Source organism: Dendrobates tinctorius, unplaced genomic scaffold, assembly GCF_039654945.1.
Source record: "Dendrobates tinctorius isolate UK_male_01 unplaced genomic scaffold, ASM3965494v1 ptg000188l, whole genome shotgun sequence".
Taxonomy (NCBI): Eukaryota; Metazoa; Chordata; class Amphibia; order Anura; family Dendrobatidae; genus Dendrobates; species Dendrobates tinctorius.
In genome coordinates this window covers 7,134,719-7,206,807 of record NW_027361855.1, presented here as the reverse complement: position 1 = coordinate 7,206,807, position 72,089 = coordinate 7,134,719, and the positions used below count along the sequence as shown (strand labels likewise).

General features: G+C 44.0%; 1 protein-coding gene across 1 annotated transcript; it reads left to right on the top strand.

Moving 5' to 3' along the window:
* The first annotated feature begins 19,770 nt into the window (after positions 1 to 19,770).
* Positions 19,771 to 50,209, top strand: LOC141055607 (gamma-crystallin 1). Its single transcript, XM_073552255.1, has 3 exons — positions 19,771 to 19,779; positions 21,196 to 21,438; positions 49,934 to 50,209. The coding sequence occupies exons 1-3, from the start codon at positions 19,771 to 19,773 to the stop codon at positions 50,207 to 50,209; spliced, it is 528 nt and encodes a 175-aa protein (XP_073408356.1).
* Positions 50,210 to 72,089: the final 21,880 nt, after the last annotated feature.

Sequence of the window (72,089 nt, the reverse complement as noted above, 5' to 3'; positions counted from 1 at the left end):
AGGTTGCTGCTTGTTGGTAAAGTCTTATCCTGATGTATTTCTTCATTGTTTTCCTGCGTGAGAGCCTGGTACTGGTTTCTGAGCAGTATGGGTGCTGACTGCCTCCTGATCCTCCTGCTTCTCTGGGTCACATGTCTCCATTCCTCTGTTTCTTCAGGTGCACTTCGAATTTCTTCTCTTTCTGTAACATGAAGAGATAATTCTGCTCTGTCCAAGAACTCTTCACCTTCCTTAATGATCTTCAACGTAGCTAACCTCTCTTCGAGATTTTGCAACTTTTCCTCCAACAGGGACACAAGCTTGCATTTGTGGCATGTGAAGTTTGGCTTTTCCACTGGTAAGTCTGTGAACATGTAGCAAGAAATGCAGCTCACCAAATGGCTCCTGGCCTCTTCCATCTTGAGATTTCTTAAAAACGATGAAAGATGAGCCCAAATTCGCGCTGGTTTTCCGATTTCCTCTTTTCAGCTGCAACGGCCAAAACCCAGTGATCGTTCAGCTCGCGGAGACTCTTCACTTATCCCAGAAGGAACTGGGAATATGCAAATGATCTCCTCAAGACTCTTCCCCTGGTTTTCCGATTTCCTCTTTTCAGCTGCAACGGCCAAAACCCAGTGATCGTTGAGCTCGCGGAGACTCTTCACTTATCCCAGAAGGAACTGGGAATATGCAAATGATCTCCTCAAGACTCTTCCCCTGGTTTTCCGATTTCCTCTTTTCAGCTGCAACGGCCAAAACCCAGTGATCGTTGAGCTCGCGGAGACTCTTCACTTATCCCAGAAGGCACTGAGAATATGCAAATGATCTCCTCAAGACTCTTCCCCTGGTTTTCCGATTTCCTCTTTTCAGCTGCAACGGCCAAAACCCAGTGATCGTTGAGCTCGCGGAGACTCTTCACTTATCCCAGAAGGAACTGGGAATATGCAAATGATCTCCTCAAGACTCTTCCCCTGGTTTTCCGATTTCCTCTTTTCAGCTGCAACGGCCAAAACCCAGTGATCGTTGAGCTCGCGGAGACTCTTCACTTATCCCAGAAGGCACTGGGAATATGCAAATGATCTCCTCAAGACTCTTCCCCTGGTTTTCCGATTTCCTCTTTTCAGCTGCAATGGCCAAAACCCAGTGATCGTTGAGCTCGCGGAGACTCTTCACTTATCCCAGTAGGCACTGGGAATATGCAAATGATCTCCTCAAGACTCTTCCCCTGGTCACATATGATGCGATGTTCTGGCAGGCGGAATCGGCGTTGCAGAGATGCAATGCGCAATCTTGCCATGCTGGAACGTCGCAAGTGAGCACACTGTAGGCAAACCTTGTGCAGCAGTGCATCAAGATCCGGATAGTCCCTCAGAAAGCTCTGCACGACCAAATTGAGCACGTGTGCCAGACATGGTATGTGAGTGCGGTTGCCTAGGCCCAGAGCTGCCACTAGATTTCGGCCATTGTCACTCACTACCAAACCTGGCTGGAGATTCGCTGGCACAAACCACACATCGCTCTCCTGCTTGATGGCATTCCAGAGCTCCTGTGCTGTGTGGCTCCGATTTCCCAAAGAAATTAATTTAAGTACGGCCTGTTGACGTTTGGCCACACCTGTGCTCATATCTCGCCTAACAGGCTCACGCAGTGCTGATTCCGAGGAACTAAAGTAGGAGGAGGACTCAATATGTACAGACTGCATTCCTGCAATCCTGGGAGTTGGCAGAATACGTACAGAGCCACTCTCCAGATCTGTACCCGGCTCCACAACATTGACCCAATGGGCAGTGAGGGAAAGGTATCGTCGCTGTCCATGGCTACTAGTCCACGCATCGATGGTCAGGTGGACCTTGCTACTGACGGCGATTAGTAGCGCATTTTTAATTTTTCCCTCCACATGCTTTTGCAGGGCAGGGACGGCTTGCCTGCTGAAATAAAAGCGGCTGAGCACATTGTATTGTGGAACTGCCAATGACATAAAGTTCCGGAAGGTGTCAGTATCCACCAGCCTGAATGACAGCATCTCAAGGGCCAGTAGATTGGCAATGCCGGCATTCAGAGCCAGTGCTCGGGGATGGTTTGCCGAGTATGGCCGCTTTTTCTCCCATGCCTGTGCTACCGATTGCTGGTGAGTGGCCTGGGAGTGTGCTGATGACTGCGAACATGATTCAGTGAGTGGAATTTCACTGGGTCTCTGGACAACAGTGGCAGTGGTTCTCCCATGGTGTTCCAGTGAGGAAGCCGAACCAGCTGTGAGTGAGCTGGAGGAAGAGGCCCCAACACGAGCTGAAGAGGTGGTAGGTGCTGCTGAAGGTTGGCCTACATCTTCAGTGTGTCTGTGTAACTCCACCTCGTGCTTGGTACGCACATGTTTCCACATATTTGTGGTATTGAGGTTGCTCACATTTTTCCCTCGTTTCACTATTTGATGACACAGCTTGCATTTGACAAAGCAAATGTCATCTGCAACTGTGTCAAAAAAAGACCACGCACTGCAAGTCCTGGGAGCGCCCATTTTGTGTTTTGGAAGAGGATTGCTCCTCACGGGTGCCAAAGTGGAGGCTACAGGCAACCAAGTCTGCCCCCGCCCTCTCCCTCCTCTTTTGGCCGTTCGGGGAATCTCTTCCTCAGAGCTGCTCCCACCACCTACCTGTGGCTGACGCCATGATGGGTCAAGGACCTCATCATCTCCACTCCCCTCTTCAAGCACCGGCTGGTCCTGGGTTGTCTCGCCAGCACCGTACGCACCAGAAATTGGCAACTGAGTCTCATCATCATCAGATGAGCACTGAGGTGTGCTGACAATAGGCACTGGCCCACCAGCCTCTTCAGATTCAGAGGGACAAAGCAGTTGCGCATCACTCCCTCTTCTTCACGCTCTAGAATGCTGCTTGGCTGGCCACCTCTTTCCAAGCCAACAGATTCTGAGAACAGAAGTAAAGATTGAGATGGCTCCTGTCCAGGGCTCTCAGACTGCCTGGGCAATTTGGCAGGTGGTGAAGAGACAGATGGTTGCTCTTCAGTGCTCTGGCCTTGGGAGGATGCGGAAGTCATTGAAGTGGATGCGTTAGCTGCCATCCACCCGACAACGGCTTCAATTTGTTCGTCACGCAGCAGTGGGGTACGGCGAGGTCCTACAAAGCTGCGCATGAAGGACTGTTGCCTGGTAAAAGTGTGGGATGCCGGGTCACTGGTGGCCGCAGCAGACACCGAATCCCCAAGTCCTCTCCCTGCTGAATCCCCCCGTCCTCTCCCTGCTGAAACTCCACGGCCACGACCACGTGCCTTACTCCCTGCCTTCTTCATCTTGGTAGACTGATAAAGATAGGCAGAAAAGTAAAAAAGGGGTGGCTTAGTGTTCTTATTCCTGAACACCTGCTAACCAGTATAAGAAACACTAATTTGGCTAAGAGTGTGTGCACTACACTTTAATATGATCTAATGTGGCCTACACAACTGTAAAGTGGAGTGTTTGGTGAACTTTATTTCCTTTCTTTTTTTGGGGGGGGGGAGAAAAGGATGTGACCAAAGTTTGAAAGCTATAGTATCACAAACTTTTTGGAGCGATTACAATGCAGGAAGCTAACCTACAATGCAATTGATGAGGCTCCAAAAATAGGGTGATACTAGTCTGGTTGGCCCTGAAGGGCACAAGCCAGCAAAAAGGCTCCTCTATCTAATCCTATATAGTGTTTGCAACCAACCAATGACAATGGATGCGGATGGAAGCACACTAATATAGGAGCAAAAAATCTGGCTAAATTAGCTGCAAAAAAAGGACTATGTATGAGGCAGTGACGCACGCTGAGCGGACTACAGCTAGCGGTGGCTGTAGAACACACTGCAACGTGAGCTGCACTCACACACAGAGAGACCTATCAGACAGCCAAAAACAGTGCAGAGAAATGGGCTATAGCACTGAAAGGCTGCTGAAAGGCTCTGCTGTCCACTCCTTTAGTGTTTGCAACCAGCGTATATGGATACGTATGGAAGCACACTATAGAGGAGAAAAAAAAAGCAGCAATAAAAGAAAAATGTGTATGAGGCAGAGACACACGCTGGGCGGCCTACAAGCAGACGTGCCTGCAGGACACATTACACAGCGTGGGTCTGCACTCACACAGCCCTTGCAGACAGCTATTAAAACAGCGCTGCTGGGCTACAAAAATGCTACAGTGGTGGATTATGTAGCCTGGGTAGAGCAATAGATATGTTTGATGATCGCTATTTCTAACTGTCCCTCACAGTCTTCAACAGCACCTTGTCCATAACTGAATTCACAGCAGAGTGACCAGAAATGGCGGATGCAGCGGTTTTTATAGTGCATCATGACATCATTTCAGCAGCCAATCACAGCCATTCCAGTAGTTAACATGAATACATGCCTAACAGGATGTGCCCACACTTCTGAGGATCCTCATTGGCTGAATCAAATCGAGCGGGCTCCTAGCATTATGGGAACTTCCGATTCCGGTATTCGATATGAAAAAAGTATCGGAACCAAGTATCGGAATTCCGATACAGCGAATATCGGCCGATACCCGATACTTGCGGTATCAGAATGCTCAACACTATTCATAACAGAATCACCAGCCATTCCGCAGATTCTAGGGTACTCAATAGCAGGAAAGAATTGCAAAAAAAAAAAGTGTCAGAATTTTTTTTTGTGTATTTTTTACTCTATTTCTCTGAGGCTGTAGGAGGAATTTTTTCTCAACAGAGACTGAGCAATTGTCTGATCATGTGGAGCAGCTTGCTGCTGAAGTGCGGGGAATTTCCGCCTACCTTGCTCATTCACATGCTGCTGAACCAAAGATCCCTACTCCTGATGTGTTTTTTGGGGATCGGTCTAAATTTCTGAATTTTAAGAATCATTGTAAATTATTTTTTGCCTTGAAGCCTAACTCATCGGGGAGCTCCGCGCGGCAGGTTAAAATTGTGATCTCTTTACTGCGTGGCGATCCCCAGGATTGGGCGTTTTCTTTGAAACCTGATGATCCTATTCTGACTGATGTGAACGCATTTTTTCAGGCCTTGGGGTTGTTGTATGATGAACCTAATGGTATTGATCAGGCTGAAAAGGCCCTGTTGGCATTGAGCCAGGGTCAGGATTCTGCAGAGTTGTACTGTCAAAAATTCCAAAAGTGGGCGGTCCTTACTACCTGGAATGATGGTGACTCGGCAGCTCTCTTTCGGAAGGGTTTGTCAGAAACCGTAAAAGATACTATGGTGGGATTTCCTGTTCCCTCTGGTCTTGACGATTCTGTCATTAGCCATTCAGGTTGATCGGCGTTGGCGTGAACGCAAAACTGTACGAGAGGTGTTGCCACCTGTTGAACAAATGTCTGAACCTATGCAATGTGATAGAGTTTTGTCTAGGGCGCACGACAGGCATTCAGAAGGCGTAATAAGCTGTGTTTTTTCTGTGGAGATGCCTCTCATATGATTTCTGTCTACCCTAAACGAGAGAAACGTTTTGCACACACATTTGCTGTGGGTGGTGTTCAACCTAAGTTTCCTCTGGCAATTACTCTGATCTGCTCCCTGTCCACATTTTCCGCTAAGGCTTTTGTGGATTCCGGAGCAGCTCTGAACCTGATGGACTTGGATTTTGCTAAATGTTGTGGATTTCCTATGACGCCTTTGCGTACGCCTATCCCTTTGAGGGGTATTGATGCTACTCCTTTGGCGAAGAATAAACCTCAGTTTTGGACCCAGGTGGTGATGCGGGTCGCCCCAGACCATCAAGAAAATTGCAGATTTTTGGTGTTGCATAATTTGCATGATACCATCGTTCTGGGGTTTCCCTGGTTGCAAATCCATAATCCAGTTTTGGATTGGAATTCTGTGTCTGTGGTGGATTGGGGTTGTCGTTGTGCCCTTAGTGACGCTCCTGTTTTCTCCACCTCTCCCCAGTCGCATGATGTTCCTGACTATTTGGCTGATTTTTATGATGTATTTAGTGAGAATGAGTCTGCGTCTTTGCCTCCTCAAAGAAGTTATGACTGTGCAATTGAGCTGAGCCCTGGGTGTAAATTTCCCAAGGGTCGACTTTTCAATTTATCTGTACCCGAGCACGAGGCTGTGCAATCCTATATTAAGGAGTCGTTGGAGAAGGGTCATATTAGACAATCCTCTTCACCCTTAGGTGCTGGGGTTTTTTTTGTGGCCAAGAAAGATGGTTCATTAAGGCCTTGTATTGACTATCGTTCCCTCAACAAAATTACTGTTAAATATCAGTATCCGTTACCCCTGATTTCTGATCTATTCTCCAGAGTCAAAGGTGCTTGCTGGTTTACGAAGCTTGACCTCAGGGGGCGTATAATCTTAATTGCATTAAGCAGGGGGATGAATGGAAGATGGCATTTAATACTCCGGAGGGACATTTTGAGTACCTGGTGATGCCTTTTGGGCTCACTAATGCCCCTTCTGTCTTCCAGTGCTTCATGAATGATATTTTTCGAGATTTTGTGAATAAATTTTTGATCATCTATCTGGATGATATTTTGATCTTTTCCAAGGATTGGGACTCTCATGTGGAACATGTTCGGACTGTGTTCCGGATTTTGAGGGAGAATTCCCTGTATGTCAAGGGATCGAAATGCCTTTTTAGTGTACAGAGGATTTCATTTTTGGGATTTATTTTGTCTCCGTCAACTATTGAAATAGACCCAGCCAAGGTGCAGGCCATTTATGATTGGGTTCAGCCCACTTCTTTGAAGGCCCTCCAGAAGTTTTTGGGTTTTGCTAATTTTTATCATAAATTTATAGCTAATTTTTCTGGTATTGCCAAACCATTGACTGAATTGACTAAGAAGGGTGCTGATGTGCTGAATTGGACTCCGGAGGCCGTTTCTTCCTTTCAGGAGCTGAAGCGAAGGTTCACTTCTGCCCCGGTTTTGCGGCAACCTGATGTCTCACTCCCGTTTCAGGTAGAGGCGGACACTTCTGAGATTGGTGCAGGAGCTGTTTTGTCCCAAAAAGATCCTGTAACATCTAAAATGAATCCCTGTGCTTTCTTTTCCCGAAAGTTCTCCCCATCCGAACGTAACTATGATGTGGGGAATCGGGAACTGTTAGCCATGAAATGGGCATTTGAGGAGTGGAGACATTGGTTGGAGGGAGCTAAACATCAAGTCGTCGTCCTTACTGACCACAAGAATTTGATTTACCTGGAGTCGGCCAAACGCTTGAATCCTAGACAGGCTAGGTGGGCCTTGTTTTTCACACGTTTTGATTTTGTTGTCTCTTTTCTTCCGGGCACTAAGAATGTCAAGGCAGACGCCCTCACTAGGAGTTTCTTTGCTGATTCTCCTATTGTGACCAAGCCTGCTACCATCTTAGGTGAGGGGGTAGTTCTATCTGCCATCTCACCCGATTTGAGACGTGCTCTGGATTAGTTTCAGGAGGACATACCTGAGCATTGTCCCATTGGAAAATTGTATGTTCCTGACCAGTGGAGGAAGAGAGTGATGTCTGAGGTTCATTGCTCCGCATTGGCTGGTCATCCAGGTATTTTTGGTACTAGAGATTTGGTGAGTCAGTCTTTTTGGTGGCCCGCCTTGTCTCGTGATGTCAGGCATTTTGTGCAGTCCTGTGGGACTTGTTCCCGGTCTAAACCTTGTTCTCGCTCTAGTGGGTTGTTGATGCCTTTGCCGGTGCCCAGGAGGCCATGGACCTATATTTCAATGGATTTTATCTCTGATATGCCTGTCTCTCAGAGAATGACTGTTATTTGGGTGATTTGTGATAGATTCCCTAAGATGGTCCATCTTATACCACTCCCTAAGTTGCCATCTTCCTCAGAGTTGGTGCCCTTGTTTTTGCAACAGGTGGTTCGCTTGCACGGGATTCCTGAGAACATTGTATCTGACAGAGGAGTTCAGTTTGTTTCTAGATTTTGGAGGACTTTCTGTTCCAAGCTGGGAATTCAGTTGCCCTTCTCCTCTGCGTTTCACCCTCTGACCAATGGGCAGACGGAGAGAGAACAAACCAGACTTTGGAGTCGTATTTGAGATGTTTTATTTCTGCTGATCAGGATGATTGGGTTTCATTTTTGCCCTTGGCCGAATTTGCTTTAAATAATAGAACTAGTTCTGTCACTTTGATGTCACCTTTTTTTTGTAACTTTGGGTTTCATCCTCGATTCTCTTCAGGGCAGGTGGAGCCTTCTGCCTGCCCAGGTGTTGACATTGTGGTGGAGAGAATGCACCAGATCTGGGACCAAGTGGTGGATAAGTTGTCTCTCTCCCAGGAAAAGGCCCAGCGGTTTTCCAACCGGCATAGGACCATTGGTCCCCGGTTTAAGGTGGGTGATACGGTTTGGTTGTCATCAAAGAATATCTCTATGAAGGTGGCTTCTCCAAAGTTTAAACCTAGATTTATTGGACCTTACAAGATTTCGGAGATTCTTAATCCGGTCTCTTTTCGATTGGCTCTTCCTGTTACATTCAAGATCCATAACGTATTTCATAAGTCTCTGTTAAAGATGTTTGTTGAGCCAGTAGTTCCTGTGATGGCACCTCCTGACCCTGTATTGTTTGAAGGTAATGTGGAATATGAGGTTGAGAAGATACTGGATTCTCGTCTGGTTAGACACAGACTCCAGTATTTGGTTAAATGGAAGGGTTATGGCCAGAAGGATAATTCTTGGGTCCCTGCATCCGGTATTCATGCCGAAAGATTGGTTCATACTTTTCATCGGGCCCATCCTGATCGCCCTGGTGGCGTGGATGAGGGTTTGGTGACCCCTCCTCAAGGGGGAGGTACTGTTGTGAGTTCATTTTCCCCTTCACCTTTGATGTCTGATGAACTCCCTCTGCTGGTGAAGAGAGGTAGTGAAATTGATTGGGATGGGAAGAACCTGTTATCTGAACAGGCGGAGTGTGATTGGACATCTGGAATTTCTGAGTGGATATAAGGCAGCCGACGCCCTGCAGGGTTTGCTGGTGATCCTTTCTGCTCTGGGCTCTGGCATCCAGTTTTAGTTCCTGTCTACTAAAAGCTAAGTTTTTGCCCTACTATTATTCCATGAGATTTTGTCTGGTTTCCTTAGTGTTTGTATTCAGCCAGTCCATTTTTGTCTCTGATCAGTTGATCTCTTTGCTCTGTTTTCAGAATATACCTGAGTGCTGATATAGTGATTTTGAAGTCTAGCGACTTCAGGACCTTTTTTCCTATCAGACGGTTGGGACATTTTTGTAGGGTTTTTTGCGAATTGCAGCCAGCATCTTTTCTGTCCTGTCCTATCTAGTTAGTTGGGGCCCATCGTTTGCTCAGCATGTCTTTCTGTCTGTGTTTGTGTTTTCATCTGTTTTTCACTGACAATACATGTTGGGGGATGTCTATTGCTTTGGGGTCTGCTCTGGGGCAGTTTAGATTTCCCCTTTCTTTCTTTAGGCTTATGTAGTTCTCCGGCTGTGACGAGGGGTCTAGGGCACCGTAGGAACCCCCCACGGCTACTGTTAGTTGTGGTGAATAGGATCAGGGTCTGCAATCCGATAGCTACCAACCTCTCCAGTTTTCTGGACTTGGCTTGTATTTTTGTTTTCTCCTCCTCCGGTGACTCATTCATAACACCTTGTATCTGGTGATACTGTACCCGTTTTCACCTTTTTATTTTATTGGGTAATCTATACTGAGCCTGTGAGCATCTGTGTATGACTCATGAAATATAAACGGAGATTAACTGTTATCCCTAGAATGTATAGAGCTGTACGCTTCTGATACAGTACCATATATCTGCTGGTATTTTGCGTCAATTTTCTAAAACATGAGGAAGTATGGTGGAAGAGGACGTGGGCGTGGGGGGCCACCTGGTACTGATGGTGGTGGTGGTGCATCTGCTGGTAGTGCCAAAAACACAATAGCAGCTAAGGCAGGATGTGTTGAGCCTGCATCATGGTGTAGCTCTGGAAGGCCTGTAAGGCTCCGTTTTCTGGGAGTAGGTAGACTGCTTTAAAAGCCAGAGCATCAGGAACTGTCTTTGGCTTACATTGCTGAAACAGCCTCCAGCTCTATCACCTCCTCTTCTGAAGTTTGAAAAAATGCAAGCACTGAGTCGTAAGTGCAGGCTTCTGGTCATTAGCAACCACTTTCCTTGCATCCTTCACCCACACCAAAAGTGACGGATGCAGCAGCACACACTTCAGATTACTCCATGGAGCTCTTTTCAATTACCATGCCTAGGTTAATTAGAAATGGGGCCCATCATATACTGGAGCATTCAAAATGGGGGATATCTGACAGCATTTATGGAGCATTTACGGAGCATTTACGCAGCATTTACGGAGCCAATTAGACACTGGAGCATTACAAATGGCGCCCGTTATATATTAAGCATCATTAGGGCCCATAAGTCACTTGAGCATCATCCATAAGGCCCGTCATATACTGGAGCATTCCAAATGGGGGACATCAGACACTGGAGCATCATTTACGGGGCCCTTTATACAATGGAGCATTACAAATGGAGCCCATTATGTATTGAGAATTATTAGGGCCCATCATACACTGGAGCATCATCCATGAGGCTGATCATATACTGGAGCATTCCAGATTGGGGACATCAGACACTGGAGTAGCATTTACGGGGCCCATTACACACTGGAGCATTAGAAATGGAGCCCATTATATGTGGAGCATTATTTGGGCCCATAACACACTGGAGCATCGTCCATAGGGACTATTATATACTGTAGCATTATGTGTAGCTCATCATATACTGTATGAAACATTATATGTGGCCAATTATTCTGTATGGAGAAATATATGGGCTCATTTTTCTGTATGGCGCACAATGTGGTGGCTATAATACTGTATGGAGTAATATACTGTCCGTTTTTTGAGCTATTGTACAATTTAAAATAGATCAGTCATGTCATGTAAGCAGTGAAGTATTTGTCATTGTACTATACCTATATTTCTGTGCCGTATTGGAACATCATGAGTTGTGGTATGTGTTAAAGGGGCGCACTGACACTCTTTGGCCCAGGGCAGGCGAAAACCTGGAGACAGCCCTACCCCTCACAACTTTAGCAAAATAACCCCCAGTTTTCAATGCATAACTATTATTAAGTAATTTAAGGTTGACAAGCTTCAGTAATAAGAATTGATATTTTTGGCATTAAAATGGGCACTGTAGGTGTGTTTCCTCTCCTCCACTCCCTGCCAACCTTGGTTCCCCATTGGCTTGCATTGGGTTTCGTGTTTCAGTCGGCCTTCGACTTTTCACGATAATCGGCCGATTTCTTTCGACCCGACTTTTGAGAAAGTCGGGTTTCATGAAACCCGACTCGACCCTAAAAAAGGCAAAGTCGCTCATCTCTAGAATTTATCTATTACACAGCCCCAAACATGTCTTTTTCAAAGTCTGCAGTGAAGAGAAAGGTTTGTGATGAGCACAGACAATTTCAGGAAAAGTGGGAAGTGCAATATTTCAATGTTGAGCACAGGGGCTTCCCGACGAGTCTTATTTGCACAGAGAAAGTTGTAGTGCACAAAAAATACAATTTGTAACATCATTACATAACTAGACATGCTGAGGAGTATGCAAAATACCAGGGAGATGAAAGAGCCAACCGGGTTGCTAATCTTAAAAGATATCTACTAAGGCAACAAGATTTCTTTAAGAGAGCAACCAAAGAGCAGTTGTTGAAGAGAGCTACGTGGTTAGTGAGATGATTGCTAAAGCAGGAAAGCCATTCAAAGAAGGTGAATTTGTAAAAAAGTGCATATTACAGGCTGCAAGTATTGTCTATCCAGAAAAGAAAGGTCAGTTTAGCAACATCAGCCTTTCAGCCAACACGTAGCAGAGCGCATTTCTGATCTGTCAAGCAACATTTATAATCAACTGTGTGAGAAAGCAAAATGTTTCAGTGTATACTCAGTCGCTCTTGATGAGACCACAGACATCACCAACACTGCCCAGCTCGCAATCTATGTTCGTGGTGTTGGTGACAATTTTGAAGTTACAGAGGAGTTGCTCACAGTGATTTCAATGCATGGCCAAACCACCGCTCAGGAGATATTTCACCAGCTGCGTGATGCCATTGAGAATGCCGGTTTACCTTGGAGGAGGTTTGTAGGAATAACAACTGATGGAGCGCCATCAATGACAGGGAGGAAAAATGGACTGGTGGGCACTTGTTAAAAATAACTGGAAGAGGAAGGTGTGGAGCAGGTCATTGCTCTGCACTGCATTTATCCATCAGCAGGCCCTTTGCAGCAAATGCCTCAAGTTTGACAATGTGATGTCTTTTGTTGTGAAATGCATCAACCAAATCAGATCCAGGGGCTTAAACCACAGAAGGTTTTGTGTTTTTTTTAGAGGAAATGGAGTCAGAATATGGGGATGTGCTCTACTTCACCGAGGTACGTTGGCTCAGCAGGGGAAACATATTGAAGAGATTTTTTGAGTTGAGAGTGGAAGTGAAAGCCTTCATGGAGAAAGATGGGGCTGCTGTTCCTGTGCTAAGTGATCCAAAATGGCTCATGGACCTAGCTTTTTTTGTTGATATCACACATGAGCTTAATGTACTGAACAAGAAGTTACAAGGCCAGGGGCAGCTTGTCAGTGCTGCCTATGACAACGTGAGAGCATTCTCTACAAAACTTATGTTGTGGAAAGCCCAGCTTTCTCAGACAAACCTTTGCCATCATGCAAGGCACTCATGGAAGCAGGCACACCATTCAGTGGTGAGGAGTATATGGATGTCAGTTTGAAGCTACAGGAGGAATTTTATCACAGATTTGCAGACGTCAAGACCCACAGAGCCACATTTCAAATTTTTACGGACCCCCATCTCATTTGATGTGCAAGACGCCCCCCTGTGCTTCAACTGGAGTTCATTGACCTGCAGTGAAACTCTTAACTCAAAGCCAAGTTCAGGGAGGTGAGTGGAAAAGCAGACAAGCTCGGGCAATTTTTGAGAGAATTGCCCCCAGCTTCCCTGAGCTTTCCCGAATGTTCAAGCGGATCATGTGTCTTTTTGGGAGCACATAATTGTGTGAAAAGCTCTTCTCTACCTTGAACTTCAATAAGTCCAAGTACAGGTCCAGACTTACTGATGAGCATCTTCAAGCCCTACTGAGGGTCTCAACTGTTTCCTCCCTTAAGCCAAATGTGGCTCAGCTATGCAAGAGTAAGCACTGCCAGATCTCTAGCAGCAAGAAGTAGGCAGAAGAAGCCATGTTCAAAACAGTTTGTTCAATATTCCATTGATGCTCAGAAAGTTAAATGTTAAAGAACTGTTAATACAGACATCTGAATCTGAATAATAATAATTACATTTCTCTAGTCAGCAACTATATGTGGTTTCTTCAGTTTTCTATATCTGCTGTAATATTATCATTTTCAATTTATATATTTATTTTTTACTGATTTATATTTTTCTTATGATTTTGTTAATTTATTTTTTAACACAAAATAAGATGAAAAAATAAAGACATTTGATAACATTGGAATGTTTTTGTAAGTGCTTTTCTTGTGGAAAACCTGATGCGTCCCAGCCTCACCCAGATTCTATCTCTAGCGCCCTCCGGGTAAATTGAGTTTGAGACCCCTGGCATGAACTGGTTCTCTACGCCTTGGAGATTTCTGGCCTACCCTGCCGCTAGCATTTTTTCAGAGAGGGTTTTTAGTGACGCTGGTGGAATTATCACCGATAGGCGCATTCGCCTGTCAAATGAAAATGCAGACAGGCTGACTCTTATAAAAATGAACAAGTGCTGAATTGGGCCAGACTTCTCGACACCACCAAATGATGACAGCGAAACATAGCCTCCAATACTGTGTCTTTTTTGGAGGTGTATTTCCATGCACCTCTTCACACCCAAACATGGGTATATGCTCCCTGATTTTGGCTATTTTATGTCCTCCTCCTCCTTCTCTACATCCTCACTATCCACCACCACTAGAACACCAGGATGAACATATGCCGTCATGCTCCAGCCACTCTAGTTTTTCTCAAAGGTGTAATAATGCCCGTCACCAAATTTAAAAAAAATGTACTTCCCCCAGGGGAAATGTTTGTCAGCCCATACACTTACTGTAAGGGCATTACAAGTCTAGAGACCTGCTCCTATAAATTGGGCATATTTTTTAATGAGGCCTTCCTCCACCTCTCATCATTCACCGCCACTAGATCACCAGGGTTAACGTCTTCCGTGCTGCTACAGCCAGTGTCGAATTCTTAGCAAGGGTGGATGATTATGCTGGCCGTAAAATAATTGTTATGAAAAAGGTTGAGGTGTACCCCACAGGGGAAAATGTTTGCCAGCCTATACACTTAGTCTATGTGCATTACAACTCTACGAGAGCTGCTCCTTTGCAATATGACTTTTTTATGAGGTCCTCCTCCATGTTTCATCCAAGGGGGGATTGGGGTGTGTGCAAATTTGGGTCAAGGCGGCCCTTGCATTTAATGCATAAGGAAACAGTATGGCAGGACCAATTGAAGAATGTGAAGTGGGTTTTCCAGTTCCCATCCAGTACCTTTGTTCAAAGGCTTAATGGGGTGCATATGACTTGGTAGCAGGGCAGGCCTTGCAGTCAATGCATATGAAAAGAGTATGGGAGTGCAAAATGAATAATGTGAAGTAGATTTTCCTGTGCCCATCCAGTATGTGGGTTCAAAGGCTTATTGGGGTGCATATGATTTGGTAGCAAGGCAGGCCTTGCAGTGAATGTATAAGAAAACAGAATGGGAGTGCAAAATGAATAATGTGAAGTGGATTTTCCTGTGCCCATCCAGGACGTGGGTTCAAAGGCTTATTGGGGTGCATATGACTTGGTAGCAGGGCAGGCCTTGCAGTCAATGCAGCATTTTTTCAGGAAGCCTTCCTATACCTCTCATGAAAGGGGTATTTTTGAATATCTCCATATGGGTGGATGAATCCGGATATGTTTGAGAAACAGGCTGAAGATTTGTCAGCAAGATTTAGGGACCGTGGATACAGGAAGAAAACAATATGCCCTGCCTATATGAGAGCACAACAGAGCCAAAGAACTAAGCTACTTGAAAGCAAGATTAGTGGTGGCGAATCTGACCCTAAGGTACGTTGTGTACTAGATTATAATTCAAGAAGTGGTGAAATGTACAGGATCTTACACAAACACTAGTCCACACTTGTCCTTGATTAAACATTGTCTCAATTATGTTTAGAAAGTCTAAAAACTTACGTGATATGCTGGTTCACAGTTACCTTAAAAGTGGAGCTTCAAAATACTTGCTTGATTCTTAAGGCCCAGAATGGGGCTGTTCCCCTTGATGAAAATGTACAGCAAGCAAGAATATTACAACATCCAAGGACTTTGTTAATTTGGACAAAAGTAAAACTTATGCCATTACTTATAACTAGTGTTGAGCATTCCGATACCGCAAGTATCGGGTATCGGCCGATACTTGCTGTATCGGAATTCCGATACCGACTTCCGATATTTTTTCAATATCGGAATTCGGCATCGGAATCGGAAGTTCAAAGTTGATTGACAGACTGACGTCATCATGATGCGCGGTGTGTGCGCATCATGATGCGCCGTCATTTTGGGCCTTCCGGGGGTCTCTGCCGGCCTGCCGGGGGGCTGTGCCGGCCTGCCGGGGGGCTGTGTGGACTGCCCGGGGTCTGTACCGGCCTGCCGGGGGGCTGTGCCGGCCTGCCGGTGGTCTGTGCACCCTGTGGGGGTCTGTACCGGCCTGCCGGGGGGCTGTGCCGGCCTGCCGGTGGTCTGTGCACCCTGTGGGGGTCTGTACCGGCCTGCCGGGGGGCTGTGCCAGCCTGCCGGGGGGCTGTGCACCCTGTGGGGGTCTGTACCGGCCTGCCGGGGGGCTGTGCCGGCCTGCCGGGGGGCTGTGCTGATGTCCGGGGGTCTGTGCAAGCATCGTCCGATGGGACTACAAGTCCCATCGGGCGATGCCTGCTACCATGACAGTGATTGACACATTAGCCAATGATGGGACAGTAGTAGTCCCATCATCCGGCTAATGTGTTAAATGTAAAAAAACAAAAAATACTACATACATACTACATGCTACATACATACTACATATATACTACATACATACTACATGCATGCTACATACATACTACATGCTACATACATACTACATGCATGCTACATACATACTACATACATGCTACATACATACTACATGCATGCTACATACATACTACATGCTACATACATACTACATGCATGCTACATACATACTACATGCTACATACATACTACATATATACTACATACATACTACATATATACTACATACATGCTACATACATACTGCATGCTACATACATACTACATACATACTACATACATACTACATGCATGCTACATACATACTACATGCATGCTACATACATACTACATGCATGCTACATGCATGCTACATACATACCACATACATACTACATACATACTACATACTACATATATACTACATGCATGCTACATACATACTACATGCTACATACATACTACATACATGCTACATACTACATACATACTACATACATACTACATGCATGCTACATACATACTACATGCATGCTACATACATACTACATGCATGCTACATACATACCACATACATACTACATACATACTACATGCTACATACATACTACATATATACTACATGCATGCTACATACATACTACATGCTACATACATACCACACATACTACATACATGCTACATACATACTACATGCTACATACATACTACATATATACTACATGCATGCTACATACATGCTACATACATACTACATACATACTACATGCTACATACATACCACATATATACTACATACATACAATACATTCATACAATACATACATAGACATACAGTACATATAACATAGAGTAACATACTTACCAATACTTGTCACATTGTTCCCCGAAGCCATTGTCTTTTCCGGAATAAATATTAACATAACAAACCACAAAAATACTCACCCACGATCCGAAGCAGTCCACGAGTGTGTCCCACGACGATCTTGGGTAGAGAACTGCAGCATCAGATGATGCTGCCGTTCTCTACGGGCTGCAGGAATCCAATGACGGAAGGTAGGTATCCTTCCGCACTGTATTCCTCCGCCACTTAAAAAAAAAAAAGTCCCTAGTCTCACTTTATGCCATTGCTGCGTGGGAAATTCCCACACAGCAATGGCATAAAGTGAGACTAGGGACTTTTTTTTTTTTTAAGTGGCGGAGGAATACAGTGCGGAAGGATACCTACCTTCCGTCATTGGATTCCTGCAGCCCGTAGAGAACGGCAGCAACAGCTGATGCTGCAGTTCTCTACCCAAGATCGTCGTGGGACACACTCGTGGACTGCTTCGGATCGTGGGTGAGTATTTTTGTGGTTTGTTATGTTAATATTTATTCCGTAGACGACAATGGCTTCGGGGAACAATGTGACAAGTATTGGTAAGTATGTTACTCTATGTTATATGTACTGTATGTCTATGTATGTATTGTATGAATGTATTGTATGTAGTATGTATGTAGTATATATGTGGTATGTATGTAGCATGGAGTATGTATGTAGTATGTATGTAGCATGCATGTAGCATGCAGTATGTATGTAGCATGCAGTTAGTATATATGTAGTATGTATGTGGTATGTATGTAGCATGTAGTATGTATGTAGCATGCATGTAGTATATATGTAGTATGTATGTAGCATGTAGTATGTAGCATGCATGTAGCATGCATGTAGCATGTATGTAGTATGTATGTAGCATGTAGTATGTATGTAGCATGCATGTAGTATGTATGTAGTATGTATGTAGCATGTAGTATGTATGTAGCATGCATGTAGTATGTATGTAGCATGCATGTAGTATGTATATGGTATGTATGTAGCATGTAGTATGTATGTAGCATGCATGTAGTATATATGTGTTATGTATGTGGTATGTATGTAGCATGCATGTAGCATGCATGTAGTATGTATGTAGTATGTATGTAGTATATATGTAGCATGTAGTATGTATGTAGCATGCATGTAGTATATATGTAGTATGTATGTTGCATGTAGTATTTATGTAGTATGAATGTAGCATGTATGTAGTATGTAGTATGAATGTAGCATGTATGTAGTATGCATGTTGTATGTATGTAGCATGCATGTAGTATGTATTTAGTATATATGTGGTATGTATGTAGCATGCAGTATGTATGTAGCATGCATGTAGTATACATGTAGTATGTATGTTGCATGTAGTATTTATGTAGTATGAATGTAGCATGTATGTAGTATGTAGTATGAATGTAGCATGTATGTAGTATGCATGTTGTATGTATGTAGCATGTAATTTTTTTATTTTTTTTTTACATTTAACACATTAGCCGGATGATGGGACTACTACTGTCCCATCATTGGCTAATGTGTCAATCACTGTCATGGTAGCAGGCATCGCCCGATGGGACTTGTAGTCCCATCGGACGATGCCTGCACAGCCCCCCGGAGCCTGCACAGACCACCGGCAGGCCGGCACAGACCACCGGAGCCTGCACAGACCCCCTGGCAGGCCGGCACAGCCCCCCGAAAGGCCCGTACAGACCCCAGAGAGGCTGTACAAGGGCAGGAAAGGGTTTTTCTTATTCCGATACCGGAAGTCCCATAGACTTGAATGGGACTTCCGGTATCGGAATCGGCGATACCGATACTTTTTTTAAAGATCGGCCGATACCATCCGATACGATACTTTGAAGTATCGGACGGTATCGCTCAACTCTACTTATAACATAAATTGTACTACCAAACCTGTTGTTTATCAACACTATCATTTCTTACAGATTAACCTAACACAATAGTTTTGTGTCTTTGCTTCCTCACTAGATGATGTGCTGTAGCTGGGTCTCTTGACATCTTCTGTGCTGCTGTGGCTGGGTCTGCTGCTGTGGCTGGCTCATACCTATCCACAGGATAGTTGATGTTGATAATAAATGTGGGATCAAGGGTGATCTTGATTGCTAGAACTATCACAGAATTTAATAGCAAGAGACTTGAAAGGAGATATAGTGCAGATGATCTCAGTAATCTCCACTCCTCTAATACTTATGGATCTGATGGAACAAATATTTACATCAATCACAAGAAAGTAAATTGATGCGTTATCTCGTATGCACACTTCTGATCTGTTCACATAAGGGACCTTGGGACCCCTATTTTCACGATCAGTATTGGACCCAGTGATTGGACTCCAGTGATCATACATTTATCACATACACTTTATCAGATATGCACAATGTATTTAAAAAAAAGATAGAGTTAATTAATTTATGTAAGCTATTTTTTTTTATTATATAGCACATATTGAAGCATCAAAGCCACAATGCACAATTCTTTATTGAAAGCTTCATAGAATAAAAAGTAAGTAATTCTCATCTTTACATTTAATATAATTTTTTAAGTAATATATTTTAATTTAAATACTGTAGTTAGTAAAACAAATAACTATTTTGAAGCAATTTATCCCATGCGGTGCTATTACGGAAAGTTGCAGTAATATGTGCCTTCACTGTGCTGATTCTTTATTTACTGACATTAGCAAATAAACATGACACACGATAATTAAAAGCTGACAAGAGAGGTATACAAAGACTGAACATTCTCGTGTTTAATATAGACTGAAAAGAGAAATACTATACATTGTTTGTACTAGGTGAGGTGTCTATTGTGCTAGTTTTGCAGATCCAGCAATGGGCATAGTATATAAGGACAGCTCTGAGTTATTCCACATCACTGAGACCTCAGCAGAGATTCTGCAGGCAAAATGGGCAAGGTAAAGTTATTGGTCATTTGTCTCCTAAAACATCTTGATTTTTTTTATTACTACTTATTTTATACACCGTATTTTCACATGCAATCTGTATTTGAAACAGCAATAATTTTCAGAAAGCCATACTTGACCCTATCTTGATACTATCTTCATTTTTCAAGATTCTACCAATTAAGATAAATTGAGCCTCATTTAGAATAATTATAATATACAGACCTAGAATCATAGAATCGTAGAGTTGGAAGGGACCTCCTGGGCCATCTGGTCCAACCCCCTGCTCAAAGCAGGATTCGCTAAATCATCCCAGACAGATGTCTGTCCAGCCTCTGTTTGAAGACTTCCATTGAAGAACAAACCACTTCTCGTGGCAGCCTGTTCCACTCATTGATCACCCTCACTGTCGAAAAGTTTTTTCTAATATCTAATCTGTGTCTCCTCCCATTCAGTTTCATCCCATTGCTTCTAGTCTTTCCTTGTGCAAATGAGAATAAAGATGATCCTTCTACAATGTGACAGTCCTTGAGATATTTGTAGACAGCTATTAAGTCTCCTCTCAGTCTTCTTTTTTGCAAGCTAAACATTTCCAAATCCTGCAACCTTTCCTCATAAGACAGGGTTTGCAGACTGGACACCATTCTGGTCGCTCTTTTCTGAACTTGCTCCAGTTTGTTGATGTGTTTTTTTAAAATGTGGCGTCCAAAACTGGACACAGTATTCCAGATGAGGTCTGACCAAAGAGGAGTAGAGGGCAATAATGACTTCACATGATCTAAACTGTATGCTTCTGTTAATACATCCTAAAATTGCATTTGCCTTTTTTGCTGCTGCATCACACTGTTGACTCATATTCAGTCTGTGATCTATTAGTATACCCAAGTCTTTTTCCCATGTGCTGTTGCTTAGCCCTATTCCTCCCATTCTATATATGCTTTTTTCATTTTTATTGCCCAGATGTAGTACTTTGCATTTTTCCCTGTTAAAAACCATTCTGTTAGTTGCTGCCCACTGCCCCAGTTTATTTATATCTTTTTGAATCCTCTCTCTATTCTCTAGTATTAGCTATCCCTCCTAGCTTTGTGTCATCAGCAAATTTAATCAGTTTACCCTCAATTTCTTCATCTAAATCGTTGATAAAGATGTTGAACAATACAGGGCCCAGGACAGAGCCCTGTGTTACATGCACTGATTATATAGAAATCCAGTGTTAATCAACAAAAAAATTTTTTTTGCAAAAGTACACATATAAAAAAATCAAGATTAGGTTTTATAGAAAATCAATTAAATCCAAAATAAGATAAGCTAATATTTAATTACAATGCAGTTTTGTGTTATTGCGACCACATTTCTGATTTCCTTTTTTATTCTGCAATTTATCTCCTGTTTTCATTAATACGTTTAGTTGTTTTTTACTTATTCCAGATCATCTTTTACGAGGATAGGAACTTCCAGGGCCGCTCTTATGAGTGCAGCTCTGACTGTTCTGACCTGAACTCATACTTCAGTCGCTGCAATTCCATCCGTGTGGAAAATGGAAACTGGATGCTGTATGAACGTCCCAACTTCACTGGTCACCAGTACTTCCTAAGACAAGGAGAATATCCTGACTTTCAGCAGTGGATGGGACTAAGCGATTCTATAAGATCCTGTCGCGTTATTCCTCAGGTAAAAATACTATCTTTTTATTAGAATATATTAGAATCTTAATTGTCATTTATTAGAGTCAAGTGAACTCCTGAAAAAAACTAGGTTCTAAAAATTATCTATTTGCAAGCTAAAGGTAACAACACTTATGGCTTAATTAACATTGTAGTTCCATCTTTTTTGTCCAGTTCTTTGTGTTTTTGTTCGCCTGGTTTTCATTTCAATTTTTATTTTAATATGTACTTTTTTAGAGGCCTATTTTGTGTGTTCAGTGTTCACTTGTTTGTTTTTAATGTTCATGATTATGAACGGGATTTAGGATTTCCAGATGTTTTGGTTGATTCATCAATTACAACTTTAAAAAGTCGCAAAATTTGGCAGAAATGCGCTCTAGACCCCTTGCAAAATGATTTATGTACACCAAATATTTTTCTCCATTTTGCAAAACTTATGACTGTTTTAGGTTAAAAATTCCAAAATAAATCAAAGACAAAATAACAAGCCATATTTAAATTTTCACAAAATCCATGCATTTTGCATGCTCAACTAAATTTTTTTTAATGCTTTGCACCTTTTTTGTTTGCAACATCTTTATCTTTCCATTTTTGGCTTTTGTGAAGTCTGTTTTATACAATATGTGTTTTCTGTTTTTTTAGCTTGCCACTGTGGGCAGAGTTTAGGTTTTCCAGATGTTTTCACCTGACTCATCAATTACAAAAGTAGCAAAAACTGTTGCAAATGTGCTCCAGTGCCCCCTTAACCCCTTCACGACATTTGACGTACCCTACCGTCCATGTGCCCTGGGCCTAAATACCCATGGACGGTATAGTATGCCATGTGGGATCAGCAGCACTCACGGGGGGAGTGTGGCTGATCGCGGTTGGATGTCAGCTGATTCTCACAGATGACACCCGGCACTTTAACCCATGGAACACTGCGATCAAACATGATCATAGCATCCCAGGAGCAGGCAGAGGGGCTGTCAGCTCTGACAGCCTCTCTGCCTTTGGATCGGAGAATTCACGGCATGACACAGGGTCCCGATTGCTGCCATGGAGACCCGATCTCGTCATGACGACATCCGGGTCTCCAGAGCTGAGAGACTTCCTGTCATGCGCAGTGCATGTCAGGAAGTCTCTCAGGTTAGTGTTATAAAAGCTGCAGCGCAGATCTGCATGCTATAGAAGCGATCAGCCTGTACAAAATGAGTGTCCCATAATGAGACAAAGTTTAAAAGTAAGAATGAAATAAAAATAATTTTTTTAAAATAATTGTAAAAAATAATTTAAAAATAATAAAAAATCTATATTCTATCAATAAATAAATATTTAAATAAAAAATATCTAAACAATAAAAGTACACATATTTAGTATTGCCGCGTCCGTAATGACCTGTCCTATAAAACTGCCTCACTAGTTAACCCCTTTAGTGAACATCATTACAAATTTCATATTGTCCTGCAAAAAGCAAGTTCTTTTGGTTAGCTACATCACCGGAAAAATAAAAAAGTTATAGCTCTTAGAATAAAGGGATGCAAAAATAATTATTTTTTTTATATAAAATAGTTTTTATTGTATAAAAGTGCCAAAACATAAAAAAATTATATAAATGAGGTATCCCTGTAATAATACTGACCTGAAGAATAAAACTGCTTTATCAATTTTACCACACGCAGAACGGTATAAACATGGGGGTGTTTATACCGTTCTGCGTGTGGTAAAATTGATAAAGCAGTTTTATTCTTCAGGTCAGTATTATTACAGGGATACCTCATTTATATAATTTTTTTATGTTTTGGCACTTTTATACAATAAAAACTATTTTATATAAAAAAAATAATTATTTTATTTTATTATATTATTTTTATTATAAAGAAATTCATAAATTGCTGTTTTTTGTAGATTCTGCCTCTTAAATTCGGAATAAAAAGCGATCAAAAAATGTCAGGCGCCCAAACATGGTACTAATAAAAATGTCAATGTCAAAAACAATACCTCACATGACTCTGTGGGTCAAAATATGGAAAAATTATAGCTCTCAAAGTGGTGATGCAAAACTATTTTTTGCAATAAAAAGCATCTTTTGGTGTGTGACAGCTGTCAAATAGTAAATCAAACCCCCATTTATCACCCCCTTAGTTAGGAAAAATTAATAAAATAAAAAAATAATTTATTTCCATTTTCCCGTTAGGGTTAGGGCTACAATTAGGGTTAGGGTTAAGGTTAGGTTTAGGGTGGGGGCTATAGTTAGGGTTGGGGCTAAACTTAGGGCTAGAGTTCGGGCTAAAGTTAGGATTATGGTTACGGTTGGGATTAGGGTTGGGGTTACGGTTAGGGGTGTGTTATGGTTAGGTTTGTGGTTAGGGCTGGAAATAGGGTCATGGATGTGTTGGGGTTAGGGTTGGAGTCAGAATTGGGGGGTTTCCACTGTATAGGGCACTCCAAACACGACATGACACCCGCAGACCATTCCATCAAAGTCTGCATTCCAAAGCATCACTACTTCCCTTCCAAGCCCCGACGCGTGCCCATACAGTAGTTTTCTCCCATTCTAATACAGTAGTTTTCTCCCACATATTGGGTATCATCGTACTCAGGACAAATGGGACAACAACTTATGGGGTCCAATTTCTTCTGCTATCCTTGGGAAAATAAAAAACTGGGGGCTAAAAGATCATGTTTGTGGAAAAAATATTTAACCTAATAAAGTTTAAAAAAAGTGTAAAAATAATTTTTAAAAAATCGCTAAATAAATTCCAAAAAAAAAAAAAGATTCCCCAATAAATTCATTTTTTGGAAATAAAAAAAACACAATAAAAGTGCACATATTTGGTATCGCCGCGTCCGTAACTACCCGCCCTATAAAATTGTCCCATTAGTTAACCCCTTTAGCAAACCCCTTAAAAAATAAAAATAAAAAACGAAACAAAAAATAATGATTTATTATCATACTGCCGAACAAAAAGTGCAACAAAGCGCGATCATAAAGGCGCATATAAATATCCATGGTACCGCTGAAAACGTCATCTTGTCTTGGCTTTATCAAATTTGCCGCACGCAGAACGGTGTAAACGCACCCTGTTATGAATGAGTCACCGGAGGAGGAAAAAACAAAAATGCAAGCTAAGTCCAGAAAACCGGAGAGGTTGGTAGCTAGCGGATTGCAGACTCGTGATCCTATTCACAACAACTAACAGTAGCCGTGGAGTGGGCCTATTGTGGTCCTAGATGCCTCATCACGGCCGGAGAACTAAATAAGCCTAAAGACAGAAAGGGGAAATCTAAACTGCCCCAGAGCAGACCCCAAAGCAATAGACAGCCCCCAACATATATTGTCGATGAAAACAGACAGAAAGACAGGCAGAGCAAACGATGGGGCCCAACTAACTAGATAGGACAGGACAGAAAAGATGCTGGCTGCAATCCGCAAAAACCCTACCAAAAATGTCCCAACACGTCTAATAGGAAAAACGGCCCTGAAGTCACTAGAGTTCAAAATCCCTATATCAGCACTCCGATATATTCTGAAGACAGAGCAAAAGAGATTTAAACTAAGCAAAATCTCATGGAACAATAACAGAGCAAAACTTAGCTTTAGAAGACAGGAACTGAACTCAGAGCAGAGAAATTACCAGCAACTAGTGTTGAGCATTCCGATACCGTACGTATCAGGTATCGGCCGATATTCGCTGTATCGGAATTCCGATACTTGGTTCCGATACTTTTTTCATATCGAATACCGGAATCGGAAGTTCCCATAATGCTAGGAGCCCGCTCGATTTGATTCAGCCAATGGGGATCCTCAGAAGTGTGGGCACATACTGTTAGCCATGTAGGCATGTTAACTACTGGCATGGCTGTGATTGGCTGCTGAAATGATGTCATGATGCACTATAAAAACCGCTGCAGCCGCCATTTCTGGTCACTCTGCTGTGAATTCAGTTAGGGACAGGCTGCTGTTGAAGACTGTGAGTGACAGTTAGAAATAGCGATCATCAAAAATATCTATTGCTCTACCCAGGCTACATAATCCACCACTGTAGCATTTTTGTAGCCCAGCAGCGCTGTTTTAATAGCTGTCTGCAAGGGCTGTGTGAGTGCAGACCCACGCTGTGTAGTGTGTCCTGCAGGCATGTCTGCTTGTAGGCTGCCCAGCGTGTGTCTCTGCCTCATACACATTTTTCTTTTATTGCTGCTTTTTTTTCTCCTCTATAGTGTGCTTCCATACGTATCCATATACGTTGGTTGCAAACACTAAAGGAGTGGACAGCGGAGCCTTTCAGCAGCCTTTCAGTGCTATAGCCCATTTCTCTGCACTGTTTTTGGCTGTCTGATAGGTCTTTCTGTGTGTGAGTGCAGCTCACGTTACAGTGTGTAATACAGCCACCGCTAGCTGTAGTCCGCTCAGCGTGCATCACTGCCTCATACATAGTCCTTTTTTTGCAGCTAATTTAGCCAGATTTTTGCTCCTATATTAGTGTGCTTCCAACCGCATCCATTGTCATTGGTTGGTTGCAAACACTATATAGGATTAGATAGAGAAGCATTTTTGCTGGCTTGTGCCCTTCAGGGCCAGCCAGACTAGTATCACCCTATTTCTTGGAGCCTCATCAATTGCATTGTAGGTTAGCTACCTGCATTGTAATCGCTCCAAAAAGTTTGTGATACTATAGCTTTCAAACTTTGGTCACATCCTTTTCTTTCCCCCCCCAAAAAAAAAGGAAATAAAGTTCACCAAACACTCCACTTTACTGTTGTGTAGGCCACATTAGATCATATTAAAGTGTAGTACACACACTCTTAGCCAAATTAGTGTTTCTTATACTGGTTAGCAGGTGTTCAGGAATAAGAACACTAAGCCACCCCTTTTTTACTTTTCTGCCTATCTTTATCAGTCTACCAAGATGAAGAAGGCAGGGAATAAGGCACGTGGTCGTGGCCGTGGTGTTTCAGCAGGGAGAGGACGAGGGGATTCAGCAGGGAGAGGACGTGGGGATTCAGTGTCTGCTGCGGCCACCAGTGACCCGGCATCACCCACTTTTACAAGGCAACAGTCCTTCATGCTCAGCTTTGTAGGACCTCGCCGTACCCCACTGCTGCGTGACGAACAAAGTGAAGCCGTTGTCGGATGGATGGCAGCTAACGCATCCACTTCAATGACTTCCACATCCTCCCAAGGCCAGAGCACTGAAGAGCAACCATTTGTCTCTTCACCACCTGCCAAATTGCCCAGGCAGTCTGAGAGCCCTGGACAGGAGCTATCTCAATCTTTACTTCTGTTCTCAGAATCTGTTGGCTTGGAAAGAGGTAGCCAGCCAAGCAGCATTTTAGAGCGTGAAGAAGAGGGAGTATGCAGTGATGCGCAACTGCTTTGTCCCTCTGAATCGGAAGAGGCGGGTGGGCCAGTGCCTATTGTCAGCACACCTCAGTGCTCATCTGATGATGATGAGACTCAGTTGCCAATTTCTGGTGCGTATGGTGCTGGCGAGACAACCCAGGACCAGCCGGTGCTTGAAGAGGGGAGTGGAGATGATGAGGTCCTTGACCCATCATGGCGTCAGCCACAAGAAGGTGGTGGGAGCAGCTCTGAGGAAGAGATTCCCCGAACGGCCTAAAGAGGAGGGAGAGGGTGGGGGCAGACTTGGTTGCCTGTAGCCTCCACTTTGGCACCCGTGAGGAGCAATCCTCTTCCAAAACACAAAACGGGCACTCCCAGGACTTGCAGTGCGTGGTCTTTTTTTGACACAGTTGCAGATGACATTTGCTTTGTCAAATGCAAGCTGTGTCATCAGAAAGTGAAACGAGGGAAAAATGTGAGCAACCTCAATACCACAAATATGTGGAAACATATGCGTACCAAGCACAAGGTGGAGTTACACAGACACACTGAAGATGTAGGCCAACCTACATGTAGCAGCACCTACAACCTACCTGTAGCAGCACCTAACACCTCTTCAGCTCGTGTTGGGGCCTCTTCCTCCAGCTCACACACAGCTGGTTCGGCTTCCTCACTGGAACGCCATGGAAGAACCACTGCCACTGTTGTCCAGAGACCCAGTGAAATTCCACCCACTGAACCACGTTCGCAGTCATCAGCACACTCCCAGGCCACTCACCAGCAATCGGTAGCACAGGCATGGGAGAAAAAGCGGCCATACTCAGCAAACCATCCCCGAGCACTGGCTCTGAATGCCGGCATTGCCAAACTACTGGCTCTTGAGATGCTGTCATTCAGGCTGGTGGAGACTGACACCTTCCGGAACTTTATGTCATTGGCAGTTCCACAATACAATGTGCCCAGCCACTTTTATTTCAGCAGGCAAGCCGTCCCTGCCCTGCAAAAGCATGTGGAGGGAAAAATTAAAAATGCGCTACTAAACGCCGTCAGTAGCAAGGTCCACCTGACCACCGATGTGTGGACCAGTAGCCATGGACAGGGACGATACCTTTCCCTCACTGCCCATTGGGTCAATGTTGTGGAGCCAGGTACAGATCTGGAGAGTGGCTCTGTACGTATTCTGCCAACTCCAAGGATTGCAGGAATGCAGTCTGTACATATTGAGTCCTCCTCCTACTCTAGTTCCTCGGAATCAGCACTGCATGAGCCTGTTAGGCCAGATATGAGCACAGGTGTGTCCAAACGTCAACAGGCCGTCCTTAAATTAATTTCTTTGGGGAATCGGAGCCACACAGCACAGGAGCTCTGGAATGCCATCAAGCAGGAGAGCGATGTGTGGTTTGTGCCAGCGAATCTCCAGCCAGGTTTGGTAGTGAGTGACAATGGCCGAAATCTAGTGGCAGCTCTGGGCCTAGGCAACCTCACTCACATACCATATCTGGCACATGTGCTCAATTTGGTCGTGCAGAGCTTTCGGAGGGACTATCCGGATCTTGATGCACTGCTGCACAAGGTTCGCCTAGAGTGTGCTCACATACGGCGTTCCAGCATGGCAAGATCGCGCATTGCATCTCTGCAACGCCGGTTCCGCCTGCCAGAACATCGCATCATATGTGACCTACCCACCAGGTGGAATTCAACGTTACATATGTTGGAGCGGTTGTGTGAGCAGCAGGCAGCAGTTTTGGAGTACCAGCTGCATCAGGCGCAAACAAGTCGCACTGTGCGCCCGACACACTTCACCACCACTGAGTGGGCCACTATGAGGGACATCTGCCAAGTTTTGCGTGCCTTCGATGACTCCACACGGATGGCCAGTGCAGATGATGCACTAATCAGCATGACTGTCCCCCTCATCTGTCTGCTTCAAAAAACCTTACAAGCACTAAGTGAGGAGGTTTTTGAAGAGGTCGAGGATGAGCAGTCAGAAATGCCATCTGCTTCTGGCAAGTCTGCGCAACGTGCTTCCACACAAAGGCCCAGGCAGGGGACACTTAGTGAGGAGGATGACGAGGAGTCAATGGAGGAGGAGGAACACATCTCTCCAGAGGAGGGAGATACACAAGGCTCTAGTAGTCAGTGTATACAGCGAGGGTGGGGTGATGCTGAGCAGGCAGAGATGCTGCCTCAAGCTGGGGACAGCGTTTCCGGTCCAGTTGGCAATCTGCAGCACATGGTTGATTTCATGCTGCAGTGCTTGTTAAATGACCGCCGCATCACCAACATTCTCCACACGGCTGATTATTGGGTGTACACCCTCCTAGATCCTCGCTACCGGGACAACTTACAAAGCCTCATACCACAGTTGAACCGGGAGCGAAAAATGCGGGAGTACCAAGAAACACTTGTGCAGGCCATCATGTTCTCCATTCCCCCCGCAAGTGTGCTGGTAGTGCTTTTCAAAGCAGCCATGTGGGTAGAGGCAGTGGAGGAAGCTCTGCACAAAGAGGTAGCAGAGGCAGTGCTGCAGGACAAGGCAAGGCCAGTATGGCCCAAATGTGGAAAAGTTTTGTGGGACCGCCACAAACGGCTACACCATCACAGACGGCTCCAGTCAGCAGGAGGCAACGTTTCCGTCAGATGGTGACAGACTACTTGTCTTGCCCTGTTAGTGTACTCCCAGACGGCTCTTCCCCATTCAAGTATTGGATCTCTAAGCTGGATACATGGCCAGAGCTTAGCCAGTATGCATTGGAGGTGCTGACTTGCCCTGCTGCCAGTGTGTCGGAACGTGTCTTTAGTGCTGCAGGTGGTGTGGTAACAGACCGTCGCACGTGACTATCGGCCGATAATGTTGACCGGCTTACTTTTCTGAAAATGAACAAGGCCTGGATCTCACCTGAATTTGCCAGTCCTCTTCCAGAATAAATAATTGGCTGGCAACAGGATCCAGGTCTCCTGTTGTGTTCATGTTTCTATGACCTGAACTTTATTTCCTGGGCTACAGCAACGCCCGTTGTTGCTCAGAAGTGCTGTCCGCACAGACAAAACACTTGCTCATGTGTAAGTGGGGTTCGGTAACATCAGCTGATCCCCTGCTGTGTGTATGGCAAAGTGTCCTGCTCCCTCCACAGTCAAACAACCTCAGATTTACACCTGGCTCCAAGTAGGCCTCGGCCTACTACCCGATTTTCCCTGGGCTCCGACACCGCCAGTTGTTGTTCAGAAGTGCTGTCCGCACAGACAAAACACTCGCTCATGTGTAAGTGGGGTCCGGTAACGTCAGCTGATCCCCTGCTGTGTGGAGGGCAAAGTGCTGCTGCCTCCAAATTGTAACTACTTCAGATTTAAACATTCTCTGATTTGGCCTCTGTCTCCACTCTGTCTCTAGTATTTCCCCTGACCTCCAGCACCGCCAGTGGAGACAGATGCCTAATTGGAGCACGTTGACAGTCTGTTGTAGCCTACAAACAATCTAACTCTGCCACCAAGTAGGCCTCGGCCTGCACCCTGGTTGTCCCTGGGCTCCAACAACGCTACTTGGTGCTCGGAAGTGCTGTCCACACAGAAAAAAACACTTGTTCATGTGAAAGTGGGGGTCAGTAACGTCAGCAGATCCCCTGCTGTGTGTATGGCAAAGTGTCCTGCTCCCTCCACAGTCAAACAACCTCAGATTTACACCTGGCTCTAAGCAGGCCTTGGCCTACTACCCGATTTTCCCTGGGCTCCGACACCGCCAGTTGTTGCTCAGAAGTGCTATCCGCACAGACAAAACACTCGCTCATGTGTAAGTGGGGTTCGGTAATGTCAGCTGATCCCCTGCTGTGTGGAGGGCAAAGTGTCCTGCTCCCTCCACAGTCAAACAACCTTAGATTTACACCTGGCTCCAAGTAGGCCTCGGCCTACTACCCGATTTTTCCTGGGCTCCGACACCGCCAGTTGTTGCTCAGAAGTGCTGTCCGCACAGACAAAACACTCGCTCATGTGTAAGTGGGGTTCGGTAACGTCAGCTGATCCCCTGCTGTGTGGAGGGCAAAGTGTCCTGCTCCCTCCACAGTCAAACAACCTCAGATTTATACCTGGCTCCAAGTAGGCCTCGGCCTACTACCAGATTTTCCCTGGGCTCCCACACATCCAGTTGTTGCTCAGAAGTGCTGTCCGCACAGACAAAACACTCGCTCATGTGTAAGTGGGGTTCGGTAACGTCAGCTGATCCCCTGCTGTGTGGAGGGCAAAGTGTCCTGCTCCCTCCACAGTCAAACAACCTCAGATTTACACCTGGCTCCTAGTAGGCCTCGGCCTGCACCCTGGTTGTCCCTGGGCTCCAACAACACTAGTTGGTGCTCGGAAGTGCTGTCCACACAGAAAAAAAAACACTTGTTCATGTGAAAGTGGGGGTCAGTAACGTCAGCTGATCCCCTGCTGTGTGGAGGGCAAAGTGTCCTGCTCCCTCCAAAGTCAAAATACGTCAGCTTTACACCTGGCTCCTAGTAGGCCTCGGCCTGCACCCTGATTGTCCCTGGACTCCAACAACGCTAGTTGGTGCTCGGAAGTGCTGTCCACACAGAAAAAAAACACTTGTTCATGTGAAAGTGGGGGTCAGTAACGTCACCTGATCCCCTGCTGTGTGGAGGGCAAAGTGTCCTGCTCTCTCCAATGTCAAAATACCTCAGCTTAACACCTGGCTCCTAGTAGGCCTCGGCCTGCACCCTGATTGTCCCTGGGCTCCAACAATGCTAGTTGGTGCTCGGAAGTGCTGTTCACACAGAAAAAAACACTCGTTCGTGTGAAAGTGGGGTTCAGTAACGTCAGCTGATCCCCTTCTGTGTGGAGTGCAAAGTGCTGCTGCCTCCAAATTGTAACTACTTCAGATTTAAACATTCTCTGATTTGGCCTCTGTCTCCACTCTGTCTCTAGTATTTCCCCTGACCTCCAGCACCGCCAGTTCCTGCTCACAGTTGCCGTCCGCGCATTCCACATGTGTTCCTGTGTTACTGGGGTTCTGTAACGTCAGCAGATCCCCCAATGTGTGTCTGCCACTGTCTCCTGCGCTGTCCACCTTCCCACGGCAAGCGGTGGAAATGTGGACAGAGCAGGAGACAGTGGCAGACACACATCAGGGGCTCTGCTGACATTACAGAACCCCAGTAACACAGGAACACGTGTGGATTGGGCAGACGGCTGCTGTACGCATAAACTGGCAGTGTTGGTGGTCACGTGAAATCCTGGAAACAGAGTGGAGACAGATGCCTAATTGGAGCACGTTGACAGTCTGTTGTAGCCTACAAACAAAATAAATCTGCCACCAAGTAGGCCTCGGCCTGCACCCTGGTTGTCCCTGGGCTCCAACAACGCTACTTGGTGCTCGGAAGTGCTGTCCACACAGAAAGAAACACTTGTTCATGTGAAAGTGGGGGTCAGTAACGTCAGCAGATCCCCTGCTGTGTGTATGGCAAAGTGTCCTGCTCCCTCCACAGTCAAACAACCTCAGATTTACACCTGGCTCCAAGTAGGCCTCGGCCTACTACCCGATTTTCCCTGGGCTCCGACACCGCCAGTTGTTGCTCAGAAGTGCTGTCCGCACAGACAAAACACTCGCTCATGTGTAAGTGGGGTTTGGTAACATCAGCTGATCCCCTGCTGTGTGGAGGGCAAAGTGTCCTGCTCCCTCCACAGTCAAACAACCTCAGATTTACACCTGGCTCCAAGTAGGCCACGGCTTACTACCCGATTTTCCCTGGGCTCCGACACCGCCAGTTGTTGCTCAGAAGTGCTGTCCGCACAGACAAAACACTCGCTCATGTGTAAGTGGGGTTTGGTAACATCAGCTGATCCCCTGCTGTGTGGAGGGCAAAGTGTCCTGCTCCCTCCACAGTCAAACAACCTCAGATTTACACCTGGCTCCTAGTAGGCCTCGGCCTACTACCCGATTTTCCCTGGGCTCCGACACCGCCAGTTGTTGCTCAGAAGTGCTGTCCGCACAGACAAAACACTCGCTCATGTGTAAGTGAGGTTCGGTAACGTCAGCTGATCCCCTGCTGTGTGGAGGGCAAAGTGTCCTGCTCCCTCCACAGTCAAACAACCTCAGATTTACACCTGGCTTTTAGTAGGCCTCGGCCTGCACCCTGGTTGACCCTGGGCTCCAACAACGCTAGTTGGTGCTCGGAAGTGCTGTCCACACAGAAAAAAACACTTGTTCATGTGAAAGTGGGGGTCTGTAACGTCACCTGATCCCCTGCTGTGTGGAGGGCAAAGTGTCCTGCTCCCTCCAAAGTCAAAATACCTCAGCTTTACACCTGGCACCTAGTAGGCCTCAGCCTGCACCCTGATTGTCCCTGGGCTCCAACAACGCTAGTTGGTGCTCGGAAGTGCTGTCCACACAGAAAAAAAACACTTGTTCATGTGAAAGTGGGGGTCAGTAACGTCACCTGATCCCCTGCTGTGTGGAGGGCAAAGTGTCCTGCTCTCTCCAAAGTCAAAATACCTCAGCTTAACACCTGGCTCCTAGTAGGCCTCGGCCTGCACCCTGATTGTCCCTGGGCTCCAAAAATGCCAGTTGGTGCTCGGCAGTGTCTTTGACACTGGTAATCCCTGTTGCCCAGCCTGGTTCCAGCATGCCAGCTGTTTCCGGGTAGTGTCAACGTCACTATGCCACCAATCCGTTGTCCTGTCGTCTTGCGGCCGGGTTAGCCGACTCTACGGTGCCTGCAGTTTAGGTGACTCCTATGTGGGCTGCGGGAACTGGCACTGAAGGCTGGATCCGTAGTGCCAATGGGACATGGACCCCCTGTAGGACTGTGGGTTTCGGTAACGGCCGGCTTGCGGCCTGGCTACTTTGCTTTGAATGGGTACCTTCTGCTACCCACCCGGGTTCCGGCAATGTCAGCTGGTTCTCGCCAGAGCCTTTGGCCTAGGTGCCTCCATCTTGGTATCCGAAGGTCCAGCACCATCAGCTGGTCCTTGGTAGTGCTTTCTAGCACAGGTACCTCCTGCCTATTAACCGTTGTCCAGCACCGTCAGCTGTTCCTCGGTAGTGCCATTGGCTATTGTAGCTTTTGCTACCCATCTGGGTTCCAGCACCGTCAGCTGGTTCTCGGCAGTGCCTTTGTCACGGGTACTCCCTGTTGCCCAGCCTGTTTTCAGCACGCCTGCTGTTTCCGGGTAGTATCAAGGTCACTATGTCACCAATCCGTTGTCCTGTCATCTTGCAGCCGGGTTAGCCGACTCTACGGTGCCTGCAGTTTAGGTGACTCCTATGTGGGCTGCGGGAACTGGCACTGAAGGCTGGATCCGTAGTGCCAATGGGACATGGACCTCCTGTAGGACTGTGGGTTTCGGTAACTGCGGCCGGCTTGCGGCCTGGCTACTTTTCTTTGAATGGATACCTTCTGCTACCCACCCGGGTTCCAGCATTGTCAGCTGGTTCTCGCCAGAGCCTTTGGCCTAGGTGCCTCCATTTTGGTATCCGAAGGTCCAGCACCGTCAGCTGGTCCTTGGTAGTGCTTTCTAGCACAGGTACCTCCTGCCTAGTAACCGTGGTCCAGCACCGTCAGCTGTTCCTTGGTAGTGCCATTGGCTCTTGTAGCTTTTGCTACCAATCTGGGTTCCAGCACCGCAAGCTGGTTCTCGGCAGTGTCTTTGGCACGGGTACTCCCTGTTGCCCAGCCTGTTTTCAGCACGCCTGCTGTTTCCGGGTAGTGTCAAGGTCATTATGCCACCAATCCATTGTCCTGTCGTCTTGCGGCCGGGTTAGCCGACTCTACGGTGCCTGCAGTTTAGGTGACTCCTATGTGGGCTGCGGGAACTGGCACTGAAGGCTGGATCCGTAGTGCCAATGGGACATGGACCCCCTGTAGGACTGTGGGTTTCGGTAACTGCGGCCGGCTTGCGGCCTGGCTACTTTGCTTTGAATGGGTACCTTCTGCTACCCACCTGGGTTCCAGCACTGTCAGCTGGTTCTCGCCAGAGCCTTTGGCCTAGGTGCCTCCATCTTGGTATCCGAAGTCCAGCACCATCAGCTGGTCCTTGGTAGTGCTTTTTAGCACAGGTACCTTCTGCTTAGTAACCGTGGTCCAGCACCGTCAGTTGGTCCTCGGTAGTGCCATTGGCTCTTGTTCATTCTGCTACTCATCCGGGTGCCAGCACTGTCTGCTGGTTATCGCCAGAGCCTTTGGCCTAGGTGCCTCCATCTCGGTATCCGAGGTCCAGCACCGTCAGCTGGTCCTTGGTAGTGCTTTTTAGCACAGGTACCTTCTGCTTAGTAACCGTGGTCCAGCACCGTCAGTTGGTCCTTGGTAGTGCCATTGGCTCTTGTTCCTTATGCTACTCATCCGGGTGCCAGCACTGTCTGCTGGTTCTCGCCACAGCCTTTGGCCTAGGTGCCTCCATCTTGGTATCCGAGGTCCTGCACTGTCAGCTGGTCCTTGGTAGTGCTTTTTAGCACAGGTACCTTCTGCTTAGTAACCGTGGTCCAGCACCGTCAGTTGGTCCTCGGTAGTGCCATTGGCTCTTGTTCATTCTGCTACCCATCCGGGTGCCAGCACTGTCTGCTGGTTCTCACCAGTTTCTCAGCCTTCTTGTACCTTCTGCTACATTTCCAAGATCAAGCTTTATGAAATTGTCTTTGGTAATCCTTATTGATCTCCATGACGATGACCCTGATGACGACGACCCTGAAGACCACACCAAAGAAGACCAGAAATATGACCCTAAATAATAAGACCAAGAGGACAAAGAACATGAAGACAACCACCAAGATACAGAACAAAAGACAGAAGAACAAGAAGCAGAAGAAGCAAAATCAGAGGAACAGAAAGCAGAAGAACATTAAGCATAAGACTAAAAATCAGCATAGAAGAAATCAAAATTATAAGCAGAAGAAGACTAAGCAGTAAATGGGGGTGAGTCCGTTCCTCCTCGTGGTGCCCCTGGAAAATGCCTGCTGCTGCAGGCCAAACTGAACGCGGACAAATCCTGTTGTAAATCTTTAGTGACAGGCAGAACGTAAGGTGTAATCTTATAACTTTTATAGATAAGTACTACAGGAATGCCTGTCACCATAAGAAAATGAAGACAAAGAAGAATAGGAAGAAGATGAAGAAATAGCATATTAAAATTAATAATAGCTGAATAAGAAGAATATGAAGAATGGAAAAAAAAAATTAATGGGAAGAAGATGAAGAAGAAGAAGATGAATAAGGTGAAGAAAAAGTTGATGAAAAAATGCTACTGCTGCGGATCATGAAGGAGAAAGTGTGGGAGAAGTACAAAAGAAGGTGAAGAGCATGGAAGTTGTGAAACATACATATCTGACAAAATATAAAAAAGGTTAACATAGTCAATATCTTTTTAACTCCAAACGTCTTATAAAAAAAATTGGAATTAATGCTGTGCCATATGATTTGAATAAACCACTATGCCTTTAATGTCTCCTCCACCTCCCACAATACATTCTACATGATTCTTATTTGTTTTCAATTATGTAGAATTAGTCAACAAGGAAATAAAGGGCTTTTTTAAATTCCGATACCGGAAGTCACATTGACTTGAATGGGACTTCCGGTATCGGAATCCGCGATACCTGATATTTTTTTCGTATCGGGCGATACCATCCGGTATCGAACGGTATCACTCAACACTACCAGCAACCCTACAGGGCGTCGGCTGCCTTATATCCACTCAGAGATTCCGGATGTCCAATAGCAATCCACCTGTTCAGGTGACAGGTCTCTCCCATCCAAATCAGTTTCACGACCTCCCTTCACCAGCAGAGGGAGTTCATCGGACATCAAAGGTGAACGAGAAAATGAGCCCACAAGAGTACCTCCCCCTTGAGGAGGGGTCACCGAACCCTCATCCACGCCACCAGGCCAATCAGGATGGGCCCGATGAAAAGCACGAACCAATCTTTCGGCATGAATATCAGATGCTGAGACCCAAGAATTATCCTTCTGGCCATAACCCTTCGACTTAACCAAATACTGGAGTCTCCGTCTAGCCTGATGAGAATCCAGTATCTTCTCAAACTCATATTCCACATTACCTTCAACCAATACTGGGTCAGGAGGTGCCACCACAGGAACTACTGGCTCAACAACCCTCTTCAACAGAGACTTATGAAACACGTTATGGATCTTAAATGTAACAGGAAGAGCCAATCAAAAAGAGACCGGATTAAGAATCTCCAAAATCTTGTAAGGTCCAATAAATCTAGGTTTAAACTTTGGAGAAGCCACCTTCATAGAGATATTCTTTGATGACATCCAAATCATATCACCCACCTTAAACGGGGGACCAATGGTCCTATGCCGGTTGGAAAACCGCTGGGCCTTTTCCTGGGAGAGAGACAACTTATCCACCACTTGGTCCCAAATCTGGTGCATTCTCGCCACCACAGTGTCAACACCTGGGCAGGCAGAAGACTCCACCTGCCCCGAAGAGAATCGAGGATGAAACCCAAAGTTACAAAAAAAAGGTGACATCAAAGTGGCAGAACTAACTCTATTATTTAAAGCAAATTCGGCCAAGGGCAAAAATAAGACCCAATCATCCTGATCAGCAGAGATAAAACATCTCAAATAAGACTCCAAAGTCTGGTTTGTTCTCTCCGTCTGACCATTGGTCTGAGGGTGAAACGCAGAGGAGAAGGACAATGAATTCCCAGCTTGGAACAAAAAGTCCTCCAAAATCTAGAGACAAACTGAACTCCTCTGTCAGATACAATGTTCTCAGGAATCCCATGCAAGCGAACCACCTTTTGCAAAAACAAGGGCACCAACTCTGAGAAGGATGGCAAATAAGGGAGTGGTACAAGATGGACCATCTTAGAGAATCTATCACAAATCACCCAGATAACAGTCATTCTCTGAGATACAGGCAGATCAGAAATAAAATCCATTGAAATATGGATCCATGGCCTCCTGGGCACCGGCAAAGGCATCAACAATCCACTAGAGCGAGAACAAGGTTTAGACCGGGAGCAAGTCCCACAGGACTGCACAAAATTCCTGACATCATGAGATAAGGCGGGCCACCAAAAAGACTGACTCACCAAATCTCTAGTACCAAAAATACCTGGATGACCAGCCAATGTGGAGCAATGAACTTCAGACATTACTCTCTTCCTCCACTGGTCAGGAACATACAATTTTCCAATGGGACAATGCTCAGGTTTGTCCTCCTGAAACTCTTCCAGAGCACGTCTCCAATCGGGCGAGATGGCAGAAAGAACTACCTCCTCACCTAAGATGGTAGCAGGCTTGGTCACAAGAGGAGAATCAGCAAAGAAACTCCTAGAGAGGGCGTCTGCCTTGACATTCTTAGTGCCCGGAAGAAAAGAGACCACAAAATCAAAACGTGTGAAAAACAAGGCGCACCTAGCCTGTCTAGCATTCAAGCGTTTGGCCGACTCAAGGTAAATCGAATTCTTTTCATCAGTGAGGACCACGACTTGATGTCTAGCTCCCTCCAACCAATGTCTCCACTCCTCAAATTCCCATTTCATGGCTAACAGTTCCCGATTCCATCATAGTTGTGTTCAGATGGGGAGAACTTTCGGGAAAAGAAGGCACAGGGATTCATTTTAGATGTTACCGGATCTTTTTGGGACAAAACAGCTCCTGTACCAAACTCAGAAGCGTCCACCTCTACCTGAAAAGGGAGTGAGACATCAGGTTGCCGCAAAACCTGAGCAGAAGTGAACCTCTGCTTCAGCTCCTGAAAGGAAGAAACAGCCTCCGGAGACCAATTCAGCACATCAGCACCCTTCTTAGTCAAATCAGTCACTGGTTTGGCAATACCAGAAAAATTAGCAATAAGTTTCCGATAAATATTAGCAAAACCCAAAAACTTCTGGAGGGCCTTCAAAGAAGTGGGCTGAACCCAATCATAAATGGCCTTTACCTTGGCCGGGTCCATTTCAATAGTTGACGGAGACAAAATAAATCCCAAAAATGAAATCCTCTGTACACCAAAAAGGCATTTTGATCCCTTAACATACAGGGAATTCTCCCTCAAAATCCGGAACGCAGTCCGAACATGTTCCACATGAGAGTCCCAATCCCTGGAAAAAATCAAAATATCATCCAGATAGATGATCAAAAATTTATCCACAAAGTCCCGGAAAATATCATTCATGAAGCACTGGAAGACAGAAGGGGCATTAGTGAGCCCAAAAGGCATCACCAGGTACTCAAAATGTCCCTCCGGAGTATTAAACGCTGTCTTCCATTCATCCCCATTCTTAATGCGAATAAGATTATACGCTCCCCTGAGGTCAAGCTTGGTAAACCAGCAAGCACCTTTAACTTTGGAGAATAGATCAGAAATCAGGGGTAATGGGTACTGATATTTAACAGTAATTTTGTTGAGGGAACGACAGTCAATACAAGGCCTTTAATGAACCATCTTTCTTGGCCACGAAAAAAAAAACAGCACCCAAGGGTGAAGAGGATGGTCTAATATGACCCTTCTCCAACAACTCCTTAATATAAGATCGCATAGCCTCGTGCTCGGGTACAGATAAATTGAAAAGTCGACCCTTGGGAAATTTACACCCAGGGCTCAGCTCAATTGCACGGTCATAACTCCTATGAGGAGGCAAAGACGCAGACTTATACTCACTAAATACATCATAAAAATAAGCCAAATAGTCAGGAACATCATGCGACTGGGGAGAGGTGGAGAAAACAGCGTCACTAAGAGCACACCGACAACCCCAACTTACCACAGACACAGATTTCCAATCCAAAACTGGATTATGGATTTGCAACCAGGGAAACCCCAGAACAATGATATCATGCAAATTATGCAACACCAAAAATCTGCAATTTTCTTGATGGTCTGGGGCGACCCGCATTACCATCTGGGTCCAAAACTGAGGTTTATTCTTCGCCAAAGGAGTAGCATCATTACCCCTCAAAGAGATAGGCATCCGCAGAGGTGTCATATGAAACCCACAACGTTTAGCAAAATCCAAGTCCATCAGGTTCAGAGCCGCTCCTGAATCCACAAAAGCCTTAGCGGAAAATGTGGACAGGGAGCAGATCAGAGTAATTGCCAGAAGAAACTTAGGTTGTACACCACCCACAGCAAATGCGTGTGCAAAACGTTTCTCTCGTTTGGGGCTGACAGAAATAATATGAGAGGCATCTCCACAGAAAAATCACAGCTTATTATGCCTTCTAAACTCCTGACGTTGCGCCCTAGACAAAACTCTATCACATTGCATAGGTTCAGACATTTGTTCAACAGGTGGCAACATTTCTCATGTAATTTTACGTTCACATAAACGCCGATCAACCTGAATGGCTAATGACATAGAATCGTCAAGACCAGAGGCAACAGGAAATCCCACCATAGTATCTTTTACGGTTTCTGACAAACCCTTCTGAAAGAGAGCTGCCAAGGCACTATCATTCCAGGTAGTAAGGACCGCCCACTTTCGGAATTTTTGACAGTACAACTCTGCAGAATCCTGACCCTGGTTCAATGCCAACAAGGCTTTTTCAGCTTGATCAATAGCATTAGGTTCATCATACAACAACCCCAAGGCTTGAAAAAATGCATCCACATTAGTTAGAATAGGATCATCAGGTGTCAAAGAAAACGCCCAATCCTGGGGATCGCCGCGCAGCAAAGAGATGACAATTTTAACCTGCTGCACAGAGCTCCCCGATGACCTAGGCTTCAAGGCAAGAAATAATTTACAATTATTTTTAAAATTCAAAAATTTAGACCGATCCCCAAAAAACACATCAGGAGTAGGGATCTTTTTTCAGCAGCATGTGAATGAGCAAGATAGGTGGAAATTCCCCGCACTTCAGCAGTGAGCTGCTCCACACGATCAGACAATTGCTTAATCTCCATTAAGAAAAAATTCATAAAAATATACATAAAAAAAAATTCTAACACTTTTTTTTTCCTGCCATTGAGTACCCTAGACTCTGCGGTATGGCTGGTGATTCTGTTATGAATGAGTCACCGGAGGAGGAAAAAACAAAAATGCAAGCTAAGTCCAGAAAACCGGAGAGGTTGGTAGCTAGCGGATTGGAGACCCCTGATCCTATTCACAACAACTAACAGTAGCCGTGGAGCGTGCCTACGGTGGTCCTAGACGCTTCGTCACGGCCGGAGAACTAAATAAGCCTAAAGAAAGAAAGGGGAAATCTAAACTGCCCCAGAGCAGACCCCAAAGCAATAGACAGCCCCCAACCAGGGGAAGAGTCTTGAGGAGATCATTTGCATATTCCCAGTGCCTTCTGGGATAAGTGAAGAGTCTCTGCGAGCTCAACGATCACTGGGTTTTGGCCATTGCAGCTGAAAAGAAGAGATCGGAAAACCAGGGGAAGAGTCTTGAGGAGATCATTTGCATATTCCCAGTGCCTTCTGGGATAAGTGAAGAGTCTCCGTGAGCTCAACGATCACTGGGTTTTTGGCCGTTGCAGCTGAAAAGAAGAGATCGGAAAACCGCGTGCAGAATTTTGGCTCATCTTTCATCGTTTTTAAAAAATCTCAATATTGAAGAGGCCAGGAGCCATTTGGTGAGCTGCATTTCTTGCTACATGTTCACAGACTTACCAGTGGAAAAGCCAAACTTCACATGCCACAAATGCAAGCTTGTGTCCCTGTTGGAGGAAAAGTTGCAAAATCTCGAAGAGAGGTTAGCTACGTTGAAGATCATTAAGGAAGGTGAAGAGTTCTTAGACAGAGCAGAATTATCTCTTCATGTTACAGAAAGAGAAGAAATTCGAAGTGCACCTGAAGAAACAGAGGAATGGAGACATGTGACCCAGAGAAGGAGGAGGATCAGGAGGCAGTCAGCACCCATACTTCTCAGGAACCAGTACCAGCCTCTCACGCAGGAAAACGATGAAGAAATACATCAGGATAAGACTTTGCCCACAAACAGCAACCTTGTATGCCTTCAGAGTCCTCCTGGATGGAGAAAGAAAAATGTTGTGAAGAAGAAACGGAGAGTGGTGGTCATGGGGGATTCCCTGTTGAGAGGAACAGAGGCCGCTATCTGCAGACCGGATATAACTTCAAGAGAAATGTGCTGTCTTCCAGGTGCAAAAATTAAAGATGTGTCTGACAAGATATCTGGACTCTTCAGACCTACAGATGACTACCCATTCCTGCTACTACATGTGGGGACAAATGACACCACAAGAAACGACCTGGAAACCATCTGCAGAGACTTTGAAGACTTAGGCAAGAAAGTGAAAGAACTGGGAGCGCAGGTGGTCTTCTCTTCCATCCTCCCAGTGGATGGCCATGGAACAAGGAGGTGGAATAAGATTCTGCAGGTGAGCAACTGGCTACATCGATGGTGCCGTCAGCAACGATTTGGATTTATGGATCACGGAGTGAATTACCTTTACGATGGACTACTTGCTAGAGATGGGGTGCACCTTACGAAGACTGGAAAACATGTATTTGGAAGTCGCCTTGCTACACTTGTAAGAAGAGCTTTAAACTAGAACAACATGGGAAGGGAAGCAAAAGACCAGAAAAAGCCATACACCTGACAAATGCTATTGAGAACTCTGCTATTAGAAGTGGAAAGGAAGAACAAAGACAAAAGAATCTAATTAATAAAAATATTGGAGAAAGAGAAACCAATCACAAATTAAAATGTTTCTATACTAATGCACAAAGCATGGGCAACAAACAAGGAGAATTGGAACTACTAACACAGGAAAAGAAATATGATGTCATTGGAATCACTGAAACTTGGTGGGACAATACACATGATTGGAATACAAGACTAGAAGGATACAACTTATTTGCAAGAAACAGACTTGATAAACGAGGAGGAGGTGTCGCATTGTATGTTAGAAACGCGTATATCTGCACAGAGATTGAAGCTTCAAAGACTGGGAGTTCTGTGGAAACTGTTTGGGTAAGAATACAAGGACAGAAAAATGGAAAGGACACCATTGTAGGCATTTACTACAGGCCACCTGTGCAAGCTGAAGATGTGGATGAACTCTTTATGCATCAAATGGCCAAGTTCTCCAAAAAATATGACATAGTTGTCATGGGAGATTTCAACTATCCAGACATTTGTTGGGAATCTCTCTCAGGCAAAACTAACAGGTCAAGGAAATTCTTATCCTCTCTTGCTGACAACTTTATCTTCCAAAAGGTAGGGGAGAAAACAAGGGGAACTGCTACCTTGGATCTAATCCTTATAAACAGGGAGGAAATGGTTGAGGAGGTAAAAGGGGCTGAGACTCTAGGAGGTAGCGACCATGCTATTTTAGAATTTTGGATAACTAGAGGAGGAAGACCTGTGAAGACTCAGACGTCAAGGTTAGATTTCAGAAAGGCAGATTTTAAGGGATTCAGAAAGAGAATTGGAGGGATCCAATGGCTGGATATCCTTAAAGACAAAAATGTCCAGGAAGGATGAGAAATCTTGAAAAATGAAATTCTTAAAGCACAATTGTTAACAATTCCGAAAAGAGGGAAGAATAGGAAGCATTTAAGGAAGCCAGGATGGATGAACACAGAACTTAAGCGCATGCTAAAAAGGAAGGAAAAAATGTTTATAAAATGGAAAGAGGGAGGCATATCTAAAGAATATATAATGCTGTCAGCAGAACCTGCAGGGCACAAATCAGATTAACTAAAGCTGACAATGAATTGAGGCTTGCAAGAGATGTCAAAAGCAATAATAAAGGATTTTGGGGATATGTCAAAAGTAAAAGAAAAGTCAAAGATGCTATAGGATTTTTACAGTATGAAAATGATGAAATGGTAAGACAGGATGTTGAGAAGGCTGAACTTTTAAATTCCTATTTTGCATCTGTTTTCTCTCAGAAAGGAAATGTAACATCAACTGTTATTCACTGTCCTATTAAGGGAATAGAAGAATCCAGGATATCTATAAACAGAAAGAGAGTGAGGAAACACTTAGCTAACCTAAATGAATTCAAGTCTCCAGGTCCAGATGAATTACACCCCAGAGTACTGAAGGAGATAGCAGAAGAAATTTTTGAACCCCTCTCCATAATCTTTGAAAATTCTTGGAGAACAGGAGAAGTCCCAGAAGACTGGAGAAGAGCAAATGTTGTTCCTATCTTCAAAAAGGGGAAGAAGGTGGACCCAGGCAACTATAGGCCGGTGAGTCTGACTTCTATACCAGGAAAGATCTTTGAACAAATTATTAAACAACATGTATGTCAGTACCTGGATAAGAATGAAGTGATTAAACAAAGTCAGCATGGGTTTGTAACTAATAAGTCATGTCAGACTAACTTACTTTCCTTCTATGATGGAATCACTGATTGGGTGGATCAAGGAATTGCTGTAGATATAGTATATCTTGACTTCAGCAAAGCATTTGACAAAGTATCTCATACAATCCTTATTGAAAAAATGACTAAGTATGGAATGGACAAGGCAACTGTTAGGTGGATTCATAACTGTCTTAGTGATCGGACCCAAAGAGTGGTCGTAAATGGCTGCACATCCAGTTGGAAGAATGTCTCAAGTGGGGTGCCACAGGGCTCTGTCCTGGGCCCTGTATTGTTCAACATCTTTATCAACGATTTAGCTGAAGCAATTGAGGGTAAACTGATTAAATTTGCTGATGACACAAGGCTAGGAGGGATAGCTAATACTAGAGAAGAGAAAGAGAGGATTCAAAAAGATATAAATAAACTGGAGAAGTGGGCAGCAACTAGCAGAATGTTTTTTAACAGGGAAAAATGCAAAGTACTACATCTGGGCAATAAAAATGAAAAAAGCATATACAGAATGGGAGGAATAGGGCTAAGCAACAGCACATGTGAAAAAGACTTGGGTATACTAATAGATCACAGACTGAATATGAGTCAACAGTGTGATGCAGCAGCAAAAAAGGCAAATGCAATTCTAGGATGTATTAACAGAAGCATACAGTCTAGATCACGTGAAGTCATTATTTCCCTCTACTCCTCTTTGGTCAGACCTCATCTGGAATATTGTGTCCAGTTTTGGGCACCACATTTTAAAAAAGACATCAACAAACTGGAGCAAGTTCAGAAAAGAGCAACCAGAACGGTGACCGGTCTGCAAACCCTGTCTTATGAGGAAAGGTTGCAGGATTTGGGATTGTTTAGTTTGCAAAAGAGAAGACTGAGAGGAGACTTAATAGCTGTCTATAAATATCTAAAGGGCTGTCACATTGTAGAAGGATCAACTTTATTCTCATTTGCACAAGGAAAGACTAGAAGCAATGGGATGAAACTGAATGGGAGGAGACACAGATTAGATATTAGAAAAAACTTTTTGACAGTTAGAGTGATCAATGAGTGGAACAAGCTGCCACGAGAGGTGGTGAGTTCTCCGTCAATGGAAGTCTTCAAACAGAGGCTGGACAGACATCTGACAGGGATGATTTAGCGAATCCTGCTTTGAGCAGGGGGTTGGACCAGATGGCCCAGGAGGTCCCTTCCAACTCTACGATTCTATGATTCTATGATAACATGTATTGTCGGCAAAAACAGATAAAAACACAAACACAGACAGAAAGACAGGCAAAGCAAACGATGGGGCCCAACTAACTAGATAGGAAAGGACAGAAAAGATGCTGGCTGCAATCCTTAAAGACCCTACCAAAAATGTCCCAACACGTCTGATAGGAAAAACGGCCCTGAAGTCACTAGACTTCAAAATCCCTATATCAGCACTCCGATATATTCTGAAGACAGAGCAAAAGAGATTTAAACGATAAGGGACAAAAATGGAAATTCAGCAAAGCCCCAGCTGGGGCTGACTGAACACAAAACTAAGCAAAATCTCATGGAACAATAACAGAGCAAAACTTAGCTTTAGAAGACAGGAACTGAACTGGAGGCCAGAGCTCAGAGCAGAGAAATCACCAGCAACCCTACAGGGCGTCGGCTGCCTTATATCCACTCAGAGATTCCAGATGTCCAATCGCAATCCACCTGTTCAGGTGACAGGTCTCTCCCATCCAAATCAGTTACACGACCTCCGTTCACCAGCAGAGGGAGTTCATCGGACATCAAAGGTGAATGAGAAAATGAGCTCACAACAGCACCCCCCAAAAGAAATTCATGAAACGCTGGTTTTTGTTCATTCTGCGTCCCAAAAATCGGAATAAAAAGTGATCAAAAGATGTCTCGTGCCCAAAAATGATACCAATAAAAACATCAACTAGTCCCGCAAAAAATAAGACCTCACATGACTCGGTGGGTCAAAATATGGAAAAATTATAGCTCTCAATATGTGGTGATTGAAAAAACTATTTTTACAATAAAAAGCGTCTTTTAGCGTGTGACAGCTGCCAAACATAAAACCCGCCATAAATAGTAAATCAAACCCCCGTTATCACCCCCTTAGTTAGGGAAAAATAATTAAAAAAAAATGTTTTTATTTCCATTTTCCCATTAGGGCTAGGGTTAGGGCTAGGGTTAAGGTAAGGGTTAGGGCTAGGGTTAGGGCTGAGATTAGGGTTAGAGGTGTGTTGGGGTTAGGGTTGGAGTTAGAATTGGGGGGTTTCCACTGTTTGGGCACATCAAGTGCTCTCCAAACGCAACATGGCACCTGATCTCAATTCCAGCCAATTCTGCTTTGAAAAAATCAAATGGTGCTCCCAAGCTCTGCCATGCACCCAAACAGTGTTTTACCCCCACATATGGGGTATCAGCCTACTCAGGACAAATTGCAAAACAACTTTTGGGGTCCAATTTCTCCTGTTGCCCTTAGGAAAATAAAAAATTGGGGGCAAAAATATCATTTTTGTGGAAAAAAATGATTTTTTTATTTTCACACCCGGGCGTTATAAACTTCTGTGAAGCACTTGGGGGTTCAATGTGCTCACCACACATCTAGATAAGTTTCGTGGGGAGTCTAGTTTCCAAAATGTGGTCACTTGTGGGGAGTTTGAATAGTTTAGGCACATCAGTGGCTCTCCAAACGCACATGACACCCGCAGACCATTCCATCAAAGTCTGCATTCCAAAACGTCACTCCTTCCCTTCCGAGCCCCGACGTGTGCACATACAGTAGTTTTCTCCCACATATGGGGTATCAGCGTACTCAGGACAAATTGGACAACAACTTTTGAGGTCCAATTTCTCCTGGTACCCTTGGGAAAATAAAATTGGGGACTAAATGATCATGTTTGTTGAAAAAATGTGATTTTTTTTTTTTATTTTCACTCTCGGGCATTATAAATTTCTGTGAAACCCTTGGGGGTTCGAAGTGCTCACCAGACATCTAGATACGTTCGTTAGGGGGTCTAGTTTCCAAAATGGTGTCATTTGTGGGGGGTTCCACTGTTTAGGTACATCAGGGGCTTTCCAAAGGCAACATGACACCCGCAGACCATTCCATCAAAGTCTGCATTCCAAAAAGTCACTACTTCCCTTCCGAGCCCCGACGTGTGCCCATACAGTAGTTTTCTCCAACATATGGGGTATCAGCATACTCAGGACAAATTGGACAACAACTTTTTGGGTCCAATTTCTCCTGGTACCCTTGGGAAAATAAAAAATTGGGGACTAAATGATCATGTTTGTGGAAATAATACGATTTTTTTATTTTCACGCTCGGGCATTATAAACTTCTGTGAAGCACTGGGGTGTTCAAAGTTCTCATCACACATCTAGATAAGTTCCTAAGGGGGTCTAGTTTCCAAAATGGTGTCATTTGTCGGGGGTTTCCACTGTTTTGGTACATCAGGGGCTTTCCAAAAGCGACATGGTGTCCGATCTCAATTCCAGCCAAAAACGTCAAATGGCGCTGCTTCCCTTCTGACCTCTGCCATGCGCCCAAATACTCGTTTACACCTACATATGGGGTATCAGCGTACTCAGAACAAATTGCACAATAACTTTTAGGGTCCTGTTACCCTTGGAAAAATAAGAATTGAGGGTGAAAAGATCATTTTTTGTGGAAAAAATATGATTTTTTAATTGTATGGCTGTACGTTATAAAATAAACTTCTGTGAAGCCCTTGGGGGTTCAAAGTTCTCACCACACACCGATAGATAAGTTCCTTTGGGGGTCTAGTTTCCAAAGTGGGGTCACTTGTGGGGGGTTTCCACCTTTTAGGTACATCAGAGGCTCTCCAAACGTGACATGGCGTCCGATCTGAATTCCAGCCAATTCCAAAGTCAAACGGCGCTCCTTCCCTTCTGAGCTCTGTTCCCCCCACATGTCAGGTATCAGCGTACTCAGGCCAAATTGCACAATAACTTTTGCAGTCCAATTTCTCCTGTTACCCTTGGTAAAATAAAAAAATTGAACTTGAAGTATTTTTTTGTGAAAAAAAGTTAAATGTTCATGTTTTAAAAATATTCAAAAAATTCCTGTGAAGTACCTGAAGGGTTAATAAACTTCTTGAATATGGTTTTGAGCACCTTAAGGGGTGCAGTTTTTAGAATGGTGTCACTTTTGGGTATTTTCTATCATATAGACCCCTCAAAGTGGCTTCAAATGTGATGTGGTCCGTAAAAATAAAATGGTGTTGCAAAAATGAGAAATCGCTGGTCAAATTTTAACCCTTATAACTTCCTAACAAAATAAAATTTTGGTTCCAAAATTGTGCTGATGTAAAATAAATATGTGGGAAATATTGCTTATTAAATTTTTTGTGTGCCTTATCTCTGTGATTTAAGAGCATAAAAATTCAAAGTTGGAAAATTGCGAAATTTTCAAAGTTTTCACCATATTTCTGTTTTTTTCACAAATAAACACAAGTTATTTGAATTAAATTTTACCACTATCATGAAGTACAATATGTCACAAGAAAACAATGTCAGAATGACCGGGATCCATGCAAGCGTTCCAGAGTTATTGCCTCATAAATGGACAGTGGTCAGAATTGTAAAAATTGGCCCGGGAGATAACGTGCAAACCACCCTTGGTAGTGAAGGGGTTAAAGCATAACATGATAATCAATACATTTGTTGCATAATTAGATAGAGCACTGCTGTCTAGAACTGATATTCCACTTTTTGTTACTCTGCTATTAGAGTGAATATGAAGCTTTTTGTGGCACTTTTTAAAATGGTTTTCCAGCGACGATGGAAAAACAGGCAAGTATAAAACTTCACGTTTATTTAAACATATGAGCGTCCATGACTAAGGCACGCTAGCCGAAATGCATTGTTTTTTTCTGTAATGCTGCACTATGTCATGCCGACACGTTAGACTTTTAAATATGCTTAAATAAATATTAAGATTTATACTTACTTGTTTCTCCATCATCGCTGGAGAACCACTTTTCCACATCTCCGTGTGGTATATTCTTCTAACAAGATGTTTCACATTGTTTCCTCCCCCTTTCATGATTTTTAAATAGCTGCAGTTCATAAATCTGACCTTATCTGCATAGCTAACAATGTCAAGATTGCTCCCACATTAGTGTATTAGAAAGAAAAGTGTAAACTTGCAAAAAGTTGCACATTTTTTATTAAACAGTGTCTAATAAAATTTGCAATTTTTCAACACTAAAAAAGGACACAAAACCCTTGATATAAATGGAAACAACATTTTTAAAATATTTTGATTTATTCAGCATCAGGTATAATTATTCAGTGCAGAAATACTTGCACTTACACTCCTTGGCTGCTATAAATGACTTTAATAATGGTGGTCTGAAAAATACAAATCATCAAGATCCGCTGCTGGCAGCTGTCATTTCATTTGTCGCCCAATGTAAATTGTGTTGCGAGCAAATATTCAGTGCATTTCACGGTTAAATTTGTAATGTAGTATTTGCAAATTTCCTGCAGATTTCAGCAGAGATTTTAACAGGCAGATCGTCAAATGTGCAGATGTTACAATGTGAAGCAGCGTTCAATGCTTTGCAAAAGGAAGTCATTGAAGGGTTGGACAATACACTTGAGCAGGAAGATATGAACATTTTAATTGGTTTCTCTAAAATATGTTTTCTATTAAAACCTTGTAAACGATAACTTTAAATCTTTAATAAATGTTATCAGCTATTACTATTGAAAATGAATGAACGGAGGCATGCATGCTCGATTTCCTCTCCATCTAGAAATAGTTTTTCAGCTGCCCATTTTTGGGACCTTACTGTACTATATTAACAGCAGTATTAATTAGAAAATTAAATGTGATTTTGGCACACAGCTCACACAAGTGCTGCAAAGGTCACCTGATTTCAATTCTTTACTAATTTTCTCCTTTATCACAGCACAGTGGATCCTCTAGATTGAGAATTTACGAAAGGGAAGAATTTAGAGGCCAGATGATGGAGTTCACTGAAGACTGCCCTCAAGTCCATGAAGAATTCAGTTATTATGACATCCACTCCTGCAATGTCCTTGATGGACATTGGATCTTTTATGAGCAGCCAAACTACAGGGGACGCCAGTATTACCTGAGACCTGGAGAGTACAGGAGATACAGCGACTGGGGAGCCGTAACCCCTAGAATTGGTTCTTTCAGGAGAGTTCAGGAACTATTTTAACATATTTCATTAAATGTATATTTAGCTGTTAAATACATAATAAAGCTTAAAAGAAATCTAACATTTACTGTGTTATTAATATAATAAAGGAATTTATAAATATCAATTGAAATCTACAAACCATACTGTAAAAGCTATCTAGCAAAGATGATTAAACATGATCAAATTGCTCTGTTGCAATTTGACTGAGACAAATTTAATAAAGTTCACAACTTCAGGTGAATTCAATCAATTTGGAAATTGATTTTCACTGATCACCAAAAAAGGCCCAGTGGTGCACACACGATTACACGCATTGCTGAAGATTGCTTAATCCAAAGCGTGAGTCCACATGACATTAGGCGATTCCACACAAGCTTCCCTTAATGCCTTACTGCCATATAATAACATGGTCCAGCTCAGTGAATTAGAGGGAATAATCACAGGTACTCTAAAATATATGGACAGGGAAAGCAGTGCCAGTGATATTTAGAAATAGGGATAGAAAAGCCTAAATCAGAGTGTGGTATACTAATCCAGTGCTAAAAGAACATAAAACATAAATAATGATTGGTAGTCTCAGTCTGTGAATAAGGCCGGAGTCACATTTAACGTATGAAAAATCGGTCCGATTCTCTCCACCGAAAGTCACGCAAATGTTCTCCTTATTTTGATCCGGGCGTAATGCGTTTGCAAAGCGATGATGCGATTTTCTCACACCTGTGTATCCATATGTAATCCGTATGACATGCGTATGGCTTTTCATTTTTTCACTGATTTTCCCCATTGACTTTAATGGCTCAATTGGCTGAAATGAGGAAAATGTGTGCGTATTTCTCGCAAGTCAGACTTGCATTGGAGAGTCTCGGACAATATAAGCGTACAGATTTCACTCACATGCTGAATACGCCCAAGAAAAAAAATGGTGATAGGAGCTGCCCCATAGATTAACAGTGGTCTGAGTGCTATGCAATGTTTTATGGCATCTCACTCGTCTGTATTCAACGCTAGTGTGACTCCGGCCTAATGCACAGATTCAAGTGATGGGGAAGTGCTGGACTTGTAGAGTCTGTGACACTGCAAATTCATTGATTTGTGATATACTGCAGTACAGCAAATTATTAAGAACATTTTTTATTGTCCAAATAAAGAGGGCATTTTAAAAGGAATCTGTCACCTGATTTTCTACTTCATTTGAGAGCTTATTTAGTTACAGCAGGGTTTTTGCTCACTTTGTCTTTTGCAGGTTTTATGTTTTATGGCCAATGTCAACATGCATTTATACGCTGCATGTGTATCAATTCAAACCAAGCTCAATTTGTGTTTTTTCTTTGTATTTTTGCATTCTGTGCAAGCTGGGGTGTGGCCTCCCTCTCCTGAGCTGGAAATTGTATATAAGGCTTCCCCAGACTGGTGTCTTCTGTTTGGGACCCAGTCCTTTTGTCTGCCCTTGTTCACACATTGAGGTCAGCTTTGACACAAGGCAAGGTTTTTAATATTAGACAGTGTAGGACTATCCCGAACAGAGTTACCGTGTCGTGGTGGGATAGCTTTCATGCTACTTTTGATCAAAACCAGTATTACTAAAAACTCTGTATTATTTAGATGCACTTTTGCTTTACTTATTTAGTTACAGCAGGGTTTTCATTTGAGAGCAGCATAATGTAGAAAAAGAGACCCTGATTCAAACAATGTATCATTTAGTTTACTAGGTGCATCAGTTGTGACAAAATGAGCATTTTTAGAGGTAATATGTAGCAGAGCTTAGAAAGCTGACCCCACCCACAGCATAGCTTTCTGTGTACATTGTCTATTGAAAGTGAGCTGCTTAACATAGACGGGGGAAGCACTGAAGAACATGGCACAAGGGAGCTAGTCTGTTCAGTGATCATATCCTGGTGATAAGACATTAACTATATCAAAACAACAGACTAATAAGTGAGATATCGTTGAAATCAATGTTTCAGCCCCTATCTCATGCTGTCATCAGATTACAAAGTAAAAACCTGCTGACAGATTCCCTTTAGGTTCCCTCAGTTCTAATTGTCCTTCAGAAGAAAAATTTTGAACCATTTTCTGCCAGAGAAAGTATACTTCCTGACTTGTCAGATAGTCAGGCCATAAGCGACATGAGTTTTTGCATTTCTTTTAAATTTTATTTTTTAAAAAGGGTTTTTGTTTTTTTTTCAAACACAAAAGAAAACTCTTAATATTCCAAATATTTAATGTAACTGTCTGCTTCAAAAAGTATGCGTGTTTTAAGAAAATGTTAATTCGAAATAGTCCAATATTACTAACGTACACACAACCCAAATACAGGGACCTTTTGCAAGTGCTTACTTTTGCGAAGTGGACTCATGTAGCCTTTCTTGTCACATTCTCTTTGTTTAACCCCTTTCTGACATCAAACGTTCTATCCCGTCCATGGGACCCGGGCCCCTATGCCCATGGACGGGATAGTACGTCTAGCCCACGTGGTGAGCGCCGCTGATCGCAGCCGGGTGTCAGCTGATTAGCACAGCTGACACCCGGCACAATGTGTAAACATGATCGCGGTGTACCGGGGGGTTAAAGGGAAGCATAGGCAGGGAGGGGGCTCCCTCCGTGCTTCCCTGAGCCCCACACGGCAGCGCAATGTGCAGCCCTGCTGCGGGAGGCTCCTTGCCTGCAGGCCCCCGAATCCAAGATGGCGACGGGGGCCTGCAGAGAGCTGACTTCCTCAGTGCCTGCAAAGCACAGGCATGAGGAAGTCTGCAGCAGTGCCTGTGACAGATCACTGATCTGTCACAGTGATCTGTGATGTGACAGATCAGCGATCTGTCACAGGACAGTGATGTCCCACCTGGGACAATGTAATAAAGTTAAAAAAAAAAAAAAAGTGTTAAAATATTTTTTAAAAAATCGCCAAATAAATTAGAAAAAAAAAAAATTCCCCCAATAAATCCATTTTTTGGAAATAAAAAAAACAAACAATAAAAGTGCATATATTAGCTTTCGCCGTGTCCGTAACGACCTGCCCTATAAAACTGTCCCATTAGTTAACCCCTTTAGAATCATAGAATCGTAGAGTTGGAAGGGACCTCCTGGGCCATCTGGTCCAACCCCCTGCTCAAAGCAGGATTCGCTAAATCATCCCAGTCAGATGTCTGTCCAGCCTCTGTTTGAAGACTTCCATTGAAGGAGAACTCACCACTTCTCGTGGCAGCCTGTTCCACTCATTGATCACTCTAACTGTCAAAAAGTTTTTTCTAATATCTAATCTGTGTCTCCTCCCATTCAGTTTCATCCCATTGCTTCTAGTCTTTCCTTGTGCAAATGAGAATAAAGTTGAGCCTTCTACAATGTGACAGCCCTTTAGATATTTGTAGACAGCAATTAAGTCTCCTCTCAGTCTTCTCTTTTGCAAACTAAACATTCCCTAATCCTGCAACCTTTCCTCATAAGACAGGGTTTGCAGACCGGTCACCATTCTGGTCGCTCTTTTCTGAACTTGCTCCAGTTTGTTGATGTCTTTTTTAAAATGTGGTGCCCAAAACTGGACACAATATTCCAGATGAGGTCTGACCAAAGAGGAGTAGAGGGAAATAATGACTTCACGTGATCTAGACTGTATGCTTCTGTTAATACATCCTAGAACTGCATTTGCCTTTTTTGCTGCTGCATCACACTGTTGACTCATATTCAGTCTGTGATCTATTAGTATACCCAAGTCTTTTTCACATGTGCTGTCACTTAGCCCTATTCCTCCCATTCTATATATGCTTTTTTCATTTTTATTGCCCAGATGTAGTACTTTGCATTTCTCCCTGTTAAAAACCATTCTGTTAGTTACTGCCCACTTCTCCAGTTTATTTAAATCTTTTTGAATCCTCTCTCTCTCTTCTCTAGTACTAGCTATCCCTCCTAGCTTTGTGTCATCAGCAAATTTAATCAGTTTACCCTCAATTCCTTCATCTAAATCGTTGATAAAGATGTTGAACAATACAGGGCCCAGGACAGAGCCCTGTGGTACCCCACTTGAGACATTCTTCCAACTGGATGTGCAGCCATTTACGACCACTCTTTGGGTCCGATCACTAAGCCAGCTATGAATCCACCTAACAGTTGCCTTGTCCATTCCATACTTAGTCATTTTTTCAATAAGGATTGTATGAGAGACTTTGTCAAATGCTTTGCTGAAGTCAAGATATACTATATCTACAGCATTTCCTTGATCCACCCAATCAGTGATACCGTCATAGAAGGAAATTAAGTTAGTCTGACATGACTTATTAGTTACAAACCCATGCTGACTCTGTTTGATCATTTCATTCTTATCCAGGTATTGACTTACATGTTGTTTAATAATTTGTTCAAAGATCTTTCCTGGTATAGAAGTCAGACTCACCGGCCTATAGTTGCCTGGGTCCACCTTCTTCCCCTTTTTGAAGATAGGAACAACATTTGCTCTTCTCCAGTCTTCTGGCACTTCTCCTGTTCTCCAAGAATTTTCAAAGATTATGGAGAGTGGTTCAGAAATTTCTTCTGCTATCTCCTTCAGTACTCTGGGGTGTAATTTATCTGGACCTGGAGACTTGAATTCATTTAGGTTAGCTAAGTGTTTCCTCACTATCTTTCTGTTTATAGATATCCTGGATTCTTCTATTCCCTTAATAGGACAGTGAATAACAGTTGGTGTTACATTTCCTTTCTGAGAGAAAACAGATGCAAAATAGGAATTTAAAAGTTCAGCCTTCTCAACATCCTGTCTTACCATTTCATCATTTTCATCCTGTAAAAATCCTATAGCATCTTTGACTTTTCTTTTAATTTTGACATATCCCCAAAATCCTTTATTATTGCTTTTGACATCTCTTGCAAGCCTCAATTCATTTTCAGCTTTAGCTAATCTGATTTGTGCCCTGCAGATTCTGCAGACAGCATTATATTCTTCTTTAGATATGCCTCCCTCTTTCCATTTTATAAACATTTTTTTCTTCCTTTTTAGCATGTGCTTAAGTTCTGTGTTCACCCATCCTGGTTTCCTTAAATGCTTCCTATTCTTCCCTCTTTTCGGAATTGTTAACAACTGTGCTTTGAGAATTTCATTTTTCAAGATTTCCCATCCTTCCTGGACATTTTTGTCTTTAAGGATATCCAGCCATTGGATTCCTCCAATTATCTTTCTGAATCCCTTAAAATCTGCCTTTCTGAAATCTAACCTTGACGTCTGAGTCTTCACAGGTCTTCCGCCTCTAGTTATCCAAAATTCTAAAATAGCATGGTCGCTACCTCCTAGGGTTCCAGCCACTTTTACCTCCTCAACCATTTCCTCCCTGTTTATAAGGATTAGATCCAAGGTAGCAGTTCCCCTTGTTTTCTCCCCTACCTTTTGGAAGATAAAGTTGTCAGCAAGAGAGGATAAGAATTTCCTTGACCTGTTAGTTTTGCCTGAGAGAGATTCCCAACAAATGTCTGGATAGTTGAAATCTCCCATGACAACTATGTCATATTTTTTGGAGAACTTGGCCATTTGATGCATAAAGAGTTCATCCATATCTTCAGCTTGCACAGGCGGCCTGTAGTAAATGCCTACAATGGTGTCCTTTCCATTTTTCTGTCCTTGTATTCTTACCCAAACAGTTTCCACAGAACTCCCAGTCTCTGAAGCTTCAATCTCTGTGCAGATATATGCGTTTCTAACATACAATGCAACACCCCCTCCTCGTTTATCAAGTCTGTTTCTTGCAAATAAGTTGTATCCTTCTAGTCTTGTATTCCAATCATGTGTATCGTCCCACCAAGTTTCAGTGATTCCAATGACATCATATTTCTTTTCCTGTGTTAGTAGTTCCAATTCTCCTTGTTTGTTGCCCATGCTTTGTGCATTAGTATAGAAACATTTTAGTTTGTGATTGGTTTCTCTTTCTCCAATATTTTTATTAATTAGATTCTTTCGTCTTTGTTCTTCCTTTCCACTTCTATTAGCAGAGTTCTCAATAGCATTTGTCAGGTGTATGGCTTTTTCTGGTCTTTTGCTTCCCTTCCCATGTTGTTCTAGTTTAAAGCTCTCCTTACAAGTGTAGCAAGGCGACTTCCAAATACATGCTTTCCAGTCTTCGTAAGGTGCACCCCATCTCTAGCAAGTAGTCCATCGTATAAGTAGTTCACTCCGTGATCCAGAAATCCAAATCGTTGCTGACGGCACCATCGACGTAGCCAGTTGTTCACCTGCAGAATCTTATTCCACCTCCTTGTTCCATGGCCATCCACTGGGAGGATGGAAGAGAAGACCACCTGCGCTCCCAGTTCTTTCACTTTCTTGCCTAAGTCTTCAAAGTCTCTGCAGATGGTTTCCAGGTCGTTTCTTGCGGTGTCATTTGTCCCCACATGTAGTAGCAGGAATGGGTAGTCATCTGTAGGTCTGAAGAGTCCTGATATCCTGTCAGACACATCTTTAATTTTTGCACCTGGAAGACAGCACATTTCTCTTGAATTTATATCCGGTCTGCAGATAGCGGCCTCTGTTCCTCTCAACAAGGAATCCCCCATGACCACCACTCTCCGTTTCTTCTTCACAACATTTTTCTTTCTCCATCCAGGAGGACTCTGAAGGCGTACAAGGTTGCTGTTTGTTGGCAAAGTCTTATCCTGATGTATTTCTTCATCATTTTCCTGCGTGAGAGCCTGGTACTGGTTCCTGAGCAGTATGGGTGCTGACTGCCTCCTGATCCTCCTGCTTCTCTGGGTCACATGTCTCCATTCCTCTGTTTCTTCAGGTGCACTTCGAATTTCTTCTCTTTCTGTAACATGAAGAGATAATTCTGCTCTGTCCAAGAACTCTTCACCTTCCTTAATGATCTTCAACGTAGCCAACCTCTCTTCGAGATTTTGCAACTTTTCCTCCAACAGGGACACAAGCTTGCATTTGTGGCATGTGAAGTTTGGCTTTTCCACTGGTAAGTCTGTGAACATGTAGCAAGAAATGCAGCTCACCAAATGGCTCCTGGCCTCTTCCATCTTGAGATTTCTTAAAAACGATGAAAGATGAGCCAAAATTCGGCGCGCGGTTTTTCCGATTTCCTCTTTTCAGCTGCAACGGCCAAAACCCAGTGATCGTTTAGCGAACCCCTTAAAAAATAAAAAACAAAGCAAAAAATAATGATTTATTATCATACCGCCAAACAAAAAGTGCAATAACGCACAATCAAAAAGACGCATATAAATATCCATGGTACCGCTGAAAATGTCATCTTGTCCCTCAAAAAACGAGCTGTGATACAGCATCATCAGCGAAAAAATTAAAAAGTTATAGCTCGCAGAATAAAGTGATACAAAAATAATAATTTTTTATATAAAATAGTTTTCAATGCATAAAACCGACAAAACATAAAAAAAAACTACCTAAATGAGGTATTGCTGTAACCGTACTGACCCAAAGAATAAAACCGCTTTATCAATTTTACCGCAAGCGGAACGGTGTAAACGCACCCCCCTAAAAGAAATTCATGAAACGCTGGTTTTTGTTCATTCAGCATCCCAAAAATCGGAATAAAAAGCGATCAAAAATGTCACGTGCCCGAAAATGGTACCAATAAAAACGTCAACTCGTCCCGCAAAAAATAAGACCTCACATGACTCGGTTGGTCAAAATACGGAAAAATTATAGTTCTCAATATGTGGTGATGCAAAAACTATTTTTACAGTAAAAAGCGTCTTTTAGCATATGACAGCTGCCAAACATAAAATCCCGCCATATATAGTAAATCAAACCCCCCGTTATCACCCCCTTAGTTAGGAAAAAATAATAAAATTAAAAGAAAATGTTTTTATTTCCATTTTCCCGTTAGGGCAAGGGCTAGGGTTAGGGCTAGGGTTAGGGCTGAGATTAGGGTTACGGTTAGGGCTGAGATTAGGGTTAGGGGTGTGCTGGGGTTAGGGTTGGAGTTAGAATTGGGGGTTTCCACTGTTTGGGCACATCAGGTGCTGTCGAAATGCAACAATGGCGTCTGATCTCAATTCCAGCCAATTCTGAGTTGAAAAAGTCAAATGGTGCTCCTTCCCTTCCAAGCTCTGCCATGCGCCCAAACAGTGTTTTACCCCCACATATAGGGTATCAGCCTACTCAGGACAAATTGCAAAACAACTTTTGGGATCCAATTTCTCCTGTTACCCTTAGGAAAATAAAAAATTGGGGGCAAGAATATCATTTTCGTGGAAAAAAATTATTTTTTTATTTTCGCGCCCGGGCGTTATAAACTTCTGTGAAGCACTTGGGGGTTCAATGTGCTCACCACACATCTAGATAAGTTCCATGGGGGGGGTCTAGTGTCCAAAATGGGGACACTTGTGGGGAGTTTCAATAGTTTAGGTACATTAGGGGCTCTCCAAATGCACGTGACACCCGCAGACCATTCCATCAAAGTCTGCATTCCAAAACGTCACTACTTCCCTTCCGAGCCTCGACGTGTGTCCATACAGTAGTTTTCTCCCACATGTAGGGTGTCAGCATACTCAGGACAAATTGGACAACAACTTTTGGGGTTCAATTTCTCCTGTTACCCTTGGGAAAATAAAAAAATTGGGGACTAGTTGATCATGTTAGTGGAAAAAATACGATTTTTTTATTTTCATGCCCGGGCATTATAAACTTCTGTGTAGCCCTTGGGGGTTCAAAGTGCTCACCACACATCTAGATAAGTTCCGTGGGGGGTCTAGTGTCCAAAATGGGGTCACTTGTGGGGAGTTTCAATAGTTTAGGTACATCAGGGGCTCTCCAAACGCACATGACACCCGCACACCATTCCATCAAAGTCTGCATTCCAAAACATCACTACTTCCCTTCCGAGCCCCGACATGTGCCCATACAGTAGTTTTCTCCCACGTATGGGGTATCAGCGTACTCAGGACAAATTGGACAACTTTTGGGGTCCAATTTCTCCTCGTACCCTTGGGAAAATAAAAAAAAATTGGTGACTAAAAGATAATGATTGTGGAAAAAATACGAATTTTTTATTTTCACGCCCGGGCGTTATAAACTTCTGTGAAGCACTGGGGGATCAAAGTGCTCACCACACATCTAGATAAGTTCCTTGGGGGGGTCTAGTTTCCAAAATGGTGTCATTTGTGGGAGGTTTCCACTGTTTAGGTACATCAGGGGTTTTCCAATCGCGACATGGTGTCCGATCTCAATTCCAGCCAAAAACATCAAATGGCGCTGCTTCCCTTCCGAGCTCTGCCATGCGCCCAAATAGTGGTTTACCCCCACATTTGGGGTATCAGCGTACTCATGACAAATTGCACAATAACTTTTAGGGTCCTGTTACCCTTGGAAAAATAAGACTTGAGGGTGAAAAGATCATTTTTGTGGAAAAAATATGATTTTTAAATTGTACGACTGTATGTTATAAACTTCTGTGAAGCCCTTGGAGGTTGAAAGTTCTCACCACACATCTAGGTAAGTTCCTTGGGGTGGTCTAGTTTCCAAAATGGTGTCATTTGTGGGAGGTTTCCACTGTTTTGGTACATCAGGGGTTTTCCAATCGCGACATGGTGTCCGATCTCAATTCCAGCCAAGAACGTCAAATGGCGCTGCTTCCAGCGTACTCAGGACAAATTGCACAATAACTTTTGCCGTCCAATTTCTCCTGTTACCCTTGGTAAAATAAAAAAAATTGAACCTGAAGTATTTTTTTTGTGAAAAAAAGTTAGATGTTCATTTTTTTTTAAATATTCAAAAAATTCCTGTGATGCACCTAAAGGGTTAATAAACTTCTTATATGTGGTTTTGAGCACCTTAAGGGGTGCCATTTTTAGAATGGTGTCACTTTTGGGTATTTTCTATCATATAGACCCCTCAAAGTGGCTTCAAATGTGACGTGGTCCATAAAAATAAAATGGTGTTGCAAAAATCGCTGGTCAATTTTTAACCCTTATATCTTCCTAAGAAAAAAAAATTTGGTTCCAAAATTGTACTGACGTAAAGTAAACATGTGGGAAATGTTACTTATCAAGTTTTTTGTGTGCCGTATCTCTGTGATTTAAGGGCATAAAAATTCAAAGTTGGAAAATTGCGAAATTTTCAAAATTTTCGCCAAATTTCAGTTTTTTTTCACAAATAAACGCAAGTTATTTGAATGAAATTTTACCGCTATCATGAACTTCAATATGTCACAAGAAAACAATGTCAGAATCACCGGGATCCATAGAAGCGTTCCAGAGTTATGACCTCATAAATGGACAGTGGTCAGAATTGTAAAAATTGGCCTGGTCATGAACGTGCAAACCACCCTTGGGGGTGAAGGGGTTAAAGGGAGTCTGTCACCTCATTTTTCGCATATAAGTTGTGGCCATTGCCATTAGGGTCTTATCTGCAGCATTCTATAATACTGTAGATAATCCACAGATGTAATCTGAAAGATAAGAAAGACAAGTTAGATTTTACTCACCTGGGGGGGCGATCCAGTCCAATGGGTGTTGCTGGTCCAGGTCCGGAGCCTCCCATCTTAATGCGATGAGATCCGCTTCCTTGCTTCTTTCGTGGTTCACGAGCAGCCATAAATCTCTGCCCTGTTGGGGGCAGAGTAAAGTACTGCAGTGAGCAGGCACTGGGCATCTCTGATCTTTCCTGGCGCCTGCACACTGCAGTACTTTGCTCTGCCTTCAACAGGGCAGAGCAGTATGCCTGCACAGGAGCCGCAATAGAAGCAAGAAAGAGGACGTCATCGCATGAAGATGGGAGGGGCCGGACTCAAACCTGCGACGCCCATCAGACCAGACCGCACTGGACCGCCCCTGGGTGAGTATATTCTAACTTGTTTTTCTTATCTTTCAAGCTACATCAGGGGCTTATCTACGGCATTACAGAATGCTGTAGATAAGCTACTAATGGCCGTGGCAGCAGCTTATATGCGAAAAATGAGGTGACAGATTCCCTTTAAGGTCCTAGGCAGAATAATGATGTTTTTTTAGTTTTATTTTTTTTTTAAATCTTTAGAAAAAAGCCACTGTAATTTTTTGCATACCTGTTTTTTTATTTAATTTTAAAATCCACACACCACATGACAATACCACATGCTGTGGCTGCATATTCTTATTTGTAGCATTTTGGGGTAATTACTGCTTTTTGGTGACATGAAGAATAGTTTAAGATAAAAAGATAAAAAATGAAAATGCAATGATAAATTTATTTTAAACTATCATCACCCTTTACCTAATCCGTCGTCACACAAATATTCTACATTGCTAGGAAGGAACAAGTAGATTAAAGCCCAGAAATGAATATGGAGTAACAGCATGCAGTATTGATATAGGGTGTATGGATGCTACATAGAGATGATCGAACTTGTTTTGAAAATATTCGCCAATCTCAAATTCAGTACGAACTTAGCACATTCATGTTCGGCTTCCCGAGCATTTATCCTCAAAGCTGGCAAAATTTGGTCACAGTTCGGTTAATCATCGTTTTTCCACTAATGCTTTTGTTTTGACTTTGTCTAGGAGAGTGGTGCTGTATGATGAGCTGGGGATGTGTTTCATGAGTGGAGGGTCTGTGTCTAGGTCAGAGGAGATGTGGTGTGCAATTTTTTTTTTAACATTTTTTCTTTAACCCCTTAATGACAGTCAATACATCTTTTAACTGACCTGAGATATAAGAGACTAGCATCCCCATACAGGTGACAATCCAGCAGCTGTTGGCTGTACACCATAGCTGACAACTTGCTATATCACAAACGATCAGTGTTGTCACCGTCCATATGTTTAACCCCTTAGATTCTGATGTATATAGTGACTATATCATATAAATGTTTAAAAGAGTGTGGTTTCTCCCTCTTTACCCCCATCGGCACCCTGAGATCATGATTGTGTGGTCCTGATGTTTGCCATGGCAATTCACGAGCAAATAGCGGCCTTAGAGTATGCCGGCTGCTCTGACCTGTTCAAAAGTCAGCGACGTTTAGATGGTAAAAATCAACTTTTTCATTCCTATCATGCCAATTTGTCTTAATTCCTGAAAATCACCTGAAGGGTTAATAAACTACCTGACAGCAGTTTTCAGTATGTCAGGGAGTGCAGTTTTTAAAATGGTATCACTTTTGGGGTTTCCCAATATATAGGACCCCTAAAGTCACTTCAAACCTGGATAGATCACTAAAAAAATAATTTTGTAAATTTCTTTGAAAAAGTTAAAAAATTGCTGCTACATTTTTAAACCTCCTAAAATGCAAACAAAATAAAATAGCATTTTACAAATGGTGATGATGTAAGGCAGACATGTGGGAAATATTATTTATTAATGTTTTGCTATGGTATAACCATCTGGATTAAAGGGATAATCATTCAAAGTTTTAAAATTGCTACTTTTTTAATATTTTTGTCAAATTTCTGATATTTTTTATAAATAAACACAAAACATATCGACCTAAATTTACCATTATCATAAAGGATAATGTGTCACAAAAAAACATTCTCAAAATCACATGAATTTGTTGATGCAGTCCAGAGTTATCACCACATAAAGTGACACTGGTCAGATTATAAAAAATTTGGCTCTGTCACTAAGGGGTTAATAACAATGTGTGTACATTTCGGCAGACAATCAGGGCGCAGAAACCATTCACAACAACATGACACAAGGTCTTCTTGCTTGGTTGACAAAGTCACGTCCCTGTCCATATAAAAAGCGGACATCTTGTTTTCTGTCGACATTTTCTCAGTGTCACATGCAAATGCGCATGCCCAAGCTATGCAGATCAGACTACACAAGCGTAGTCTCATTGTGGTTCTTCCTTCCAAGGCATTCAGCTCTGATGAGGGTCTGATGCAAGACCAAAAACATTTAACTGCGAATGCAATAATAAAAGGAACTTTAATTAATCACATCATCAACTGAGTGCCAAGTTTTTCATTTGATTGCTACATACGGTCTGGGTACCCTACTTGTGCACCATCATCATTCATCACTAGTGTTGAGCGATACCACCCGATACTGAAAAATATCGTATCGGAATGGATCGGCCGATCTAAAAAAGTATCGGGTATCGCCGATTCCTATCCCAGAAGTCCCATTCAAGTCAATGGAACAGAAATATCGGAATTAAAAAAAACCCTTTCTTTCCCTGTAGGTTAATTCTACATGAAGAAAAACAACTAATAATAATGTAGAATGTATTGTGGGAGGTGTAGGAGACATTAAAGCCATAGAGGTTTAGACCAATCAAATGGAATAGCAGGATTTTTTTTTTTTAAAGACGTTCATAGTTACAAAGATATTGACTATGTTAAAGTCTTTAATTTTTTTGTCAGATATGTATGTTTCACTACTTCCATGCTCTTCACTTTCTTTTTTACTACTCCCACACTTTCTCCTTCATGATCCTCAGCAGCAGCAGCATCTTTTTCATCAACTTCTTCTTCTTCTTCTTCTTTTTTTTTTTTACATTCTTCATATTCTTCTTATTCAACCTATTCTTCTTCATATTCTACTTCTTCATCTTCTTCCTAATCATATTCTTATTTGTGTCAGGCATTCCTGTAGTTGTTTTCTATAAAAGTTTGAAGATTACACCTTCCGTTCAGCCTGTCATAAAAGATTTACAACAGGATTTGTCCGCGTTCAGTTTGGCCTGCAGCAGCAGGCCTTTTCCAGGGGCACCACGAGGAGGAACAGACTCACCCCCATACACTGCTTAGTCTTCTTCTGCTCATAAATTTGATAATATAATTTTCTCAGATTTTTAGTCTTATGCTTAATGTTGTTCTGCTTTTGTTTTTTATGCTACTTGGTCTTCTGTCTCTTGCTGTTCTGCATCTTGGTGGTTGTCTTCCTGTTCTTTGTCCTCTTGGTCATCTTCTTCAGTGTCATCTTTTAGGTATTCTTCTGTGTGGTCTTCAGGGTCGTCATCTTCAGGGTCATTGTCATGGAGATCCAGAGTGAGAATCAAAAACCATTTCCACAAGCTTGAACTTGGAAAAGTAGCAGAAGTTACAAGAAGGCTGAGGAACTGGCGAGAACCAGCTGATGCTACTGGAACCCGGAGTGGCAGCAGAATGAACAAGAGCCAATGGAACTACCGAGAACCAGCTGACGGTGCTGGAAACTGGAGGGGCAGCAGAAGGAACAAGAGCCAATGGGACAACCGTGGAACAGCTGACGGTGCTGGAACACGGTAACTAAGCAGGAGGTACCTGTGCTACAAAGCACTACCAAGGACCAGCAGACGTTGCTGGAACTCGGATACCAAGAAGGAGGCACCTAGGCCAAAGGCTCTGCCGGGAACCAGCTGACATTGCTGGAACCCGGATGGGTAGCAGAAGGTACCCATGATTAACAAACTTTTGCGTCCGCGAGCAGGCCGCAGTTGCCGAAACCTACAGTCCTACAAGGGGTGCTTGTCCTATTGGCACTATGGAACCAGCCTTTTTACCAGAACCCGCAGCCCACATAGGAAGCACCGAAACTGCAGGCACCATAGACTCGGCTAACCCTACCGCAACACGACAGGACAACGTATCGGTGGCAAAGTGACGTTGACACTACCCGGAAACAGCAGGCGTGCTGTAACAAGGCTGGGCAGGAGAGAGTACGCGTGCCAAAGACACTGCCGAGAACCAGCTGACGGTGCTGGAACCCGGATGGGTAGCAGAAGATACAATACTCAATGGAACTACCGAGAACCAGCTGACGGTGCTGGAACCCGGAGGGGCAGCAGAAGGAACAAGAGCCAATGGAACAACCGTGGACCAGCTGACGGTGCTGGAACACGGTTTCTAAGCAGGAGTTACCTGTGCTAAAAAGCACTACCAAGAACCAGCAGACGTTGCTGGAACTCGGATACCGACAAGGAGGCAACAATGCCAAAGGCTCTGCCGGGAACCAGCAGACGGTGCTGGAACCCGGATGGGTAGCAGAAGGTACCCATGATCAACAAAGTTGCAAGGCCGCGAGCAGGATGCAGTTTCCAAAACCCACAGTCCAACAGGGGATGCTTGTCCTATTGGCACTACAGAACCAGCCTTTATTACCAGAACCCGCAGCCCACATAGGAAGCACCAAAACTGCAGGCACCATAGACTCGGCAAACCTGACCGCAACACGACAGGACAACGTATCGGTGGCAAAGTGACGTTGACACTACCCGGAAACAGCAGGCGTGCTGGAACCAGGCTGGGCAGGAGGGAGTACCTGTGCCAAAGACACTGTCGCGAACCAGCTGACGGTGCTGGAACACGGTTTCTAAGCAGGAGGTACCTGTGCTAAAAAGCACTACCAAGGACCAGCAGACGTTGCTGGAACTCTGATACCAAGAAGGAGGCACCTAGGCCAAAGACTCTGCCGGGAACCAGCTGACAGTGCTGGAACCAGGCTGGGCAGAAGGGAGTAACCGTGCCAAAGACACTTCTGAGCTGCAACTGGCGATGTTGGAGCCCAGGGGTCAATCATGCAGCAGGCTGAGGCCTACTTGGAGCTAGTTTTATATTGGTTGTACACAACTACTGATTTTAACCGGGCTCCACTTGGGCCTCTGGCTCTACTGTCTCTAGTATTTCCCCTGGCCTCCAACCCCGCCAGTCGCTGCTCTGAAGTGGCGTGTGCACAATCCACACTTGTTCCTGTGTGACTGGGGCTCAGTCACATCAGTTGATCCACTGATGTGTGTCCGGCAAGGTCTCCTGCTCTGTCCACATTCCCACTACTAGTAATGGGAAATACTAGAGAGTAGAGCCAGAGGCCCAAGTGGAGCACGGTGGAAAATCAGTAGTAGTGTGAGTTTGGAGGCAGCAGGGGACTTTGCCATCCACACAGCAGGGGAACAGCTGGCGTTACTGAACCCCACAGACACAGGAGCGAGTGTTTTAATCTGTGCGGACTGCACTTCCAGGCTACAACTGGCTGTGTTGTAGCCCAGGATCAATGCTCCGAGCAGGCTGAGGCCTACTTGAAGCGAGGAGAAAATGCATTGTAGTGTGAGTTTGGAGGCAGCAGGAGACTTTGCCATCCACACAGCAGGGGAACAGCTGGCATTACTGAACCCCACTAACACAGGAGCGAGTGTTTTAATCTGTACGGACAGCACTTCCAAGCTACAACTGGCTGTGTTGTAGCCCAGTATCAATCACGGAGCAGGCTGAGGCCTACTTGGAGCAAGTAGAAAATAAGATGTAGTGTGATTTGGGAGGCAGCAGGAGACTTTGCCATCCACACAGCAGGGGAGCAGCTGGCGTTACTGAACCCCACTGACACAGGAATGAGTGTTTCTATCTGTGCGGACGGCACTTCCAAGCAACAACTGGCTGTGTTGAAGCCCAGGATCAATCACGGAGCAGGCTGAGGCCTACTTGGAGCAAGTAGAAAATAAGATGTAGTGTAATTTGTGAGGCAGCAGGAGACATTGCCATCCACACAGCAGGGGAACAGCTGGCGTTACTGAACTCCACAGACACCGGAGCGAGTGTTTCAATCTGTGCGGACGGCACTTCCAGGCTACAACTGGCTGTGTTGTAGCCCAGGATGAAGCATGCAGCAGGCGGAGGCCAACTTGCAGCTGGTTTTATAGAGGTTGTAGACTACTACTGATTGTAACCGTGCTCCACTATGGCCTCCGTCTCCACTGTCTCTAGTATTTCCCCTGGCCTCCAACCCCGCCAGTTCCTGCTCTGAAGTGGCGTCAGCACAATCCACACTTGTTCCTGTGTAACTGTGGCTCAGTCACGTTAGTTGATCCCCTGATGTGTGTCTGGCAAGGTCTCCTGCTCAGTCCTCATTCACACTACTAGTAATGGGAATGTGGACAGAGCAGGAGACCTTGCCGGACACACATCAGGGAATCAACTGATGTGACTGAACCACAGTAACTCAGGAACAAGTGTGGATTGTGCAGACGCCACTTCAGAGCAGGAACTGGCGGGGTTGGAGGCCAGGGGAAAAACTAGAGACAGTGGAGACAGAGGCCTAAGTGGAGCACAGTTAAAAATATGTAGTAGTTTGCATGTGGAGGCAGCAGGAGACTTTGCCGTCTACACAGCAGGGGAACAGCTGGCATTACTGAACCCCACTAACACAGGAGCTAGTGTGTGTTTCTCTGTGAAGACGGCACTTCTGAACACCAACTGGCGTTATTGGAGCCCAGGATGAGGCATGGAGCAGGCTGAGGCCTGATGGTGTTGGCATGTGGAGGCAGCACTAGACTTTGCCGTCTACACAGCAGGGGAACAGTTGGCATTACTGAACCCCACAAACACAGTAGCGAGTGTGTTTTTCTCTGTGGAGACGGCACTTCTGAGCACCAACTGGCGTTGTTGGAGCCGAGGATGAGGCATGGAGCAGGCTGAGGCCTGATGGTGTTGGCATGTGGAGGCAGCAGGAGACTTTGCCGTCTACACAGTAGGGGAACAGCTGGCATTACTGAACCCCACAGACACAGTAGCGAGTGTGTTTTTCTCTGTGAAGACGGCACTTCTGAACACCAGCTGGCGTTGTTGGAGCCGAGGATGAGGCATGGAGCAGGCTGAGGCCCGATGGTGTTGGCATATAGAATCATAGAATCGTAGAGTTGGAAGGGACCTCCTGGGCCATCTTGTCCAACCCCCTGCTCAAAGCAGGATTCGCTAAATCATCCCAGTCAGATGTCTGTCCAGCCTCTGTTTGAAGATTTCCATTGAAGGAGAACTCACCACTTCTCGTGGCAGCTTGTTTCACTCATTGATCACTCTAACTGTCAAAAAGTTTTTTCTAATATCTAATCTGTGTCTCCTCCCATTCAGTTTCATCCCATTGTTTCTAGTCTTTCCTTGTGCAAATGAGAATAAAGTTGATCTTTCTACAATGTGACAGCCCTTTAGATATTTGTAGACAGCTATTAAGTCTCCTCTCAGTCTTCTCTTTTGCAAACTAAACAATCCCAAATCCTGCAACCTTTCCTCATAAGACAGGGTTTGCAGACCGGTCACCATTCTGGTCGCTCTTTTCTGAACTTGCTCCAGTTTGTTGATGTCTTTTTTAAAATGTGATGCCCAAAACTGAACACAATATTCCAGATAAGGTCTGACCAAAGAGGAGTAGAGGGAAATAATGACTTCACGTGATCTAGACTTTATGCTTCTGTTAATACATCCTAGAATTGCATTTGCCTTTTTTGCTGCTGCATCACACTGTTGACTCATATTCAGTCTGTGATCTATTAGTATACCCAAGACTTTTTCACATGTGCTGTTGCTTAGGCCTATTCCTCCCATTCTGTATATGCTTTTTTCATTTTTATTGCCCAGATGTAGTGCTTTACATTTTTCCCTGTTGAAAACCATTCTGTTAGTTGCTGCCCACTTCTCCAGTTTATTTATATCTTTTTGAATCCTCTCTCTCTCTTCTCTAGTATTAGCTATCCCTCCTAGCTTTGTGCCATCATCAAATGTAATCAGTTTACCCTCAATTCCTTCATCTAAATCATTGATAAAGATGTTGAACAATACAGGGCCCAGGACAGAGCCCTGGGGTACCCCACTTGAGACATTCTTCCAACTGGATGTTCAGCCATTTACGACCACTCTTTGGGTCCGATCACTTAGACAGTTATGAATCCACCTAACAGTTGCCTTGTCCATTCCATACTTAGTCATTTTTTCAATAAGGATTGTATGAGATACTTTGTCAAATGCTTTGTTGAAGTCAAGATATACTATATCTACAGCAGTTCCTTGATCCACCTAATCAGTGATTCCATCATAGAAGGAAATTAAGTTAGTCTGACATGACTTATTAGTTACAAACCCATGCTGACTCTGTTTAATCACTTCATTCTTATCCAGTTACTGACATACATGTTGTTTAATAATTTGTTCAAAGATCTTTCCTGGTATAGAAGTCAGACTCACCGGCCTATAGTTGCCTGGGTCCACCTTCTTCCCCTTTTTGAAGATAGGAACAACATTTGCTCTTCTCCAGTCTTCTGGGACTTCTGTTCTCCAAGAATTTTCAAAGATTATGGAGAGGGGTTCAAAATTTTTTTCTGCTATCTCCTTCAGTACTCTGGGGTGTAATTCATCTGGACCTGGAGACTTGAATTAATTTAGGTTAGCTAAGTGTTTCTTCACTATCTTTCTGTTTATAGATATCCTGGATTCTTCTATTCCCTTAATAGGACAGTGAAGAACAGTTGATGTTACATTTCCTTTCTGAGAGAAAACAGATGCAAAATAGGAATTTAAAAGTTCGGCCTTCTCATCATCCTGTCTTACCATTTCATCATTTTCATCCTGTAAAAATCCTATAGCATCTTTGACTTTTCTTTTACTTTTGACATATTCCCAAAATCCTTTATTATAGCTTTTGACATCTTTTGCAAGCCTCAATTGATTGTCAGCTTTAGCTAATCTGATTTGTGCCCTGCAGGTTCTGCAGACAGCATTATATTCTTCTTTAGATATGCCTCCCTCTTTCCATTTTATAAACATTTTTTTCTTCCTTTTTAGCATGTGCTTAAGTTCTGTGTTCATCCATCCTGGCTTCCTTAAATGCTTCCTATTCTTCCCTCTTTTTGAAATTGTTAACAATTGTGCTTTGAGAATTTCATTTTTCAAGATTTCCCATCCTTCCTGGACATTTTTGTCTTTAAGGCTATCCAGCCATTGGATCCCTCCAATTCTCTTTCTGAATCCCTTAAAATCTGCCTTTCTGAAATCTAACCTTGAAGTCTGAGTCTTCATAGGTCTTTCCTTTCCTCTAGTTATCCAAAATTCTAAAATAGCATGGTCGCCACCTCCTAGGGTACCTGTCACTTTTACCTCCTCAACCATTTCCTCCCTGTTTATAAGGATTAGATCCAAGGTAGCAGTTCCCCTTGTTTTCTCCCCTACCTTTTGAAAGATAAAGTTGTCAGCAAGAGAGGATAAGAATTTCCTTGACCTGTTAGTTTTGCCTGAGAGAGATTCCCAACAAATGTCTGGATAGTTGCAATCTCCCATGACAACTATGTCATATTTTTTGGAGAACTTGGCCATTTGATGAATAAAGAGTTCATCCATATCTTCAGCTTGCACAGGTGGCCTAGTGTGTGTTTCTCTGCGAAGACGGCACTTCTGAACACCAACTGGCATTGTTGGAGCCCAGGATGAGGCATGGAGCAGGCTGAGGCCTGATGGTGTTGGCATGTGGAGGCAGCACTATACTTTGCCGTTTACACAGCAGGGGAACAGCTGGCATTACTGAACCCCACAGACACAGTAGCGAGTGTGTTTTTCTCTGTGGAGACGGCACTTCTGAACACCAACTGGCATTGTTGGAGCCCAGGATGAGGCATGGAGCAGGCTGAAGCCTGATGGTGTTTGCATGTGGAGGCAGCACTAGACTTTGCCGTCTACACAGCAGGGGAACAGCTGGCATTACTGAACCCCACAGACACAGTAGCGAGTGTGCTTTTCTCTGTGAAGACGGCACTTCTGAACACCAGCTGGCGTTGTTGGAGCCCAGGATGAGGCATGGAGCAGGCTGAGGCCTGATGGTGTTGGCATGTGGAGGCAGCAGGAGACTTTGCCATCTACACAGCAGGGGAACAGCTGGCATTACTGAACCCCACTGACACAGGAGCTAGTGTGTGTTTCTCTGCGAAGACGGCACTTCTGAACACCAACTGGCCTTGTTGGAGCCCAGGATGAGGCATGGAGCAGGCTGAGGCCTTATGGTGTTGGCATGTGGAGGCAGCAGGAGACTTTGCCGTCTACACAGCAGGGGAACAGCTGGCATTACTGAAACCCACTAACACAGGAGCTAGTATGTATTTCTCTGTGAAGATGGCACTTCTGAACACCAACTGGCATTGTTGGAGCCCAGGATGAGGCATGGAGCAGGCTGAGGCCAACTTGCAGCACGTTTTATAGAGGTTGTAGACTACTACTGATTGTAACCGTGCTCCACTATGGCCTCTGACTCCACTGTCTCTAGTATTTCCCCTGGCCTCTAACCCCGCCAGTGACAGCTCTGAATTGGCGTCAGCACAATCCACGCTTGTTCCTGTGTTACTTGGGCTCAGTTTCATCAGTTGATCCCCTGATATGTGTCCAGCAAGGTCTCCTGCTCTGTCCTCATTCACACTACTAGTAATGGGAATGTGGACAGAGCAGGAGACCTTGCCGGACACACATCAGGGGATCAACTGACGTGACTGAGGAACCAGGGCAGACTGTCCAGAAGCAGATGGCATTTGGGACTCCTCATCCTCCACCTCTTCCAAAACCTCATCCCTTAGTGTTTGCAGTGTTTTTTGAAGCAGGCAGATAAGGGGGACAGTCATGCTGACTAGTGCATCATCTGCACTCGCCATCCGCGTGGAATCATCGAAGGCACGCAAAACGAGGCAGATGTCCTTCATAGAGGCCCACTCAGTGGTGCTGAAGTGTGACCGGCGCACAGTGCGACTTGTTTGTGCCTGATGCAGCTGGTACTCCATGACTGCTGCCTGCTGCTCACACTACGGCTCCAACATATGTAACGTTGAATTCCACCTGGTGGGTAGGTCACATATGATGCGATGTTCCGGAAGGCGTAATCGGCGCTGCAGAGCAGCAAGGCGCGACCTTGCCGTGCTGGAACGCCGCAAGTGAGTGCACTCTATGCGGACATTGTGCAGCAGTGCATCAATATCCGGATAGTCCCTCAGAAAGCTCTGCACGACCAAGTTGAGCACATGTGCCAGACATGGGATGTGAGTGAGGTTGCCTAGGCCAAGAGCTGCCACCAGATTTCGGCCATTGTCACACACTACCAAGCCCGGCTGGAGATTCGCTGGCACAAACCACACGTCGCTCTCCTGCTTGATGGCATTCCAGAGCTCCTGCACTGTGTGGCTTCGATTCCCCAAAGAAATTAATTTCAGTACGGCCTGTTGATGTTTGGCCACGGCTGTGCTCATATCGGTCGTAACAGGCTCCT

Coding starts and splice junctions, on each gene's coding strand:
- LOC141055607 (XM_073552255.1), top strand. Junction 21,439..49,933: donor CCTGTCGCGTTATTCCTCAG/GTAAAAATACTA, acceptor CCTTTATCACAG/CACAGTGGATCCTCTAGATT.